General features: G+C 43.1%; 2 protein-coding genes and 1 long non-coding RNA gene across 3 annotated transcripts; 1 reads left to right on the top strand and 2 right to left on the bottom strand.

Moving 5' to 3' along the window:
* Positions 1-10625: 10625 nt before the first annotated feature.
* Positions 10626-18955, bottom strand: LOC139376618 (pentatricopeptide repeat domain 1). Its single transcript, XM_071119396.1, has 8 exons — positions 18011-18955; positions 15011-15151; positions 14124-14342; positions 13831-13932; positions 13001-13756; positions 11895-12011; positions 11316-11498; positions 10626-11168 (listed from the first exon to the last, which is right to left on the bottom strand). The coding sequence occupies exons 1-8, from the start codon at positions 18500-18502 to the stop codon at positions 10986-10988; spliced, it is 2193 nt and encodes a 730-aa protein (XP_070975497.1). The 5' UTR covers positions 18503-18955; the 3' UTR covers positions 10626-10985.
* Positions 18956-26519: 7564 nt separating this feature from the next.
* Positions 26520-62296, top strand: LOC139376616 (glutamate dehydrogenase, mitochondrial). Its single transcript, XM_071119395.1, has 13 exons — positions 26520-27217; positions 32628-32708; positions 32891-32946; positions 44953-45016; positions 48353-48447; positions 50633-50812; positions 56327-56464; positions 56625-56762; positions 56888-56968; positions 57146-57269; positions 59110-59201; positions 59343-59405; positions 59675-62296. The coding sequence occupies exons 1-13, from the start codon at positions 26830-26832 to the stop codon at positions 59792-59794; spliced, it is 1620 nt and encodes a 539-aa protein (XP_070975496.1). The 5' UTR covers positions 26520-26829; the 3' UTR covers positions 59795-62296.
* On the bottom strand, positions 57546-59118 carry LOC139376617 (uncharacterized). The gene is made up of 2 exons (XR_011627948.1): positions 58658-59118; positions 57546-58515 (listed from the first exon to the last, which is right to left on the bottom strand). It is a non-coding gene; the product is annotated as an uncharacterized lncRNA (long non-coding RNA).
* Positions 62297-72089: the final 9793 nt, after the last annotated feature.

Here is a 72089-nt window from a genome sequence, read left to right as displayed (position 1 = left end):
AAATTGGGCTTGTCCCCAAGGGCCCTCACGGTGTTCTATTTTATTTCACTTAGGCTCCGAGTTCCAACATGCAGGACTAAGATGTTCACTGTACCCTGCAATCACACCTGCAACCATGTACACATGACTATTAAATATGAAACATTCTGAATCTGAAACATAATATTCAGTGCTGTCTAATTTGAATATAATGAAGCCTGTGTCTTTGATGTTTTCTGTACTCATATATGGAAAGCTGTGAAAGCCTGCAGATGAAGAGAGAGGTCCCAATGAATTCCCCAAGAAACTTAAGGTATATTCTATATGCCAGGGGTGTTCAACTCTTATCCGATGAGGTCCTCCTGGTTTTTTGTTCTACCGGATAATTAATTGCACACACCTAGTGTCCCAGGTCTAAATCAGTCCCTGAATAGAGGAAGACAATGAAAAAATGCAGTGGCACTGGCTTTGAGGTTCAGAGTTGAGTTAGAAGGTAATATGCCATGGCCTACCTATGTTAGCAAATGTTGTATATAATACAGTTAAACATCACAAACAATGTATAAACTTATTACAATTGTCACACCCTGATCTGTTTCACCTATCTTTGTGATTGTCTGCACCTCCCTCCAGGTGTCGCCTATCTTCCCAATTATCCCCTGTGTATTTCTACCTGTGTTCTCTGTTTGTCGGTTGCCAGTTCGTCTTGTGTGTCAAGTCAACCAGCTTTTTCCCCCCTCAGCTCCTGCTTTTCCCAGTCTCTCTTTTTCTCGCCCTCCCTGTTTTGACCCTTGCCCGTCCTGACTCTGAGCCCGCCTACCTGACCACTCTGCCTGAGCCTGCCTGCCTACCTGTACCATTGCCCCCTCTCTGGATTATTGACCTCTGCCTACCCTGACCCTGAGCCTGCCTGCTGTCCGGTACCGTTGCCCCACCTCTGGTTTACTCACCCCTGCCTGCCTTGACCGGTCTATTGCCTGCCCCTGTTGGATTATTAAACCATTGTTAGTTTGATATTGTCTGCATCTGGGTCTTACCTTCATACCTGATAACAATTGGAGCAGGCCAACCCTGCTGGACGTCTGCTGGGTGTGTAGGTTCTGTTTCAGCCCGGCAATAACCCACCTGATTCACCTGGCCACCGCCGGTATGCAATTTTTTTGTTCACCTGAAATTACGCTTTAGTAATAATAGCCTACTTTTTCACTACTCGATTATCTATTGTTGTTTAGACTAAGATGTCTAATCTTTACATACGAGTTTGCTTATTTGTACATTTTGAAGTGTTAATTCTTAGATGTGAATTGTCCTCGGATGGGGCCACAGTGTCTCCTAACCCCTCCTGTCTCAGCCTCCAGTATTTATGCTGCAGTAGTTTGTGTCGGGGGGCTAGGGTCAGTTTGTTATATCTGGAGTACTTCTCCTGTCCTATTCGGTGTCCTGTGTGAATCTAAGTGTGCGTTCTCCAATTCTCTCCTTCTCTCTTTCTCTCTCTCTCGGAGGACCTGAGCCCTAGGACCATGCCCCAGGACTACCTGACATGATGACTCCTTGCTGTCCCCAGTCCACCTGACCGTGCTGCTGCTCCAGTTTCAACTGTTCTACCTTATTATTATTCGACCATGCTGGTCATTTAGGAACATTTGAACATCTTGGCCATGTTCTGTTATAATCTCCACCCGGCACAGCCAGAAGAGGACTGGCCACCCCACATAGCCTGGTTCCTCTCTAGGTTTCTTCCTAGGTTTTGGCCTTTCTAGGGAGTTTTTCCTAGCCACCGTGCTTCTACACCTGCATTGCTTGCTGTTTGGGGTTTTAGGCTGGGTTTCTGTACAGCACTTTGAGATATCAGCTGATGTACGAAGGGCTATATAAATAAATTTGATTTGATTTGATTTAAACTTGTTGTGATTGTTCAATTATTATTCATAATGAACTAGTGCAAATGTTGATTAAATCACAATCCTGCAAAAAGAGGGGAAGGAGCTCTGTGTCTGTGTTTCTGTGTTGTGTTCTCAAATTAACGTTTCATTTTTGTCTAACTGTAAGATCTCCAATCTGTTTTATTTGATTGTCACTCTCTCTCAGTATATCAGCTATGTGAATCCATTTAGCAAATTATCATGACATGCATCGCCAAAGCAGCCTTCGGCCTACAGTATGATGGCCTTATGGGCAGCTGTCATCTGAAGCAGATAATAACTAAACTCACACATTGTTTACATATTGAGCTATACAGTATGTTCTCAGTTTAAAATGATACCAGTAGACAATGAATGAGGCAAACCATATACCAGATTTTGTACATGCCTTTTAAGTGCGGACATAACATTGCTTAGCGCAAATTTAACCCTTGTAATTTAGGTACAGTATGAAAATAAGGAGATAACAATTAGGCTACAGGAGATGAGCATTACAGGTAACATTTTTTGAGGTTTGATTTTATTTAATTCACTTTAGCAATGTTTGCAGTTGATCCCATGGATAGACAGTACAGCAAACATTTTAGTTCAATAATATGCTGGTTTTATTAAAATGTTATTCAAATACTTTATAATCGTGAGAGAAATATAACTAGCTAGTTAGCTATACCTTGGTAGCTTAAAAGGTAGCTGACTTTTCTTTAAAAAAATAATAATTGTGGCTAGCTACTTGTCCCTCATGCTAGCTTTAACTGACAAATATCACTTCAGAAACGTTAAAAATAATAATTTATATGGCCAGCATTGTAGACCGTTTTAGACCTCTTGCTGCTTTAGCTCTTCTCGAAATAACCGAGAAAGGCTCTTATAAAAAAAAAATGTCACTAGTGCTTGTATTGTTGACATTTTTTGTCCTCACACACTGTTGGTCCTATGGCACAAATCTGGGGAGTACATATGGAGCTCCACCGAAGCAAGGCATTTGATTGGTTTGACGTGTTGCGAGGCATCACTGATTTACACCGGTTCCGACACCTCTTTAGCTGATTTCTGCCATGGAACTGTTCGCGACGAGGCTAGGAACAGATGATACCAAAAAATATGTAAAGCCATTTGGAAGTTCTAATAATTCTTTACAAATATTTATATTTTAAATCTGAATTTGAAAAAGTGTGGAATTTTTTAATTGAAAGGCACTGATATCACTGAAGTTTGCAATATTCCAGTCAAAGACACTAACTTATTTAGGGGTAAAAATGACAAATTAAAAGGAGAGAATGAAGGACCTTAATCTCTCCACAGTTATCTCAGATATCAAAAATGAGTTGAACTCATGGTTAGGCAGAGATTTGCTCACTTAGACTGAAGGTTTGTCTCGGGCATCTTATTTGTTCTCTTGTCGACACAGTTCCAAGTATATTTGTTCCCAATTAGATAAAACACAAACTTTATATAGAAAAACAAACCTCAGAAAGTAAAACAACATGTTCTTACTAACATAGTGTGTGAGGGCGGTCTTAATGTTTTGGACTTCACTACTTTCAACCAAGTTTGAAAGATTTGTTGGATAAAGCGTTACTTTAAGCTATTCACTTTCTGTACCACAGGAAATGTTTTAGGGAAACACTCGTTAGGTTAAACCACAGAAGAAGAGTAGCCAGCACTTCTCTAGGCCTACTCTGTCTGGGGTGGAAAGCTAAATCTAACTTTTGAAAGTACCATGATCAGATTCCTAATGACATTTTGTAGATTTGTATTATTTTCAAACATTCTTAGCCTGTAATTTTGATAGTTTGTGTGGTCTTAAAAAAAGGTTCCGCTAATACTGTATGCAAAATTACGTAGAATTGCATGACATTTTTATAAAAATGTCATTTTTTCTCAGACCTGCAAGTATAATGATTCATGCAATGCTCTTACTATAAAGGAGATCTTTCCGCCTCTACCCTTGTCCACAGGGGTCTGCGAACCCACAACCTTCTGGTCCGCCGCCCTGGGCGCTAGCAAAATTCCTGCGTTGCCATGTAATGCAAATAATTGTTTCTAAAATTACATATTTAATGCTCTGCTCTGTGCAAGAAGTGAGGATAAACAATAGACATGTTCTTTGCTATCCACATTGTTTGTATTATTTTTTGGGTTATAGGGGTGGGTCACTTGTATTTTGTTTAAGCATTCAGGGAGGGTTTAGGTAAAATATATTTTGCTGCAGGGATGGCCATCCATTTTCATTTCAGAGAGGTCTGATTTTCTCCATGTAACCCGTATTATAAATAACTCCCTTATTGGGTCCTCTTGGGCCTTCTGTTGAGAGGCCTAAATATTTATTCTAATGGCCCTTGTGACTCCAATCTCCATCCGTTTTGATTACTTGAGGTGATCTGGTATGAAATGCTCTATCTAGAAACAATTGATCCTTGATTGGGATACAGCTGTGGAAACCTTGAACACCCAACTTAATTAGTCTATTATCCTAAAATAACTTTACAAATACAAAAGATACACTTACTGTTAGGCATTTTACCACATTGTTTTGTAGTGTAACAGCTTCAAGCCAATGTTTTTTGTGTTCCCTCCCAAGTTTCCATTAGTTCAGGAAGTGTCGTAGTTCAGGTAAATGTGCGCAAAACACCTCCATGGGAATCTGTGTTAAAACGTTTCACAGGAAGAAAATGATTTTGGGGTGATATGAAAGTAGTTTCTGAGGTTTCCAAAACTGTATTTCACGCAATGATTATTAGTCTTAACAGTTAGGCGGAGCACTGTTGTACTCATTGGCCTTGCGGTGGTCAATGGATCGAATGAGAACCCGATGGCTGTGTCCTCTCCTCATTCACATAAACACATGCGTGCGTGCACACACACACGCGCTCACACACATTAACCAGCGATCAATATAGATCAATGGGTCTGCTCTCAGACAGGAGACCCTTCTGGCCCAGCGAATCAGAAAGAGATAGAGAGAGAGAGAGAAAGGTACATTATTAGGTTTCCATACTGTTGAAGCTGAGTGCTGCTAAGAGATGATGTCACAGAGACCCAGAGTGCTTTGCTAAATGTTTAATGTGCCATTTGCAGGAGACCATCAGAAGTGTGTGTGTGTGTGTGTGTGTTGAGTGCTTCCTGAGTAGCATTGCTCTCTCAGCAGTCTCAGTGGAGGGACCATAAACACCACAGAACCAGGCACGGAGTAGAGAGGACTCAGTACAGTTAATATTAGAGCTTCCACTGAGAAAGAAAGTTTCTCTTACAGAGAGAAGAAAAAGACAGAAGGAAAGGGGCAGTAAAAGAAGCTCAGACCCAGTTCACCTCAGAAGCCCATACAAGTTGTGCAGTTATCATGTAGTGATGCGGCCAACACTGGGAGGTGTGCGTGTGTGTACATTGCACTGCAATATGGTAGTTTCCTCCCCCTCCTTCAACTACTTGCCGACCTTGTCCTCTTCCTCCTCCTCCTCCTCCTCCTACGATGTTTATGTAATAGTAACTCCTTTAACTCACCCTCCTCACATACTCTGAGAAAAAAAACAAAAAGAAGAGAGGGTGGTAAAAAAAAAAGGGCGTAGGAAAGAGATTTGTATAATTTCAGTTGGGTTTATCAGGGAGAGAAAGAGAGAGAGAGAGAGAGCGAGAGAGAGCGAGAGAGAGAGAGAGAGAGAGAGTATGTAATAGCGTTTTACTGTTAGACCTAATGCCACCTCAATTTCTACATCACATCAATAATGCATCAGATGTGCCTCTCACAGTGCGTGTTTGTTTGTGTGTGTGTGTGTGTTTGCGTGTGTATGTGTGTGTTTGTGTTGCTGTGTCATATTGAGTTGTCTTGCTTTAGTGTATTCTGTGAAACCGTGACTTCTCTTTCACAGCAAAAGAGAAGGGCTACAGGCTGGGGCTGCTTGACTGGTTCTGGGGCTGAGCCTGGGCTAGGTTGAAGTGAGCCTCAGGACTGTTGCTGGTGCTAGGGCTGCATATCTAGAGCTGCATATCTAGAGCTGCACATCCTTACCATTTTAATAACCAGACACACAATGTTTAGTGCTCTTTCTGTCACTTTCCCCCTAACTTACCGCTCTTCCTTTGTCCTAGGACATGGTGATCAATGAACCAAGAGCAGCGTTTCCCAAACTCGGTCCTTGGGAGTGCAAGTTTTGTTCTTTGCCCTAACACTACACAGCTGATTCAAATTATCAAAGCTTGATGATTAGTATGGTTATTAGAATCAGCTGTGTAGTGTTAGTGCAAAAAAGTAAATGTTCACCGCTTGGGGTCCCGAGGACCGAGTTTGGGGAACCCTGTCCTAGGGGCTCACGGAGTGCAGTATCCCCCTCCCAACACACACACACACACACACACACACACACACACACACACACACACACACACACACACACACACACACACACAGAGGAGAATAGGAATATACAGTGTGGTCTTAAATTATTGACACCCTTAATAAAGATCAGCAAAAATTACTGTAAAAAATAAATAATTCAAATACTGAGCAATATTGTATGCTCAAAAAATCTGGAAATTATATTATTTTATAATAACACATTTGCTCGGAGAAAGAGATTTTGTATAGCAAGTAATATTTTTTCTCAAAAAGGTAGGGGTAAAAATGATTGACACCTCTGTTTTCAATACCTTTCAATACCTCACCTTGCAATGATAATGGCACTGAGACTTTTTCAAATAAGTTTTATGAGTTGGAGAACACATTGGGAAGGATCTTAGACCATTCCTCAATACAGAATCCTTCAAGATCCTTGATACCGCAGGACCAGTGGAAGAAAAAGATCCACCACCATATTTTACAGTAGATATGGGGTTCTTTTCTACTCATGCATTCTCATTTTGATGCCAAACCCAGCACTGGTATGCATGACCAGAGAGCCTGTATAATTGGTTCAATCCAAAAACATTCCTAAACCTCTTAGTTTGATGTGCCTGAAGACAGGGACTCTGCTGCCACCTGCTGCCAGACAAACTGAACTTAACACTCTTTTTCAAGGACAGAATGAATCCCAACGACTCCATAACTGACTTCCTGTAAACCCCATCCCTGCTGTTGAGGTAAAGTGCAGTTCAGAATTTCAACTTTTCAGCTCTACAGACTTCAATTGATACATAACACAACCCTAGGATTGTCTATATATAGATATTGGAATTTAAAGTAATACAAGGAGAGAATAGGCAACTTTCACCAAGCAGCAACTTGCCCTCAGACAGACTCAATTCGTCGGGGCATGGACTCTACGAGGTCTCGGAAGCGTTTCACAGGGATGCTTGTTGACTACAATGCTTCCCACGGCCCATTTTTGTGGGAAGTTGCTATAGACCATCAAGTGCTAACATTCAGTATCTGGATAACGTGTAAAATGCTTGATAATGTATGTGATATCAGAGAGGTATATTTTCTGGGTGATTTAAATATTGGCTGGCTTTCATCAAGCTGCCCACTTAAGAAAAAGATTCAAACTGTAACCAGTGCCTACAACCTGGCTCAGGTTATCGGTCAACCGACCAGGGTAGTTACAAATTTCACAGGAATGAAATCATCAACATGTATTGATCACATCTGTACTAATGCTGTAGAAATTTGCTTTAAAGCAGTATCCAAATCCATGGGATGTAGTGATCACAATATAATAACCATATCTAGGAAAACCAAAGTTCCAAATGCTGGGCCTAATATAAGTGTATAAGAGGTCATACAAGAAGTTTTGTAGTGATTCTTATGTTGATGATGTAAAGAATATTTGCTTGTATGTGGTGTGTAATGAGGAGCAACCAGATGCTGCACTTGACACATTTATGAAATGGCTTATTCCAGTTATTAATAAGCAAGCGCCCATTAAGAAAATGACTGAAAAAACTGTTAAAACCCCTTGGATTGATGATGAGCGGGATGAGGCAAAAGGTATGGAAAATAAGTATGGCAGCCCAATCAATTGGCAAACGTACTGCAAATTCAGAAACTAAATAAACTAAATAAAAATAAACTATACTATGAAACAAAAATAAATGATATAAAGAATGATGGAGCGCCTTAAATGTAATTTTGGGAAAAAAGGCAAACTTGGATTCATTCATTGAATCAGATTCGTCACAAAACCCACTGATTTTCCCAACTACTTTAATTACTTTTTCTTTGGCAAGATAAGCAAACTTAGACATGACATGCAAGCAACAAACGCCGACACTACATATCCAAATTATGAAAGACAAGAATTGTACATTTGAATTTAAGCCTACTAGAAAGTATGTCCCCTCATGCCTGGATGGAAGCAAAAGTAATTCTACTACTCAAGGATAGTAAAGCCCCCTTGACTGGGTCAAATAGCCGACCATTCAGCCTGTTACCAACCCTTAATAAACTTCTGGATTTTTTGGGGGACCAATGCAATTTTACAGTAAACAAATTGACAACAAACTTTCAGCATGCTTATAGGGAAGGACATTCAACAAGCACAGCACTTACACAAATGACTGATGATTGGCTGAGAGAAATTGATGATAAAAAGATTGTGGGGGCTGTTTTGTTAGACTTCATTGCAGCTTTTGCTATATTATGGATAAAGAGTTACTTGTCTAACAGAACACAGAGGGTGTTCTTTAATGTAAGCCTCTCCAACATAATCCAGGTAGAATCAGGAATTCCCCAGGGAAGTTGTTTAGGCCCCTTACTTTTTTCAATCTTTACTAATGACTTGCCACTGGCTTTGAGTAAAGCCAGTATGTATATCTATGAGGATGACTCAACACTTGGCCCCCTCTTGGGTTGTGCCGTGGCGGAGATCTTTGTGGGCTATACTCGGCCTTGTCTCAGGATGGTAAGTTGGTGGTTGAAGATATCCCTCTAGTGGTGTGGGGGCTGTGCTTTGGCAAAGTGGGTGGGGTAATATCCTGCCTGTTTGGCCCTGTCCAGGGGTATCGTCGGATGGGGCCACAGTGTCTCCTGACCCCTCCTGTCTCAGCCTCCAGTATTTATGCTGCAGTAGTTTATGTGTCAGGAGGCTAGGGTCAGTCTGTTATATCTGGAGTATTTCTCCTGTCTTATCCGGTGTCCTGTGTGAATTTAAGTATGCGCTCTCTAAATCTATCTCCATTTCTCTCTTTCTTTCTCTCTCTCTGAGGACCTGAGCCCTAGGACCATGCCTCAGGACTACCTGACCTGATGACTCCTTGCTGTCCCCAGTCCACCTGGCTGTGCTGCTGCTCCAGTTTCAACTGTTCTGCCTGTGGCTATGGAACCCTGACCTGTTCACCGGACGTGCTACCTGTCCCAGCCCTGCTGTTTTTAAATCCTTAGAGACATCAGGAGCGGTAGAGATATTCTGAATGATCGGCTATGAAAAGCCAACTGACATTTACTCTTGAGGTGCTGACCTGTTGCACCCTCGACAACTACTGTGATTATTATAATTTGACCCTGCTGGTCATATATGAACATTTGAACATCTTGGCCATGTTCTGTTATAATCTCCACCCGGCACAGCCAGAAGAGGACTGACCACCCCTCATTGCCTGGTTCCTCTCTAGGCTTTTTCCTAGGTTCTGGCCTTTCTATGGAGTTTTTCCTAGCCACTGTGGTTCTACACCTGCATTGCTTGCTGTTTGGGGTTTTAGGCTGGGTTTCTGTGCAGCACTGTGTGACATCAGCGGATGTAAGAAGGGCTTTATAAATACATTTGATTGAACACTATACACGTCAGCTACTACAGCAACTGAAATGACGGCAACACTTAACAATGAGCGGCAGTTCGTTTCAGAATGGGTGGCAAGGAATAAGTTAAATATTTCCAAAACTAAAAGCATTCACTAAAACCTAAACATCAACTATATCTGGTAATGAATAATGTCGAAATTTAGCAAGTTGAGTAACTAAACTGCTTGGATTAACCCTGGATTGTAAACTGTCATGGTAGTGACACGCGTAGGTAGCATAGCAGATATTTCTGGTTTATGCAGTCCAAACACTTATAAGTCATAAAACCCACCGTCTTTGGTCAAGCATACACAGTAGACTTGAGTGGTATAACGTATAATGGGGTATTTGGAAAACCCCACGGGATGTTTTTTCAACTGATGAAACTTCCTTTAATTTTTATAAATTTGAATATTTGTTGCTAAGTAAATACCTGCAGTCAACTTGTGCAAAACATTAGGAAATAAAGATTGCGTTCTTCATTTCACCTGTCGCAATTTTTTATTACGAAGCTTACCTGTAGTCCCCAGTCATGGTGTTTATTTACAAGCACACAAGGACGAGAGACCGGAGCCTCACTGTTGTGCAGCACACGCCAGGTGATCTAGTTACAGTATGGAATTCACAACTAAATGTTTGCCTGCTAGATATCTTATAACTATTAAGTTAGCTGTCTAAAATGTGTGAAATGCTCTGCAGTTGTGCATTTGGCTTGCTTCGCTTGGTAACAGCAGAAAATTCCCTCCTGGATCAAGAGCCTTGCTGTTTAATATTTGTTTTGTGCATGCAGCAAACAGTGAGTAGCATTGAGTTACTTGTATACTTATTTAGTTCAGAGACTGTACACAATGTTCGCAATGTGCTTTTTAGCATTTAGTTAGCCTTCTCTATGGAGAATGTATATGTACTTGTTAGCATTGCTAACCTTTGGATTAGAGGGGTTTGAAAACAGCGCCCCTTGTAGGTATGAAGGTATGCCAATCTTGATACTACCCAAGCCTAATACACAGACCAAGTTTAATTACTGTAAGTTTATTGCATAAAAGAAACATAACAGTTTACATATATTTCATTGGAGGCTGTTGGGAGGAGGTATAGGATGACAGACTCATTGTAGAGGCTGGAATGGAAAAATGAAACGGTGTCAAAGACATCAAACATATGGAAACCACATGATTGACTGTTCAATTTACTCCATTCCAGCCATTACAAATGAGCCCATCCTCCTATAGGTCCTCCCACCAGCCTCCTCTGATATTTACAGGACACGTGACAACACTTAAGAGTAACAGCATCATGGTTCTGGGGTTGTAGACGCTCACATTTACAATGCTTGCAGTGTGTGTGTGCGAGCGCGGGTACAAAGGTGTGTGTGTTCAGCTGTGTTGCTTGCGGTGTCGTCTTGCTGCTGCTGCCTGCTGGTGTCCATCTTGTCTCGTCTCTGTAGGGTGGTCTCTCTCAGGTCCTCCTGTCTCCTGGGCGGGCATGGTGGTCAGCCACTGGTGGTAGTAGCCACGGAAACCATCAATCTGAGACAGGTAGGTGTTCCTAGACTTATACTGACAGAGAGAGGGAGTGCGAAAGAGGGGTAGGGAAAGAGAGAGAAAGATGTGAGACTCAAACACATGATCTGTTGTTTCTGCACTTGTAATGACAAACCGATGCACATGATTAGATACCACGCGCACATGCCCTCTCCTCCCTACCTGGTTATAGTTGGGCGGGTACTGGGAGGCGTGTTCTAGCTGAGTGATGATGATGTCATTAGGTGGGACGTTGTGTTCCCTCATGGCTCTAAGCACCAGCCTCAGATACACATAGTCCAGCCTCCTGCTGGCACAGCCAATAAGAGCAGAGAACACCTGCACACTGGGCTGCACCCCCGCCGCCTGCAGGAAACACAGAGGGGATTCTAATAAACTGGCCCGGATGATTGCATTTGTTTTGGAACCGGGTTGTGAGAGACGGACGTCCCGTCGGCTTAGGTTATGCACGTGGTGTAAGGAGTAGGATTGTGTTTTCACATGCAAAAATTATTGCTCTGATAAAAACACTTTTTTATTTATTTATCTGCCTTCTCAATGAAAACTACTTAGAACATTCAGACATTTTAAGGAAAGTAGTTGTTGATTTATTGTAAACTACGCGTCATTCTGCATTGTTGACAATATGATCGAGCAGTAGGGCGGGCCTCTCCCACCTAGCTTCACCCCGGTCACGTGACAGGCCATAGCTCAGTTCAACCCGGGGCAACGTAATCATGTGTGTGTGTGTGTGTGTGTTACCTGCATGTCCCCCAGCAGCTGTAGGGCATCTGTCTGTCTGTTGCAGCCCAGAGCCAGACTGCCGTATGTCCGTACATCCGCACGCACACGTCTTTCCTGCATCACACACATCACTGCCTGACACACACACACACACACACACACACACACACACACACAGTTAGAAAACATACACACCTTGCCACAACATTGGTATAACTTCAGAGCCCTATACTACGTAAGTGGTTTGAGGAGTTAAGTGAGGTAACTTTGGTCAACTCTGAGGTCAACTAGGGGATAACAGATACCACGAAGGGGGCTCACCTTTTAGCCAGGTACATTTCTATGGCAACGAATCCTTCAGAACTAACCTGCTCCGTGGCAGGCTAACTCCACTTACCATGAATGTAATGGCTGAGCCACTAGTTGAGGGTGAATGAAATATAAGATTCCCTCCCTCTCACAAAGACTGCATCATCACCCCTTTCATTTGAGGAAGACTGATGAAATATTTTATTAATCAAGTTTTTTTGTATTTAAAAATAGTCATGTTAAAATTCCTATCACATTGCACATTTAGTAATGACAGAATGCATTTGAAAGTTCACGCACAGTAAAACTTGTTTATAACTTGTGTTATTTTATCGATAGGAGTGGGGGAAAAAAGGTGCTTCTGCAATGATAAGCATCCGAAAGCACACCAAAGATGGCATTAACGAGATGTGATAAAATAAAGACAGCACTTCCACAAACCTATTTCACACCATAACCTGCTGAATTTGCAAGATCTCTTTTCCTTCATCTTGCTTTCCGCACAAATAAAAATGGTGCACTGACTCGCCCATAGATTGCCGTTTCAGCATCGTCTCGATGGAGTTTGGCGTTCGACTAGCTGCGTGCAACATGCACACGCAGTTACAAGCCTGCTAAAGTTAGCGGCAGGCGGAAAGCAATATCCAGCGTCGTAGTACGGTTGAAGCCTGAGCTGGAAAGTGAAGTTAACTGAAGCCGGCTAGCTTTAGTAAAACCCTGAGTAGATCTGGTTTCAAATGTAGTATACCTCTCAGGTGTGTGTGTGTACATAGTGATGGTGTGTGTGTGTGTACATAGTGACGGTGTGTGTGTACCTTAGCCTCTTGTAGATCTCCAGCACGTGCTGCCCTGCGGATCACACTGTTGTAGAACGCTGCGTCCAGCTTCACACCGTGTTGCTTAGCGACCGCCAGCAGGCTGTGCAGTGATTGGATGCCGGGCTCCATGGTGTCAGCTAATAGTGTGAGAGTTCTGATGTCTGGGCAGAGCCCCGCAGTGGCCATCTTATCCAGGAAGCCCTGGGCCCCGCCCATCAGCGCCAGCCTATCGAACATTCCGCTCACCACACCAAGCGAGACCACACCCCCCTCTTCAGCCCTGCCCACTGATAGGTCCAGCAGGTTGGGGGGGTGGGAACTGGTTCCTGACAGACAGGGGAGAGAGCCAATGGGAGCCTCTTGCTCTCCTCCCTTCCTCACCATCACCAGTTGGGTTGTTATCGGGGCGACCACACTACTGTCCAGGTCGCTATGGTGACTGAGGATGTTGCTAGGGTCATTGCTATGGTTACTGGGGTCATTGCTATGGTGAGTGGCGTCATTGTTATGGTGACTAAGGTCGTTGTCGGGGTGTTGTGTGAACAGTTGACTCTCCAGAGCGTCGACGTCCAGCGGAGCCGACCCCTGACCCCTGACCTTTACCGCTTGACCTTCCTGGCCGCAATCAGAGGTCAGCAGCAGGGCAGAGGCCACGGCGGGGTTACCTATCCCACAATCTCTAGCAGCGCGGAGCAGCAGGTTGTAGTTCTGGACGTCGGGACGAATGCCCATCCTCAACATCTGACGATACACCTAACACACACACACATTATACACACACACACAACAGTTTTAGAAGTTTGAATACATGTGTGTGCGTGTGTTACCTGCAGGGCCTGTCTGAAGCCAGTGTCTCTGTCTCTCACACAGCCCATCAGCAGGAAGTGGAAGGTCTCCTGAGTTACTGCATGACCAGCCTGTAGCATGTCCTACAAACAAACAAACGCACACACTTTGTTTGGATGTACAAAGGCCCTGAATATCTCATAAAGAGAAACATTTTAAATCTAATATGGTCTTATGTTTTTATTGTCTATAGAGGTCAAGGGATAAGTATGTGTAGATAGGCTCTGAAGTGTTTTGGTGAGGGAAAGTGTTAGAGGTCAGGGGCTAAAGTTACCCGTAGTGTGTGTAAACAGGCTCGAAGGTGGTTGGTGAGGGCGTGTGTCTTCAGCAGGGCGTGGTATGTGATGTCACTGAGGGGATGGTTCTTCCGCCGCAGCTCCTGCTCCAAGTGGATGGCTTGCTGCAGCCCGGCTTGTTTCCGTGGTGACTCGGCACAGGCGTTGAACAGAGCGGTGTAGGTGGCGTCGCTAGGAACCAGACCTCTCTTCTTCATCTGTCACCCACACAAACACATCACATTAAACACATACACCATAATTATCATCATCTGGGGGTGAGGGAGAAACATATGTGTGTGTCTGTGTGCGTTTGAGTCACTGTGCATGTACAGCGTTTCCCTATAGTGCACCGCTGCGAAATCGTGGCCTCCACCGCAAAAATAAATACAATTTATTTAAAAAATTGGGATGGTGTAACATTTTCAGTGTTAAGTTAAATGACTAAAACTAGATATAAAGTGTATAGAAAAGATAATGGATCTATATATTTTTTAAACAAGATCATCTCTGAGAACTGGACCATCAGGGATCATCTAACATGTTAATGCATGGCATGGGGGCCCAATTGATTTTGTTATGTTTGAGTCACTCAGATAGCACAAGAACAAAGTACAAAACATGGCAAAATGTGTATAATTGCAGAAATTTTGCTTTAAAACAGCAACATTTTGTCTCTGAGGTCAAGAGGGCCTCTAAAACTGCACCATAGGCCATGCCCACCATCTCCTTTCCCCGCTAACTTTGCCATCGCTGCTGAAAAGAATCCTATTGAAAACACTGGTGTGTGTGCCCGTGTGTGCGTGTGCACGTGTACATACGGGTGTGTGTGTGTGTGCACGGGTGTGTGTATGTGTGCACGGGTGTGTCTGGGCTCTATACGTACGTCGTTGTAGAGTTTGAAGGCGTGTTTGAGATGTCCTGCTCGCCCACAGCCTCCTATCAGGACAGTGTAGTTATATTCCTCAGGTGGGAGTCTCTCTCCCTCCAACATCTCCCTCTGGAACATGGACAGGGCCTCAAACAGCTGAGGGTTAGAGTTTAGGGGTCAGGGGTTACAGGTCAGAACAGTATATTTACACTTTTCAGGTTGGAGCCTCTTTACCTCCAACATCTCACACAGGAACGTGAACCGCAGACATTAAAACTAGTAGATAGTGATGTCATCCACGTATTCCTATGGAAAACCAGATGGCACAAGAAGTATTTGAAGTGCACCATATTGCTGAATTGCAACCATAAAACACTGGGGATAATGGTGAAAGTGGCCATAACTAGCAATGGATCATGGTTAATGTAGTGGTTTTCATCCTGCCTGAGAGTCAACCTGAGCCTCCTTGTGGCCTGCCGTCCTCTGTGACGACAAATGTATATACAGTACCAGTCAAAAGTTTGGACACACCTACTCATTCAAGGGTTTTTCTATATTTTTACCTTTTCCACATTGTACAATAATAGTGAGAACATCAAAACTATGAAATAACACATATGGAATCATGTAGTAACCAAACAAGTGTTAACCGAATCAAAATATATTTTATATTTGATTCTTCAAAGTAGCCACCCTTTGCCTTGATGACAGCTTTGCACACTCTTGGCATTCTCTCAACCAGCTTCACCTGGAATGCTTTTCCAACAGTCTTGAAGGAGTTCCCACATATGCTGAGCACTTGTTGGCTGCTTTTCCTTCACTCTGCGCTTCAACTCATCCCAAACCATCTCAATTTGGTTGAGGTTGGGTGATTGTGGAGGCCAGGTCATCTGATGCAGCAAGCCATCACTCACCTTCTTGGTCAAATAGCCATTACACAGCCTGGAGTTGTGTTGGGTCCTTGTCCTGTTGAAAAACAAATTGTTCCACTAAGCGCAAACCTGATGGGATGGCGTATCGCTGCAGAATCCTGTGGTAGCCATGCTGGTTAAGTGTGCCTTGAATTCAAAATAAATCACAGACAGTGTCATAAGTAAAGCACCCCCACACCACCTCCTCCATGCTTCACCGTGGGAACCACACATGCGGAGATCATCCGTTCACCTACTCTGCGTCTTACAAAGACAGTTGTATTTCTAAAATGTGGACTCATCAGACCAAAGGGCATATTTCTACAGGTCTAATGTCCATTGCTTGTGTTTCTTGGCCCAAGCAAGTCTCTTCTTCTTATTGGTGTCATTTAAAAGTGGTTTCTTTGCAGCAATTCAACCATGAAGGCCTGATTCACACAGTCTCCTCTGAACAGTTGATGTTGAAATGTGTCTGTTACTTGAACTCTGAAGCATTTATTTGGGCTGCAATTTCTGAGGCTGGTAACTCTAATGAACTTATCCTCTGCAGCAGAGGTAACTCTAGGTCTTCCTTTCCTGTGGCGGTCCTCAGGAGAGCCTGTTTCATCACAGCGCCTGATGGTTTTTGCAAATGCACTTGAAGAAACTTTCAAAGTTCTTGAAATTTCCGTATTGACTGACCTTCATGTCTTAAAGTAATGATGGACTGTCGTTCTCTTTGCTTATTTGAGCTGTTCTTGCCATAATATGGACTTGGTCGTTTACCAAATAGGGGCCATCTTCTGTATACCACCCCTACCTTGTCACAACAAATTTAACAAGGCACACCTGTTATTTGAAATGCATTCCAGATGACTACCTCATGAAGCTGGTTGAGAGAATGCCAAGAGTGTCCAAAGCTGTCATCTAGGCAAAGGGTGGCTACTTTGAAGAATCTCAAATATAAAATATATTTTGATTTTGGTTACTACATGATTCCATATGTGTAATTTCATAGTTTTGATGTCTTCGCCATTTTTCTACAATGTAGAAACCCTGGAATGATTAGGTGTGTCCAAACTTTTCACCGGTACTGTAGTAGGCAGAATGGATCACTATTTAAATATCTTGATTTGTAGCAAACTTTAAAATAATTCACCGTGGGGATCGAACTTGATCATGCTACACTAATTTTAGAGCCCAGAACCTTCATAACATAACCGCAAATGTATTTTGTGGCTTTTCTGGCGTCCGTAATTTACATAGGCTTTCTAGGGCATATCAGTGCTTTTGGCACTGCTAGGTTGCTATGCAGTAGCTGACCAACAGAGCTTGTGACTTAACGCTCCAGAACAAACATTGGGGGCCTGACAGGAACAGTTCCTCCGGCAGCTGGGGGTTGGGGTCAGAGGTCAGGGCAGTGTAGTTATACTCCTTAGGTTGGAGCCTCTCCCGCTCTGGAACATGGACAGGGCCTCAGACAGCTGGGGGTTAGAGGCCACAACAGTGTAGTTATACTCTTCAGAGTGGAGACTCTCCTTCCAACACATCACTCTGGAACATAAACAGAGCCTCCGACAGCTGGGGTTGGGGTCAGGGGTTAGAGGTCAGGGCCGTGTAGTTCTACTCCTTAGGTTGAAGCCTCTCCCGCTCTGGAACATGGACAGGGCCTCAGACAACTGGGGGTTAGAGGCCACAACAGTGTAGTTATACTCTTCAGAGTGGAGACTCTCCTTCCAACACATCACTCTGGAACATAAACAGAGCCTCTGACAGCTGAGGGTTAGGGATCAGAGGTTAGGGGTCAGAGGACTGTAGTTATTAACCTACTCTTCAGGTTGGAGTCTCTCTCCATCCAGCATCTCAGCCTCAAGCATGGGTTATGCTCCCCTGCTCAGACGTTAATGATGCATGCCAGACCTTACAACACCTGAATAGGTATTTCAAGTATCAGCTAACCACATCATGTTATAGCAATCTGGTGGCTGTCGATGACGTTTCACACAACCATTCCTCCCTCCCTACCTCCTTCTCAGGTGTCTGATACAGTGACATAGGATGAGGGGACAGAGAAAGAAAGATGAGAACCAGAGGGGGTGATTGATAAAGAAAGAGATCGCTGTACCTTGTTCTCCTTGATGAGTCTTTTACACTGGAGGAAGTACCAGTACTGTGTGTTCCTCCGACCAGTCCTAGATCTGAAGACCTCCGGCTCCCTCTCCTCCTCCTGCCCGGCCGCCTGCCTCTCCTCCCGGTACAACATATCCTGCAGCTCTGGGGTGGTCTTCCGGAAGGCCCGTCTGGAGGAAAAATCAGCGGAAAGAGATCCGAAGTCCTCAACGCCCAGGTCGCTCCCAGCCCGGCCCATGCGGGCGGGAGCGGTCGGTGATTCCTGGACATCCCTGGTTCTTCTAGAACTCACCGACACAGACCCTGTGAAGGCTCTTCGGTTGATGTCCGTTACCGGGTGAACCGACCAGGAACGTGGAGCTCTCACGGTGCTACCGGAGCCCAAGCTCGACAGACCTCGTGCTGTCTGAGTAGAGCCGTATCTGACGACGTAGTCTACGATGCTTCTCCCGTTCCTCAAACACGACCGAGACACACACTGCAACATCTTTACAGTCCTGGGTGTACAGTAGCTAGCTAGAGTTAGTAATCTCGGGGTTACTGTTGGTAGCTAACGTTAGCCAACTGTTAACAAGTTTGTAACTCGTTAGCTATCAACCGTTCATATTACACGAATAAATGCAGTATGACAATTCTTCTTCAGAATCCTACTGTATCCGACAGTTCTACCGTGTAGAAGTCTAATGTTTTGGTTCCAACCATGTTTATTTATGTCAGAGTACACACAGCCGTCGTCAACTCATGAAGATCTGCAAAGAAAACGCAAGCATGTTTTTCCATATATCTACCAGACAAAACAGGTCAATAATCGAGTGAAATCTTGTACTGGTAAAACGTCTAACAATGTATGTATTTGAAACGTGTTGTTGAGACGACCATACATATTGTACATGTTCCGTGATTATGAAATGTCTTCATATTGACGTTGTTTCTGATAAATCAGACCGATATATCGGGGATAGATTAGCAAGGCTGTCACATTTTTTGGAGGTCAGACTTCTTCGTGTCTTGTTAGGTCTCCAGCGGGACAGAACAGAGAACAACTGTCATCTACAGGAAAAAAATTGAACTGCAAATGTGTCCACCCATAGAATGAACAGAGATTCAAAATTAATCTGTAAATAAAATGACATGGACATTTAATTTCTCATTAATCCATAACAAAAATCTTCCTATTCCTACTGCTACTTATGGGAGAGAGATGGAGTGAGAGAGAGGGAGCGAGAGTGTGTGAGAGAGATTGAGAGAGAGAGACTACATATACATAATATGACATTTGAAATGTCTTTATTCTTTTGGAACTTCTGTGAGTGTAATGTCTACTGTTCATTTGTATTGTTTATTTCACTTTTGTATATGATCTACTTCACTTGCATTGTCAATGTTAACATATGTTTCCCATGCCAATAACGCCCCTTGAATTTAATTGAATTGAGAGAGAGCCCATATGTGAATTGATTGCCCCCCATCTATCTTCAGAGTTTGTACTGTTAGGTGACCTAAACTGGGATGTGCTTAATACCCCGGCCGTCCTACAATCTAAGCTAGATGTCCTCAATCTCACACAAATTATCAAGGAACCTACCAGCTACAAGCCTAAATCCGTAACCACGGGTACCCTCTTCGATATCATCCTGACCAACTTGCCCTCTAAATGCACCTCTGCTGTCTTCAACCAGAATCTCAGCGATCACTGCCTGATTGTCTGCGTCCGTAATTGGTCCGCGGTCAAACGACCACCCCTCATCACTGTCAAACGCTCCCTAAAACACTTCAGCAGGCCTTTCTAATCAACCTGACCTGGGTATTCTGGAAGGATATTGACCTCATCCCGTCAGTAGAGGATGCCTGGTTGCTCTTTAAAAGTGCTTTCCTCGCCATCTTAAATAAGCATGCCCCACTCAAAAAATTTAAAACTAAGAACAGATATAGCCCTTGGTACCACCCCAGACTTGATTGCCCTTGACCAGCGCAAAAACATCCTGTGGCGTTCTGCATTAGCATCGAATAGCCCGTGCGATATGCAACTTTTCAGGGAAGTCAGGAACCAATATACACAGTCAGTTAGGAAAGCTAAGGCTAGCTTTTTCAAACAGAAATTTGCTTCCTGTAGCACTAATTCTGAAACTGTAAAGTCCATAATGTCATCATGAGGTAGGAAAAGTATCTGGTGTGGCCACCAGCTGTATAAAGTACTGAAGTGCTTCTCCTCCTCATGGACTGCATCAGATTTGCCCGTTCTTGCTGTGAGATGTTACCCCACTCATCCACCAAGCCACCTGCACGTTTCCAGAAATTTCTGGGGGGAATGGCCATAGCCCTCACCCTCCAATCCAACAGGTCCCAGACGTGCTCAATGGGATTGAGATCCGGGCTCTTCGCTGGCCATGGCAGAACACTGACATTCCTGTCTTGCAGGAAATCATGCACAGGATGAGCAGTATGGCTGGTGGCATTGTGCTGGAGGGTCATGTCAGGATGAGCCTGCAGGAAGGGTACCACATGAGGGAGGAGAATGTCTTCCCTGTAACGCACAGCATTGAGATTGCCTGCTATGACAACATGCTCAGTCCGATGATGCTGTGACACATCGCCCCAGACCATGACGGACCCTCCACTTCCAAATCTATCCCGCTCCAGAGTACAGGCCTCGGTGTAATGCTCATTCCTTCCATGATAAACACGAATCCGGCCATCACCCCTGGTGAAACAAAACCGCAACTTGTCAGTGAAGAGCACTTTTTGCCAGTCCTGTCTGGTCCAGCTACGGTGGGTTTGTGCCCAGTTGTTGCAGGTAATGTCTGGTGAGGACCTGCCTTACAACAGGCCTACAAGCCCTCAGTCCAGCCTCTCTCCGCCTATTGTGGACAGTCTGAGCACTGATGGAGGGATTGTGCGTTCCTGTTGTAACTCGGGAAGTTGTTGTTGCCATCCTGTACCTGTCCCGCAGGTGTGATGTTTGGATGTAGCGATCCTGTGGTGTTGTTGCACGTGTTCTGCCATTGCGAGGATGATCAGCTGTCTGTCCTGTCTCCCTGTAGCGCTGTCTTAGGCGTCTAACGGTACGGACATTAAAATGTATTGCCCTGGCCACATCTACAGTGCTCATGCCTCCTTGCAGCATGCCTAAGGCATGTTCACGCAAATGAGCAGGGACGCTGTGCATCTTTCTTTCTGTATTTGTCAGAGTCAGTAGACAGGCCTCTTTAGTGTCCTAAGTTTTTAGTGTCCTAACTGTGACCTTAATTGCCTACCGTCTGTAATCTGTTAGTGTCTTAACAACCGTTCCACAGATGCATGTTCATTAATTGTTTATGGTTCATTGAACAAGCATGGGAAACAGTGTTTAAACCATTTACAATGAAGATCTGTGAAGTTATTTGGATTTTTACGAATTATCTTTGAAAGACAGGGTCCTGAAAAAGGGTTGTTTCTTTTTTTGCTGAGTTGATATGGGGCATCCGACAGTCTCAGCTCCGTAGATTGTGCTGTAAAGAGACAGAATCAATAGATCATGTATTCTATTTAGCTTGTTTCTGGTCACAGGTTCAGGGATGGTTAAAAAAAATCACAAGATGCAGTTAAAATTAACCTTACAAATAGCAGTGTTGGGCGATTTGGAATGCCATAGTTAGTCAACCTATATGAGTTATTTATTATCTTTAGCTCACAATCTGTGGATAATATATGACTAGAAAGGGTCAAAAGTTTTGTAAAACATCAACAGCACAATTGAAAAATATATGGCACATGGAAACCAAACGAGAGTGGTCTATGGTGATAGGTGGGATGGGCTGAGAGTGGCTGAGGGTTTGGTAAAGTATTGTTATGTGACTGTAAAAAAGCTGCAAAAAAACTAAGATATTTGTCCTCCGAATAGCTGGGCACAGGGCGAGACCCAGATGGTTAGAGTTTTATTACTATAATCCAAATCAGAGGCATTAGGGATGACCAGGGATGTTCTCTTGATAAGTGTGTGAATTAGACACATTTCCTGTCCTGCTAAGCATTCAAAATGTAACTTGTACTTTTGGGTGCCAGGGAAAATGTAAGGAGTAAAAAGTACATTATTTTCTTCAAGAACGTAGGAAAGTAAATGTTGTCAACAATATAAGTAGTAAAGTACAGATACCCCAAAAAACTACTCAAGTAAAAATACTTTAAAGTACTACTTAAGTACTTTCCACCACTGCAAAGAGCAGCACACTTCCAAAATGAGCACCTCCCCTCACAGCAGGTGAGCATGTTACTATAGTAGGCCTCAATAAAGACATTTCTATTTAATATTAATCTCAATATCTGGCGTATTTCATCTAACAAGTCACTGCTAGTGTAACAATGATAGATGGTTAGGTGTATGACAATTATTTATACATTTAAGGTGAATTGCCTCTCAGCCCCCTCTAGTTGTCTTATATACAGCTACACACAGACAAGTTATTTTTGCATAATGAATTAAAAATTACCATTTTGATTCATTCATGTGACAGACCAACACTTTACGAGGCGTCCCCTCTCTAAGTTGAGACCTTGAAACTGAGATCTTTTGTTGGTTCTCAAAACAAGGTCTGGTCGTACTGCCAAATTGCAGCTACTAATAAGAGGTGGATTTGATCAATCAACCACTTGCAAGAACACAGAAATTAGTTATAAGAAAAGCACCAACATTAAAATTGCCCCATGTCCTTGACTACACATCTAGACCAGCTGCGGGGAGTGAACGTGGAAGAGAGGAACCAACCCTGAGGCAGGGGAAGTGGTGAAACTATCTTGTATTTGCACAGCAATATGCCTTCTTAACTCCTTTAAGCAGAGAGCTCTTACTATCAGTAGCTCCTATTATAAAGCGACATATAATTATATAGGTACATCTAATAGATCCTTCAAACATATCATTTTTCCCACACAGAACCATGCTTATGTGCTGATGAGTAACCTTGACTGAATCTTGAACACTTGCCTTAGTTTAGGCTAACATGGTCTTGTGGTATGTGGAGGACCTGGGTCAAACCCAGTCCGTTGTGTGTGTGTGTGTGTTGATGGAATTTATATGAATGACTAGAATATTCCACCATGAAGCCGTATAATCGTATGAAATTGATTCAAATTATGTATAACCATAGTCTGTACAACATGTCTATAATAGTATCTTAAAGACAGACTGGCTGAGCAAGATTTGTTGCCGACCTTGGCTGGGCCACTGAGAGTACTTCCCAGGGTCTCGGTCTCCCTATCTTGAGGGAGGATGGGGATGGGGAGTAAGTCTCACGGATTCCCCTAATCTTGGTCGGCTGGGTAGCAGGACATTGTGTGCTAATGTTAGTGTGAATGGGTGTGAGTATGTTAGTGTGAATGTGTGTGCATATGTTAGTGTGAATGGGTGTGAGTATGTTAGTGTGAATGTGTGTGCGTGAGAAGCCAATGAATTGTTTTGTACAACAGGGGAGCGCTCTCGTAAATAAACGTTCTGAATATCGTAGCTGGGCCTCCGCCTGATTCATTTCAACCAGTTTCTTACAAATTCTGGGTTTCAGCAGTAGTTAATTGAATTGGGTTTATGAACATTGAGAACATAATTCTCGTGACAGTGTGTGTTCAGTACAAGGGACAGTGGAATGCCCATAATGTAATATATTTTAAACGTGAAGTCCCACATCTGTTTTGGTGGAAAATATAAAAGTGAAAGGATGAGATGGTTGTGAGATACTGTACTATGTCAGTCTTTATCAGCCAGCAAAGTTCATGAAGGTATATGGCTTGACAGAAAAGATATAGTAGATAAAGAATTATTACATTATCAATACATAGATACATTGATGGGACACTATAATATCAGACTAAAGATGAAATACAGTTAATATTGATTACATACAGAGATGGGCAGTATTTCTGGTAGGCCTACATGTATTTGAAATATGTATTTTGTATTACACTGGGCTGAACTACACTACAATGTATTATATAACAAGATACCTTCGAGAGCTGTAATTTCGTTTTTTTTAATTTAACCTTTATTTAACTAGGCAAGTCAGTTAAGAACAAATTCTTATTTACAATGACAGCCTACCTCAGCCAAACCCTAACCCGGAGGATGCTGGGCCAATTGTGTGCCACCCTATGGGGCTCCCAATCACAGCTGGTTGTGATACAGCCTGGAATCAAACCAGGGTCTGTAGTGATGCCTCTAGTACTGAAATGCAGTGCATTAGACCGCTGCCCCACTCGGGAGCCCAAAATACTTTGTTATACTTTTTTCCCCAAAGCGGTTTACATTTGTGGCCATCCTTTTACGCTGCAGAAATCTGATGGCACTATGGTGTGATAAGAGCGTCTGCTAAATGAACTATAATAAATATATATCTAAAAGTAAATAATTGCAAAGCATGCTGAGTATTATTCTAACGAACCCAAATCAAGGCCAATAATAATACCCAGTGTGCTTTGCAGTTCATTTTGGTCTGTTCATTTTTACATAAACATGAAATTTTGGTCATATAGCAGCTTAACTCTTATCCAGAGTGACTTACTCAAGTAATGTAGATAAACAACAACATATCGTATCATCATATCATAGCAAGTCAACATTTTCTTTTAACTGTTTTTTAGAATGTTGTTGCTGTTCGCCCCTCTAGTTTCAAATATTTTTTTGTACATTAATTTTTCTAAAATACATTACAAAATATTTGTATTTTGTAGATGATTTTGATACCTATCTTTATGGTTATTTGTAATTATGTTTAGTTTTTTCGGTAAAAATTGCCCATCCCTGATTAAATATCACTCTGAGACAGACTTGGGCTTTACACAGAAGCTAACCACACGCTGTGTTCGTGTGTGTGTTTGTTTGTAGCTGTGTTTGCGCAACGTGTGTGTTTGTACCAGGACCCAGGAGGATCAAATCAAATTTTATCTCGTGTTCACTCCACAGATACAGGCTTGGTTCAGGTTCTCTATTCAGACAGACTTAACACAATTTGGTTGAATGGGCTATTTGTAGATATCCTACACACAACTAGAGACAACCGAATGGGGAGTTTGGTTAACTATCTGTGAATACCCTACACACAACTACACATACCATGGAAATATGAACACTATGACATACTTTTAGGAATTCATAAAAGGCATACACATGCACACGCACGCACACACACACAGACATTCTATGTGGAGCCATACTGACCCAAAGGACCCTTCCAGCCCTTTAATGGTTCTTAGCAGTTCAATCAATAATTTTCCTTAATTAGCGATAATTAAAATGTAGGGGAGGCGTCTCATTGAAATATTTTGGGGTGTGGTTTGTTCACAGCTCTTTTCGTGCAAACGTGAGTGAGGGAGTGTGTCATTCCAGTTGATCTGATCTGTTTGTGTTATGCTATTACATGTTAGATATGACTTTGGTCAGTGAAGGTGTCTTGTGAAACACTTATGAATGGCCTTGTGTCAATTGAGAATGGATGATTTAGTCAGTAATTCTCTCCCCAGCCATTCCAGAGCTAGCAAACACGAGATCAACTTGTTAATTAAGACAATAATAAAACCTATGGAATTTTAATCATATAATATGTCTATTAAATAAAAAGCACAGTATGGTTCTACAAAGAACCTTTTCAGATTGAGAATAGTTCTATAAAGAATCTTTCTCCATAAAGGTTCTATAAAGAAACATAAAAAAATGGTTCTATATTGCCCCAAAAAAGGTTGTAACCATAGCGGAACCCTTTTTGGGTGCTATATAGAACCATTTTTAACAGTTCTTTAGATCATCTTAGGAAAGGGTTCTTTATAGCAGGGTTTCCCAAACTCGGTCCTGGGTGCCGTGTTTGGGCTACTATCAGTTGTACATCGGATCTGTTATAACGGATGTTCTCACTATGTGATTTGACAGAGAAAGAGAGAGAATCTGTAACAGACCAGTAAAGATATTATCTTATCTTTCATAATATAGGGGAAACTTTGATGGAATAACATTTTCAACCAGTCCTACATTCTTTTGTCTTTCTTAATAAAATATCTGCTTCTTAAAACATATTCAGAGATTTGTTTTCCTGTCAGACTTTCAGAGGTGGCATTTACATGTAAAAAAATAAATATTTATTTAACTAGGTAAGTCAGTTAAGAACAAATTCTTATTTACAATGACAGCCAACACTGGGCAAACCCGGATGATGCTGGGCCAATTGTCTGCCGCCCTATTGGACTCCCAATCACGGCCGGTTGTGATACAGCCTGGAATCGAAGCAGGGTGTCTGTAGTGACACCTCAAGCACAGAGATGCAGTGACTTAGACCGCTGCGCCACTCGGGAGCAGAGCAGCGATCTAGAATACCACAAAATGAAATTCTCAGGATCCCATCAGAATGACTACACAATTTTCTCATTGGGAGATTCAGTAGCTGCATCTATCTTAGGCTATATATCATATATGTCACACTTACACAATAAACATTTGACATCAGGCAGCATACTGTATCAAAGGGACACATATACGGGAGCGCGCTTTGTTTGCGTGTGCACGCTCACCGCTAAATGAACCTCCTTCACAGAGCTGCGCTCTCTTATTCCGCGTGCATCCCGGTCTCGGAGTCGTCCTCGCCTCGTTGGTTAGCGCTGCCTTTTAAAGCAAACGGGCGCGCACTTCCAACCGTCATTCAGTCTGAATACTAGACACAGGGAAGGAGTACTGCTGTGTCGTCCAACCATCCCCCTCTTTCTTTCCCTGTTATTAATAGATACCAAACTAGCTACCCCCTTTATCTGTTGTTATTTTTTATTTGTATTTTAACGTTAAACGGTTAGTCAACTAGCTCAATCATGTACCGGTACTTCGGGGAGTTGTTATCCCGCGGGGCGGGCAGTGCGCTGGCCTCGGGGTGCGTGGACTCTGCTCTCCCAGCATCGGCCTCTCTAATGCGGGTCCGACAGTATAGCGAGCAGCCCGACGACCCCAACTTCTTTCGCATGGTGGAGGGTTTCTTCGACCGCGGAGCCGCCATCGTTGAGGACAAGCTTGTGGAGGACCTAAAGAGCAGAGAGACCCCAGAACAGAAGACGAAACGAGTGAAGGGGATTCTCCGCATCATCAAGCCCTGCAACCACGTCCTCAGCGTCTCTTTCCCCATCAAGAGGGACAACGGAGAGTGGGAGGTAGTGGAGGGCTACCGCGCACAGCACAGCCAGCATAGGACGCCCTGCAAGGGGGGTAAGATACTGCCAAGCACCGCTTCCTGGTTCTCAACTCTTCTTCAAGTGGTTGTGCGGGTTGACAGCGAGCTTGTTGCTAGGCTAGCTAGCTAGCTAGGTAGCTAGCTACTTAGCTATCCCATTACCCAGCTGTGAGAACAACTGCACTGATTCTCTCTTTCGCTAATGGTAGCCATAAGTGAAGCAGATAATGCAAGATACGTCTCTTACATGGGTTTAATTTCACAGCAACACTCGTCTGGATGTGGAATATGGTTATTTCGACAGCGTGTAACGTTAGCTTTCTGCCTGTCATGGCTATGCCATGCGGGGAGTGTAGCTCTGCAACACTGGATCAATGACCTTCCCACACACCTAGTGAGGCAGCCTGGAGTTAGCTGTCATACAGTAACAGGAGCCAGCTGACATGGCTAGCTAGTATAGTCCCCTGATCAGCTCTAGGACACTGGGCTATCAGGGCTAATCAGCGAATCATACTACTGGTTTCCAAGATAGCTCTATACTGTAACAGAGCTCTCTGATCAATGCATTCTCTCAGTAACTAGAACCTAGATACAAACATTTATACTGACTATTGTTGACTAGCCAGCTCTGGCATAGTCCTTGTATAGGCGCTAATATACAGAGTTAGCAATAATAACCAATGATGATTTAATATCTTTGGCTATAACACAGGTGTTACACTGTATTGAGTGTGTGTGTGTGTGTGTGCAATTAGTGTTAGCTGAGATGTGGTGGCTAGAGAAGCTGATCATGTGATTTGGCATGTGGCATTTCACTGGGCAAGCCCTGCACTGGTACCCCTGTACCACTTTCAACACATGCTGCCAGCTGCCCCAAACATAAACCATCTAGGAACAGGAACAGAAATAGGACATAGTACTCTCACACACACACACACACACACACACACACACACACACACACACACACACACACACACAACAGTGAAGGGCAAGTGATGTGGGTATTCCCTCCCAGCATATGTGTGTGTGAGTGAAGCAGCATGGTGCTCTCTGCACAGGCAGAGGTCAGGTGTGAGGAGGGGCTGGGGCGAGGCTGCAGGGTGTGAATGTGTGTGTGTGTGGTATTAGGAGGGGGGCTATGTGGTTCAGGGTTCAAGGCAGATAATTGTAGGCTGGTGCAGCCCTGCATTGTGGGTGCTTTGTGTGGTGAGGACCAGGATGGGTTACAGTGAGGGAGAGGGGGATAAACAGTTGTTTGAAGAGGAGTGGAGTGAAGGAGGGGAAGGGGTGGTGATGTACCCAGGTGCTCCTATTCGTCAGCATTGTGCTAGGAGGAGGGAAGAGTGTTCACTAAGCGTTACTTACTTGATTCAGCTCACCACCTACCCAGGATGCTAGGTAAGCTGAATCAAGTGCACCTACTGACCGACAACATATTTGAACACTGGTGTATAGATGATTAATGATGGAAATCACTTTCACAACACATCACCACTGTGCGTCACGCATGCTTAACTCACGCGGTCACATGCCACCAGAGCAGATGCTTCCCTCAAACTCTTTTCTCTTTCTGCAGCTTAGTCACACTTTCCATTCTCCCCCTTGCTCTGACTTCGGCTGCCACTGCACTTCTCATGGCTTCTGTGTTCCCTTTTTCTGTGTGATCCAGCAACATTGTTTTCCTGTCAGTGTACACTTTTTAACAGAGCTGGTTCAATTAACCACTCTTGTATAACCTTGACTAGGACCTGAAGACTTTAACTTCCCTACCTACTGAGGGTTAGCACAGTTATTTGGCACACAGATAACTGATGGTGAGGCTAGATGATTAAAAAAAAAAAATATTATTATTTGTTTAACCTTTTATTTAACTAGGCAAGTCAGTTAAGAACAAATTCTTATTTTACAATGACGGCCTACCGGGGAACAGTGGATTAACTGCCTTGTTCAGGGGCAGGACGGCAGGTTTTTACCTTGTCAGCTCGGGGATTCGATCCAGCAACCTTTTGGTTACTGGCCTAACGTTCTAACCACTAGGCCAAATGGGCGTAAGATGGGGTAAAGGCCTGTTACAGTCCGTGTGTGTAGAAGTGTGTGTGGGGGGGTAGAGGGTTAAGGGCTGATGCTTTCTGTGTAGGCCTATCTAACAATGGGGTAGAGACTAGAGAGGGTAAAGGGCTGATGGCTGTTATTCATTGTCAGGTTTAATGATTGATAATCAAGCTGAGAGACCCTTGGTCCTGCTGACTTAAATATGATGGTCAAGGTGAATGACAAAGTGCAAAGGCTGTTGCTGTAATGCTGCTGCTGCAGATACAACAGACTAACAAACAAACCCACAAGGCTCTCTACAGTGTACCTGGTCCTACTACAATAGTTGCAGAACCTCACATTTTCTAGCTGGAACACTGCAGAACTGTGTGCCTGCATGTGCAAGCGTGATTCTGTGTTGGGGAGTTTCAGGAAGTATGTCACTCTCAAAGGACGTTTTGTCTGCTAAATCTCTAACATCTCCTTCTCATTTCCAAGCAGAAGTGGAAGAGGGAGCCTGTGGTGCAGAGTCTGAGTCAGTCTAGGCCTAATTACGTTTTTATTGTTAGAGTAGGTCTCATTTCCACTGTGTGACTAACAGCCCACTATGGGCTCCCTTCGTAGTGAATTTGTGCTCTTGGGCAATTGGGTTTGTCTGTGTGGGTGTATGTTTGTTCCTGTGTATCATGTGTTTGCATTCATTTTTGTGTGTGTATACACAACATACACGGCAGTTTGTTTCTTTAGTGTGTGTCTGTGTGTGTGGGTGAGAGCTAGCCAACCCAGAGACTCATTTCATTGGATTGTTTATCAACATATTTTTTTCCTTTGCTGCAGTAGTGGGGGATGGGAGAGGAGTTGAGGAGGAAGATAATCAAAGGAGGAGTGGTTATGGGAGAAAGGGGGATACAAATATATCTATTTTATGTTCAGTGAATTGAATCAGCCTAGCTCAGTCAGTGCTGTGTCTGTAGTTCAAAGGAGAGTCTCAGCAAAATGTTCAAGGCCTTTGAGCATCTTATTGTGACACACTCCTACAGTAGTCTTAGGTTATCTAGTCTCTGAAGGTCATGTTTAGGTGGCATGAAACAGGAGAAATGTAATTGCTATGGTGTGCTCTACTCTGCTGAACACCACCCTTCTAACACAGCAGGGGCTACTGGCTAGCTAGGGGTGGTTTCTGGACTGGACAATACACGGTATGGCGCTTAGAGATGATGTCACACATGCACACATCCTCCCTGTCCTCAGACAGGAAACTGCTAGCTGCAGTTTCCTGTCAGTGCTCGATGCCCTTGGCTCTCTGTAGGTCTCTGTCACAGCGTCACAGCCCAATATAGCACAACCAAAGTTAGCACACACATTCAAACACCCATGCGTACACACTCTGTTTCCCCTTGCCGCTGGTATAGAGGATCCACCTGCTCCAGAGTAGCCTTTACCCCCCCCCCACCCACACGGGCCACAGTGTAACTCCTATGTTTTGTCGTTTGGTTCTGAAACCACCATCAACCACTAATTAACTTGTCATTTTAGCAGATTAACTTAAGCTAGTAATGTATAAATATGTATATTTTATAAATTAGCTATGAATGTATAGCACAACAAAGCCAATGAATATATAGCACATATACACTGAGTGTACAAAACATTATGAACACCTGCTCTTTCCATAGCATAGACTGACCAGGTGAATCCAGGTGAAAGATATGATCCCTTATTGATGTCGGTTGTTAAATCCACTTCAATCAGTGTAGATGAAGGTGAGGAGACAGGTTAAGTAAGGATTTTTAAACCTTGAGACAATTGACATGTGGATTATGTGTTCCGTTCAGTGGTTGAATGGGCAAGACAAAATATTTTAAGTGCCTTTGAACGGGGTATGGTAGTAGGTAACCGGCGCACTGGTTTGTGTCAAGAACTGCAACGCTGCTGGATTTTTCATACTCAACAGTTTCCTGTGTGTATCAAGAATGGACATCCCGCCAACGTGACAACCGTGGGAAGCATTGGAGTCAACATGGGCCAGCATCCCTGTGGAACGCTCTCGACACATTGTAGTCCATGCCGAACTGAGATTGCTCTGAGGGCAAACACTATTGCTGATGATGAACCTGAACATGTTAAACATGTATGAGCAGTGTCTCCGGTAGCTTACTTTTATTCCGCTAAAACACAATTTGTGACAGTTTATAGATATTAACCTAGCAAATTACAAAGGTTGTCACTCCGCTAATAAAGCCTAATATTACGTAAGTGTTACTGTAATTTAATTATGCCAATGTGTTTGTTATGAGAATTTGTAAGATTCTTGTTTGCATAAAATAGACGGAGACCAGCCATTTCAATAATAGGTAACAGAATTTATTCTCGGAGCGCGCTGCCACGTTACCACGAGCGACAGTTTATATACAATAACATGACGTCATTTCATTGCTTAACAGAATCCCCTCCTCTCGACCGGGACAAAGTGAGGTTAAAAGTTCATTCTAATTTACTAACACACTCCCAGGTCACACAACATAATTTAATTAACTTTTGACCCCTCAATATTATCGATCACCACTTAGCTGACAGTTCTAATTAACAGAACCTAGGAATGCACTCACTTCCTTATCTAAAACACCCCAGAGCTCAGTTTCGTCGGTTCAACCATAGGTTAACTACCTTATCTGTTTACTTAATCCACAAACCCTTTATTTCTTCCTAGTTGGAATGGTGTTCATTAACTTTAATTACTCCTTGTCTGTGTCACACAATCCCTTCTTATGAACTCATATTGTTAATCAGATATAATAAAACAGAGCATAAGTTTACTTAGTTACAGTCCCATTTAAAATGATTTGTTCAGTCATTTAATCATAATTTTCCTATCAGTAAGCCATTTTAGCATTTGAATGCTGAAGATGTCGCGCATATGTGCAAGATCAGGAACAGGCCTCCTACCGCGCATTGGCCAGCGCGTGAAGCTGGGCACAGTGCGCAGTTTGACTAGGCCACTGATATTGCCTGGGGATGTTCTGCATGCAAAATGACATGTAGATCAATGACTGTTCACATTTTACATGCAGATTGACACTAAAGGAGAAGTCGCATTAGTTATTTTCGGAAGGTAGAGACAATGTAATATGAGCCCCAAAAAATTGGGAACCTGCAATTTGTAATGTTCGAATCGATTTTCAGACCAATGCGTGCTACATTTGGATGGGTTTGTGGTCCGCGGACTGATGCTTATCGGTGAATCATAACATCCCTACTGGCTTCCCTACTGGCTTCCTGTCAACTTTACTGTGTGTTGTGTTATGTTAGAAGACGATCAAACTTGACTATCTAGAGGAAGTAAAAGTCGTAACTAGTTTTGTTATGTTATATTTGGGCGTTAACTTCCTATGTTTGTTTGTCTGTGTGCAGGTATCCGCTACAGTGAAGAGGTGTCTGTTGATGAGGTGAAGGCTCTGGCCTCTCTGATGACATACAAGTGTGCCGTGGTCGGTAAGTCCCTCTCCTTCCACTATGTTCACATCTCATTCATGCCTTGATGCTCCTGAATTCATGCAAATATACACACTTTTTCTTAGCATTTTCGGTGAGCTGTTTTCAAAGCAATGAAGTGTGTGTGCGTGTTTGTGTGTGTTCTTAAGCCCCAATTTTTAAGCTTTATTCTCTCTCTCCAGATGTACCCTTCGGAGGGGCTAAAGCTGGTGTCAAGATCAACGTCAAAAATTACTCTGTAAGTCCATCAGACACGCACAAACATAGCCGCATTCGGAAAGTATTCAGACCCCTTGACTTTTTCCATTTTGTTACAGCCTTATTCTAAAATGTATTTAAAACAAATTATAATTCTTCATCAATCTACACACATAATGAAAAAGCGAAAAAAGATTGCAAAAAAAAAAATGCACAAAAAAAGAAAAACCCTGGATAGACTCCACAGACACATCACCACAGACCACCATTGCCTTCAGGAGGTTTTGCTGTGCGTAGGGGTTGCGGTCATACATTCTCCACCGCCATACTGAGAAAAATTCCTCATTCGGATTCAGAAATGGGGAAATATGCTGGCAAAAAAAGAACAGTGAACCTGGGGGTGGTCATTGAACAAGGCGCGAACCAGAGCAATCCGATGGAAACTCACGTTATCCCGAATGACAACATATGGGGCTTTCTCTGGTTGCCCTGGCTCCCCTTCCTGTTGAATAATGTTATTGTGCAGCTGTTCCAGAAATTGAAGGAGTTGTGCCGTGTTGTATTGTAGCGGTATTTATTAGAGAGGGGTAAAGAAAGATTTTGTTCGGGCGCCAGGCAGGTATTAACCATGCCGAAAGGAAAAGAGTAGAATAGAGAGAACCACTACCAGACCCACACACATCAGCAGAAGAGACTGCCTAGAGTGTAGCCTGTTTACCAGATAGCCAGTGGAGAGAAAAAAAAATACACACCATATAAAACCCACATCACAGCACAGGGGTAACCCCACCAAGAATACCTCATACAATAATACTAATAATGGCAGAGCAATTCAACAGCAACTACATACAAGAATGAACCCAGTCATCAACATAGAATTTGCAATAATCTGTATTATTTTCTAGTGGATGAGTGCAGAGGGTATGAATGTGGGGGGTGTTCATCGACACAACAAAGGCCTTAAAAATGTCCAGTCTTCTCGGCCACATGTCATTAGTACATCTCAATCCAGTTCACATAACAATACACAACTTGCAGGCAACCTCCCTTTTAACTAAAATGTCCAAATACTTCAGGCAGGGCAATAATAGTCCAGCTCTAATGAACTTCAATAGGAAGTGCATTGGAAAAATAGAGAGTCTGTTGCAGGGTAAAGCACTGGAATGATAGAGGGAAGAGAAAAAGAGAAAAAGAGAGATCTTAGCTGTGGTCTTCAGGCGTGCAGGTGTACTGTCTGACTGTCCGATGGTTTGTTGATTTGTATGTTAAAGCTTCGCAACAATGTTGCTACTAATCCATGCGATCGATCCATAACGGGCGTGGTCCCAAACGAAAACAACCACGACCTAGAGCGATTACACCGATGATTGAGTTAAATACTCTATAAACTACACGCGCTGAAACAAACAAAACTTCTGCAGCACAGCACACACAATCAAACTGTCGCGCCACCAAAGAGCCCCTCCCCAAAGAGCTGAACGAGCTCTCTTTATTTTCTCCTTCCTTACTGCTCATGCGCTCTTAAAGTGGCAGTGCACGGTGAAGGCTCCGTGCAGATTTCGCCACAGTATGGACCCACTTTGACATGGCGGTGGAGGACGCCACGATTGCTGATTGCTGCACATAGGGTGACGTTGCCTCCACTCTGGCCAGGAACTTGTATGATGGCATGGTGACCAATGATGTTACGCCCCCTTTTGTGCATTTTTGTTAGGTTGAACTCAGGCTCATCGATGAAGATGTACTACTGTGGGTCAGCCATGGCATCTAGCTCAAACATTCTCTTCAGAAGTAAAAAAAACCCCACACATTTTACTGTACTACAAATACAGTACTGTAGTGTACTACTGTACTGGAATGAAAGGATGTGTACTGCAGTTACTGTAACATGTTACTATACAGTACTGTATTGATATGCTGGAGATATGGGCCATACTCTACATACTGTAAAAAATCTGTACAGTATAGCAATTACCTGCACATATTGGAATCATTGCTCCTTAACTCTGTTTGAATTCCTTTCCAAGGCACACGATACAGCTGCTTTGTCCTTGTGTTTCTTCTGAACGATCTGTTCCATGGTGGAAATGCTGATGCTGTCAATTCCTTGGAAGACTACCTGGTCTTCAACTATTTGGGTTTGAATTTCCCTCAAACGAATGTCATTATTGGCAATCACCATATTCACCAGGGCAGTCTCCTACTCAGCTGTGAGAAGTCTCCGCCTACCTCCAATAGATGATCACCTCTCAGTTCTGCAAAAATAAAATGGGATGGTCATCCATTACTGACATCCATTACTGACCTATGGTCATCCATTACTGTGGTAAAAACTACACTGAGAACAAAGTGGAGATTCAGTCTATATGCACTACAACATTACATGTATCACCCTTCTGAAAGTACGGACAATGGATGAAACCATGTAACGGCCTAGGTTGGGTTGCACTAGCTGTCCAGCTTCTCTCATAGTCCTCTCATGTATGAGCACATGATGAACTAGGGTGGCATGGATATCATCAGATATGACTTGTCTTTGTTGTTGTTGTCGTCCTCTTCCTCTCTGTTGTCTTGCAACATTGTTAGGATCCATTGTTCCAAAGCACATGAACATGCCTCTAGGCCCTATTTATTTATTCTGCAATTCTGATTGAGTCTTAATGTTTGCACCTGGAGAAAGATATGAAAAACGTGAGTATAGGTTGTGATGACTTGAGTAAATTATATTGAGAGCATGTGTTTTCTGAATGAATATATAGTACAATGAAGGATTTATTTGGCCATTTTTGTGTAAGGTTTTGCAGAAAGAGTTTTGAATATTGAAACTAGAGGTCGACCGATTCATCGGAATGGCCGATTTCAAGTTGTCAAGTGTCTGTGTGCAGCGGGTAGGATGGAGTCAGGCGCAGGACACAGAACTGAGTAAAAACATACTTTACTCGAAAATAAGACCAAAAACAAATTCCATACAAGGAATACAAAATTCAGCTCTACACAAACGAGCGAACACTTAACTTCTTGATTCTACTTGAGACGCATATGTCTCAAGTAGGCACCTGGAAATGCAAATGCGCTACGCTAAATGCTAAATGTACTCGTTTAAACTCAAACCTTGATCAAAATTCACAAGCAGGGTATTGAATTAAAGCTACACTCGTTGTGAACCTAGCCAACAAGTCAGATTTTTAAAATGCTTTTCGGCGAAAGCATGAGAAGGTATTATCTGATAGCATGCACCACCTGAAAATGCCTGAATGCGACGTAAACAAAGACTCTGCTTATCCGACGCAGCACAAAACGCAGAAATAAAATATAAAACATTCATTACCTTTGACGAGCTTCTTTCTTGGCACTCCTATATGCCCCATAAACATCACTATTGGGTCTTTTTTTCGTTTAAATCGGTCCATATATACCTAAAATAGCTTTCTATGGAAGCTGTGTCATTCAGAAAAAAACATTGTTTTTTAACGCTGCATCATTTTTTTAAATTAAAAAAGTCGACGATAAACTTTCACAAAACACTTCGAAATCCTTTTGTAATCCAACTTTAGGTATTAGTAAACGTTTATAATCTATCAAAATGATTACAGGGCGATGTATATTCAATAGCTTCTCGTCTGCAAATCAATGGCTGCCATTATCCACATTTACAGCGTCCTGGTGGAGACTGGAAGAAACGGATGCCAGATACTTGGATTTTCCAACAAAAAATTCAATTGAAAATGACAACAATGGCGACATCGTGTGGAATTTGTATGAATTGCATGCAGGTCGATATTACATTTTGTCCTCTTTTAACAACCCATGAAAGTGACTTATGGAAATTATTTTTAGCTTTCAGAGAGCAGTTTTTCTTGCGTTTTTCAATGAAACACACAATCTGTTATAGTCACAGCCGTGATTTAACCAGTTTTAGAAACTTCAGAGTGTTTTCTATCCACACATACTAATCATATGCATATACTATATTCCTGGCATGAGTAGCAGGACGCTGAAAAGTTGCGTGATTTTTAACAGAATGTTCGAAAAAGGAGGGGGTAGAAGTAAGAGGAAGAGGAAGAGGAAGTAAGAACAAACACGCACAAAACCTTGTGGGAACCAGAGGGTTAAATAGGGAATAAATTATAACGTAATGGAAACCAGGTGTGTACAATCAAGACAAAACAAATGGACAAAGAAAAGTAGATCGGTGGCAGCTAGAAAGCCGGTGACGCCGCCCAAACAAGGAGAGGCACCAACTTCGGCGGAAGTCGTGACACAAGTTTTCATAACAATCGGTAATCAGCATTTTTGGACACCGATTATGGCCGATTTATATTGCACTCCACGAGGAGACTGCGTGGCAGGCTGACTACATGTTACGCGAGTTCAGCAAGGAGCCAAGGTAAGTTGCTAACTAGCATGAAACTTATCTTATAAAAAACAATCAATCTTAACATAATCACTAGTTAACTACACATGGTTGATGTTATTACTAGTTCATCTAGCTTGTCCTGCGTTGCATATAATCGATGCGGTGCCTGTTAGTTTATCATCGAATCACAGCCTTCTTCGCCAAACGGGTGATGATTTAACAAGCGCATTTGCGAAAAAAGCACTGTCGTTGCACCAATGTGTACCTAACCATAAACATCAATGCCTTTCTTAAAATCAATAGACAAGTATATATTTTTAAACCTGCATATTTAGTTAATATTGCCTGCTAACATTAATTTATTTTAACTAGGGAAATTGTGTCACTTCTCTTCCGTTCTGTGCAACAGAGTCAGGCTATATGCAGCAGTTTGGGCGGCCTGGCTCGTTGCGAACTGTGTGAAGACCATTTCCTCCTAACAAAGACCATAATTAATTCCCCAGAATTGTACATAATTATGACATAACATTGAAGGTTGTGCAATGTAACAGCAATATTTAGACTTAGAGATGCGACTCGTTAGATAAAATATGGAACGGTTCCGTATTTCACTGAAAGAATAAATGTTTTGTTTTCGAAATGATAGTTTCCAGGTTTTGACCATATTAATGACCTACGGCTCATATTTCTGTGTGTTATTATATTATAATTAAGTCTATGATTTGATAGAGCAGTCTGACTGAGCGGTGGTAGGCAGCAGCAGGCTCGTAAGCATTCATTCAAACAGCACTTTCCTGCATTTGCCAGGAGCTCTTTGCTGTGCTTCAAGCATTGCGCTGTTTATGAGTTCAAGCCTATCAGCTCCCGAGATTAGGCTGGCAATATTATAGTGCCTATAAGAACATCCAATAGTCAAAGGTATATGAAATACAAATGCTATAGAGAGAAATAGTCCTATAATTTCTATAATAACTACAACCTAAAACTTCTTACCTGGGAATATTGAAGACTCATGTTAAAAGGAACCACCAGCTTTCATTTTTCCTCATGTTCTGAGCAAGGAACTTAAAGGTTAGCTTTTTTACATGGCACATATTGCATTTTTACTTTCTTCTCCAGCACTTTGTTTTGCATTATTTAAACCAAATTGAACATGTTTCATTATTTATTTGAGACTAAATAGATTTTATTGATGTATTATACTAAGTTAAAATAAGTGTTCATTCATATATCGGCCAATTAATCGGTATCAGCTTTTTTTGGTCCTCCAATAATCGGTATCAGCATTGAAAAATCATAATCGGTCAACCTCTAATTGAAACGTGTGGAAACAGGTGAATAGTGTTTACGGTTATGGGAAACGTGTGTGTGTGTGTTTTTGGGAATGATGTAAGAGTATGGGTTTTTGTGCTACAGGAACCAGTTTTTGTGTTTAAGCAATCAAGAAAAACTCTTAAAAAAAACTCTTAAATGGAAGAGTTTGGAGGGGGAGGGGGGCTTGGTCAGGGAGGTCACCAAGAACCCAATGGTCAAAGCTCCAAAGTTCATCTGTGGTGATGGGAGAACCTTCCAGAAGGACTGCCATCTCTGCAGCCCTCCATCAATCAGGCCTTTATGGTAGAGTGGCCAGACGGAAGCCACTCCTCAGTAAAAGGTACACAACAGCCCGCTTGGAGTTTGCCAAAAGGCACATAAAGACTCAGACCATGAGAAACAACATTTTCTGGTCTGATGAAACCAAGATTGAACTCTTTGGCCTGAAGGCCAAGCGTTATGTCTGGAGGAAACCTGGCACCATCCCTCTACCATAAGTTATGGTGGTGGCAGCATCATGCTTGGGGATGTTTTTCAGCAGCAGGGACTGGGAGACTTGTCAGGATCAAGGGAAGGATGAATGGAGCAAAGTACAGAAAGATCCTTAATGAAAACCTGCTCCAGAGAGCTCAGGACCTCAGACTGGGGTGAAGGTTCACTTTCCAACAAGACAATGACCTTAAGCACACAGCCAAGACAATGCAGGAGTGGCTTCAGGACAAGTCTCTGAATGTCCTTGAGAGGCCAGAGCTTGAGAGGATATGCATAAAAGAATGGGAGAAACTGCGCAAATCGAGGTGTGTAAAGCTTGTAGCGTCATATCCGAGAAGACTCACACAAGTGTGTGTGTGTGTGTAGTTGTGTCATGTACGGGAAAGAGCAGCCAGGTCACCCGTGATACAAGTATTCAGTATTCGACATCCATCTATGGCTGAGGGAGATGACGTGGAAACCTGCTACTAGGGGCAACAGTGAGTGCTGTTACCTTCAAGTAGGCTTCGGTTTAGCTAAGGTGTTGTGGACGGGGATGGTGGATGGGCATAAGCATGTCTCTGATTTTAAAGGTTGGAAGTTCGAATCCTGCGATAGCATCTGCCTCTGATTCCAAAGGTTGCAAGTTTGAATTGATATTAAAAACATTTAAGCCTATTCCAAACAACCCTTACCTTAATGCCTGAACTTAGCCCTATCCTTAGAAATTCAGAGTTAAACTTAACCTTAAACGCTTAGAAATGTTTGGAACAACTTTGAAATTTGACCTTTGAGAAACAAGGATTAACGTCTAATTCTGACATGAGACTGAAAACTGGTAGTGAAAGATTGGCCTGCTTACTGGCTCTTCTCCACCACAAACACACACGCACTGGGTTTCCGTTAGCTGTTAATAGACTGTTTTTTAAAAACATTTTTTAAAAGTAGATAAATAAAATTGCAGCCGGACAAACCGGGAGAAGAAGAACAAATCCCATTGTTAGCCTATTAATTGATGGAAACACCAGCCGATGAAAATACTTTAGACTGGGCATGCTTACCGGTCTATGGTGGAATTAAATTGCCGCGTGTGTACAGTATATTCGTTATGTAGTCAAATCTTTTTCATCACACGTGTACGGCATACAGAGCCTTTGAGTGGAAAATCTGTCAGACAGCGTGAGAGCTGCTGCTACAGCATCTCAAACAGCAAATACATACAGTGCCTTGCAAAAGTATTCATCCCTTGGCGTTTTTTCTATTTTGCTGTAATTTAAATTGATTTTTATTTGGATTTCATGTAATGGACATACACAAAATAGTCAAAATTGGTGTAGTGAAATGAAAAAAATTATAAAAAAATAAAAACGGAAAACTGGTTTGTGCATATGTATTCACCCCCTTTGCTATGAAGCCTCTAAATAAGATCTGGTGCGACCAATTACCTTCAGAAGTCACACAATTAGTTAAATAAAGCCCACCTGTGTGCGATCTAAGTGTCACATGATCTCCGTATATATACACCTGTTCTGAAAGGCCCCAGAGTCCGCAACACCACTAAGGAAGGGGCACCACCAAGCAAGCGGCACCATGAAGACCAGGGAGCTCTCCAAACAGGTCAGGGACAAAGTTGTGGAGAAGTACAGATCGGGTTGGGTTATAAAAAAATATCTGAATCTTTGAACGTCCCACAGAGCACCATTTAAATCCATTATTAAAAGATTGAAAGAATATGGCACCACAACAAACCTGCTAAGAGATGGCCGCCCAACAAAACTCACGGACCAGGCAAGGAGGGCATTAATCAGAGAGGCAACAAAGAGACCAAAGATAACCCTGAAGGAGCTGTAAAGCTTCACAGTAGAAATTGGAGTATCTGTCCATAGGACCACTTTAAGCCGTACACTCCACAGAGCTGGGCTTTACGGAAGAGTGGCCAGAAAAAAAAGTAATTACTTAAGGAAAATAATAGGCAAACAAGTTTGGTGTTCACCAAAAGGCATGTGGGAGACTCCCCAAACATATGGAAGAAGGTACTCTGGTCAGATGAGACTAAAATGTAGCCTTTTGGCCAGCAAGGAAAATTCTATGTCTGGCGCAAACCCAACAGCTCTCATCACCCCGAGAACACCATCCCCACAGTGAAGCATGATGGTGGCAGTATCATGCTGTGAAGATATTTTTCATCGACTGGGAAACTGGTCAGAATTTAAGGAATGATGGATGGCGTTAAATACAGGGAAATTCTTGAGGGAAACCTGTTTGTCTTCCAGAAATTTGAGACAATGACCTTATGCATACTGCTATAGCAACATTCGAGTGGTTTAAGGGAAAACATTTAAATGTCTCGGAATGGCCTAGTCAAAGCTCAGACCTCAATCCCATTGAGAATCTGTGGTATTGATGATACAACCCCCCCCCCAAAAAAACTATTTTAATTCCACGTTTAAGGAAACAAAATAGGAAAAATGCCAAGGGGGTGAATACTTTCGCAAGCCGCTGTAGGCAACGGAAGGCAGGCTACTTGATTCCGTATGTGTTATTTCATAGTTTTGATGTCTTCACTATTATTCTACATTCTATTATTCTCAATTTCAAACGGATATTTTCATCTGCCGCATGAAACCGCTCGTATGTGCAGTGAGCTTTTGACAACAGTGTTTTCCCACCAATTGCATTAAGGAACGAACATTCGTACGTAGCCTACTTCCTTGTGCACATTGCTGCGCTTATAATGTGAAGAAATAATAGTTGATCAACATTTTAAGCTAAACATTTTGATCTGCTGCTTTAAACTCATTGCTTTAAATGTTTTTATTTTTTGATGTAGCCTAGGCCTACTGGTTGTATGAATTTGGGATCTATCGTTCCACAACTGTCCCAGAGTCTGTTCAGAATAGGCTATTTCTTTCTCGGCAATCTGACCAATAGAATTGTTCAAATGTTCTACTTTGCGGACAGTAGCTTGACATAGGCTAGTGATGTTGCTGTTCGTTATTGGTGTTGTTGGCACAGGAAAAGTAAATGTGGCAGTTATTCTAAGGTCTTCAAAGTGCGCACCAGAATTCGGTAAGAAGGACCACACATCGTTGCATCCTCAAGTTGCATGTTCTGTTAATATGATTTACCATCATCTACATGTGATTTCTGTCACCCTGAGCACTGTGGGTGGGTGCCCTAATCAGGTTACGCACCCAATGCATATGGGTCCAGTACATTTCTGAAATGTCCATTAAATTAAAATGCTGCCGGTCAAATGTCCAGGGCCACGGAAACCCTGACACGCGCACACACACACACACACACCATAGCAGGCGATTATGGTGGGAACGCTCTGATGCACAGGAAGCACATCTTACTCCCTGTCACATCAGTGATATATTCCAGTGACCCCTTTACACACACACACTTTCTGTCTTTTCCCCTCCAGCATAGAAGAAAATCAGAGGTTTAGTCTTATCCTTTTAGCATCTCCTCATTTCTCCTGTTCTCTACACATAGACACTCACCACAGAGCAAGATATACTGTTTATTTATATCCTTTGGCGTTAGGGCTGTTTGCTATGGCTTTCTGTTATAACATTATGTCATAGATAGACTACATGACCAAAAGTATGTGGACATCGAACATCTCATTCCAAAAGCATGGGCATTAATATGGAGTTGGTCCCCCCCCTTTGCTACTATAACAGACTCCACTCTTCTGGGAATGATTTCTACTAGATGTTGGAACATTGCTGCGGTGACTTGCTTCCATTAAGCCTCAAGACCATTTGTGAGGTCTGGTGCTGATGTTCGGCGAGTAGGCCTGGCTCACAGTCGACGTTCCAATTCATCCCAAAGGTGTTCGATGGGGTTGAGTTCAGGGCTCTGTGCAGGCCAAGAAGTTCTTCATCACCGATTTCGACAAACCATTTCTGTATGGACCTCGCTTTGTGCACAGGGCATTGTCATGCTGAAACAGGAAAAGGACTTCCCCAAACTGTTGCCACAAAGTTGGAAGAATTGTTTAGAATGTCATTGTATGCTGTAACATTAAGATTTCCCTTCACTGGAACTAAGCGGCCTAGCCCAAACTATGAAAAACAGCCCCAGACCATCATTCTTCCTCCACCAAAACTTTACAGTTTGCACTATGCATTGGGGCAGGTTGCATTCTCCTGGCATCCACCAAACCCAGATTTGTCCGTTGGACTGCCAGATCACTCTAGAGAACGCGTTTCCACTGCTCAAGAATCCAATGACGGCACTCCAGCCGACAACTTGGCATTGATCTTGGGCTTGTTTGCGGCTGCTTGGCCATGCATACAGATTTCATGATTCTCCCGACGAACAGTTCTTGTGCTGACATTGCTTCCAGAGGCAGTTTGGAACTCGGTAGTGAGTGTTGCAACCAAAGACAGACAATTTTTACGTTGCTACGCGCTTCAGTACCCGGCGGTCCTGTTCTGTTATCTTGTGTGGCTTACCACTTCGCTGCGAGCCATTGTTGCTCCTAGACGTTTCCACTTCACAATAACAGCACTTACAGTTGACCGGAGCAACTCTAGCAGGGCTGAAATTTGACGAACTGACTTGTTGGGAAGGTGGCATCCTATGTCGGTGCCATGTTGAAAGTCACCGAGCTCGTCAGTAAGGCCATTCTACTGCCAACGTACACTACCGTTCAAAAGTTTGGGGTCACTTAGAAATGTCCTTGTTTTTGAAAGAAAAGCAAAAAAAATGTCCATTAAAATAACATTAAATTGATCAGAAATACAGTGTAAACATTGTTAATGTTGTAAATGACTATTGTAGCTGGAAACGGCAGATTTTTTTATAAAATATTTCTACATAGGCGTAAAGAGGCCCATTATCAGCAACCATCACTCCTGCGTTCCAATGGCACGTTGTGTTAGCTAATCCAAGTTTATCATTTTAAAAGGCTAATTGATCATTAGAAAACCCTTATGTTAGCACAGCTGAAAACTGTTGTGCAGATTTAAAGAAGCAATACAACTGGCCTTCTTTAGACTAGTTTGTGGGTTCGATTTTAAAGTCCCAAAATGTCCAGAAACAAATAACATTCTTCTGAAACTCATCAGTCTATTCTTGTTCTGAGAAATTAAGGCTTTTCCATGTGAGAAATTGCCAAGAAGCTGAAGATCTCGTACAATGCTATATACTACTCCCTTCACAGAACAGCGCAAACTGGCCCTAACCAGAATAGAAAGGGGAGTGGGAGGCCCCGGTACACAACTGAGCAAGAGGACAAGTACATTAGAGTGTCTAGTTTGAGAAACAGATGCCTCACAAGTCCTCAACTGGCAGTTTCATTAAATAGTACCCGCAAAACACCAGTCTCAACATCAACAGTGAAGAGGCGACTCCATCTCAATTATTTCATCAAACAGCTCCCTTAAAGCATCAGAAAAGCTCACTATAGTTGATTTTGTTAAAACACATAAGGTGTGTCTGTATAACAACAACAAAAATACACGTTAAGAACTTATGACCAATATTTGTTGTCGGGGACAGCCACAGTGTCTACACTAGTATGTCCTTCAGCTGGCAGAGACAAAGGAAACCCTTCTCTCAACCCACCCCTCCCCCCTCTCTCCTTGTGCACACTGTGATCAATTAATTATCTTTATCGCTCTCCCCTTTCTATTTCTCGCTCTCTCTCTCGCCCTCTTTATTTCCCCTCTCTCTCCATTGCGCTCTCCGTCCCTCTCCCTCATCTCAATTCAATTACATTCAAAGGGCCTTTCTTTATTGTCATGGGAAACGTGTTTGCATTGCCATATCAAGTGAAATAAACAAACGTGAGAACACCAAACAATATTAACAAAAAACTATAAGAAATGAAAAGTTAACATTGCTCTCTCTCTCTCTCTCTCTCTCTCTCTCACACTCTCTCTCCAGGACAATGAGCTGGAGAAGATCACTAGGAGGTTTACCATTGAGCTGGCCAAGAAAGGCTTCATCGGTAAGTGTGACTGTGTGCCTCACACAGTCTTACGTAGCCAGTTGTCCCCTATGATCCTGTATGCTAATGACTGTGACGTGTTAAAACACATAGAGATGTCTCTCCCTTACATGTAATAATAGTGATGGGGTAGTAGACCCATCTTCCAGTCAGTCAGCCCCCCCCCCCCCCCCCCATCTCTGTTTTCCAGCTGTTGGGGACCCGGGAACACATGAGAATGTCCCTCGCTACATACCACACCCTGTTTATACCACAGAGAGTCTGGTATTTAGACATGTCTCTCTCTCTGCCATCAGGGTATAGTGGGCATTCAGAAACCTCCAGTCAGCCACTGTACAGTATTAAACATATAGTAAGCATATACTGTAGAAACTAACTAGTTGGTGTATATTTAGAATATGTAAGTAGGGTTGCAAATTTTGGGGAATATTCAAAGGTGGAAACTTTCAAAGGGAATTAATGGGAATATATGGGAATTAACCAAAATATATAATTATAATTATTATTATTAATACTGTTTAAATGTATATATTTATAATATCATATGGAGACAGAAACAAAAGCATTTTACCTTATTATAAGTAGACATAATTGGAAATGATTAAACCATTTAGTTTAATTGAACTTTAATTAAATGATTTGACTCTTCACATGGAATGATCACCAATGATCCATCGCATCGCCCAAAAACGTTTTCAACATACATCTGTAAAATGATAGTCTAGAAACTAAAGCTTTGGTTGTCTTCCTCTCAGGCTTCCATGTCTTCTCTCTGGACCTCCTCAATGTCCACCTCTTGAACATCAGACTCTGAGGCCTCATCTTCACTGTCACTTTCTAACCTTGTTGAGGATGGCTCGTTTTCAGGCTCAAAAAGCCAAAAATTTGCATGGATGGCCACCAATTTTTCAACCCAAACAAGGACCAGTTGCGCTCTAAGGCTGCTGATGTTGGTGGGATTTGGAGGATGATGGAGGCAACAGGGGAAAGAGTCTCAGATCCTCAAAGTCCCTTCCACCAGGTGGCTGATGAGATATGTTGGCAGGACTGCCATATTGCATCTCCATGCCAAAGCCCTTGCTCGGAAGTGTACTTCATCAGACTGCCAAGAACCTGGCCCTCATCCAAGGCCAAGGTGGCGAGACACGGTAGTGATGACACCATAGGCTTTGATTTCTGCACCAAACAGGATGCTCTTGCCAGCGTACTTGGGGTCCAACATGAACGCTGCGGCGTGTATGGGCTTCAGACAGGGGTCTTCACGCTTTTTGATGTATTTCAGAATTGTAGTTTCCTCTGCTTGGAGCAACAGTGAAGTGGGCAGGGCATTACGGATTTCTTCTCTTACATCTGCAAGCAGAGTCTGAACATCAGACAGGATGGCATTGTCTCCCTCAATTGGTGCAATGGCTACTGCTATAGGTTTCAGGCTGCTTACCACTCTCCCAAAATACATCATCCAGGAGGGTCCTCTTGATGGGGCTGTCCATTTCGGCAGACTGTGATATGGCAATTTCTTGGAGAGACTCCTTCCCCTCCAGGAGACTGTCAAACATGATGACAACACCACCCCAACGGGTGTGACTGGACAGCTTCAATGTGGTGCTCTTATTCTTCTCACTTTGCTTGGTGAAGTAAATTGCTGCTATATCTTGATGACCCTTCACATACCTAACCATTTCCTTGGCTCTCTTGTAGAGTGTATCCATTGTTTTCAGTACCATGATGTCATTGAGGAGCAGATTCAATGCATGAGCAGCACAGCCAATGGGTGTGATGTGAGGGTAGAACTCCTCCACTTTAGACCAAGCATCCTTCATGTTCACAGCATTGCCTGTTACCAGTGAAAATACCTTCTGTGGTCCAAGGTCATTGATGACTGTCTTCAGCTCATCAGCAATGTAGAGACCGGTGTGTCTGTTTTCACTTGTGTCTGTGCTCTTGTAGAATACTGGTTTAGGGGTGGAGATGATGATGTTAATTATTGCTTGCCCACGAACAATCGACCACCCATCAGAGATGATTGTAATACAGTCTGCTTTCTCTATGATTTGCTTCACCTTCACTTGAACTCTGCATCCAGCAAATTAGTAGATTAAGCATGTCTGGTTGGAGGGGTGTATGCTGGGCGAAGAACATTCAGAAATCTCTTCCAATACACATTGCCTGTGAGCATCAGAAGTGAACCAGTTGCATACACAGCTCGAGCAAGGCATTCGTCAGCATTTCTCTGACTACGTTGCTCCATTGAGTAAAAAAAAACTTCTGATTCCAGAAGGACCATGAACGATAAGGTGTCTGATTCATCATTTTTACCTTGAATAGAAGTAGAGGGACTGTTGTCAGAGGTTGCTTGTTGTGAGCGGTGAGGGAACTTTATGCACTTGGCCAGATGATTCTGCATCTTTGTTGCATTCTTCACATATGATTTGGCACAGTATTTGCAAATGTACAAAGCTTTTCCTTCTACATTAGCTGCAGGGAAATGTCTCCACACATCAGATAGTGCTCGTGGCATTTTCCTGTAAAGATTAGAAATGTTTTTGTAAAAAACAAAATAATACAATTCCATGTACAGATAAATAGCTAAGCAGTTAGATTAAACAACTCCTTTGTAAAGATGATAAATGTTTTAAAATGGAACATGTATGGAAACAGGTGAATTAACACTCCTCAGTTAGCAGGCTCCAAGCTAAAACCTACATGGCAGTAAAACCTAACTAGCAGAAATGATTAACAAGTTCTAAATTAATTAAACACACGTTGATGTAGGCTACTATTTACTAGTTAACAAAATATAATGTATGTCATATAAAATATATTCACCCCATCCAGTATTGTAATCAAAACTTTCCAGAAAGCATGTAGTCCTAGGCTCAGACAGTATAGTAGTGTGGGCTCAATAGCATCTCCATCGTGTGCAAGATCTTGAGAATCAGCTTTACATGAGATGGAAGAGTGCACTGTGCATGCAGAGGGTTGCAATTCCATTGAATTCTGGATAGTTTAACCAAAATATGTCAGAAGACCAAGAGTTGCCTATGTGTATCCCACAAAAAATGTTCACTGTTAAAAGCTAACTTTTTGGATGAATTTAAGCAAAATTCCCCAAATTCCGGAAACTTACCAGAAGATTTCCAACCCTTTGCAACCCTATGTACAAGTATAGAGATGTATTAATACGTTTATCTCAAACATGTGTAGTGTGTGATTGTGTATGTTTGTGAGCAAAAAAAGCTGTGTGTGCGCGTACGTACGGGAGAGAAATATGTAGGGTGTGTACATGCTCCCCTTCCTCACATATACCTTTACTCCCCTTCCCCCTCCTCCCCTTAGGGCCAGGTATTGATGTGCCTGCTCCTGACATGAGCACCGGAGAGAGAGAGATGTCCTGGATCGCTGACACATACGCCAACACCATTGCACACACTGTGAGTTACCACACACACACACTGATCCCAACACGACCAAAGTCATTATTGTGTAGTGTTTGGCCATTCATTCCCATACTGAGCTCAGAGTAACCTATGGCCAGTCAGTGCCTCACAGGGCATATGTGGTCACTCTTTCTCTGTCTAAATCCCTCCCCCTCTCTCTGTTTTTGTCTCTCCAGTTCTCCTTCCACTACAGTAATAAAGACCCTTAGTTGGAGTTTGCAGGGTGTGTAGAGGGAGACTGATTACAACTCTCAGGCCCTCTGCGCTCCATCTACAAATTACATAACATAAAAAAAAACGACTCATTATGTGATTAGCGAATCCTCACAGAGCCTTGCTCAGGCCGATCCCCCCGAACACTCCATATACAGTGCCTTAGGAAAGTATTCAGACCCTTTGACTTTTTCCATGTTTTGTTACATTACAGCCTTATTCTATAATTGATTAAATTGTTTTTATCCCCTCATCAATCTACACACTATACCCCATAACGACAAAACAAAAACAGGTTTTTATACATTTTTGCTAATGTATATAAAATAAATATATATATATCACATTTACATAAATATATAAATAAACCCTTTACGCAGTACTTTGGCAGTGATTACAGCCCCAAGTTTTCTTGGGTATGACGCCACAAGCGTGGCACACCTGTATTTGGGGAGTTTCTCCCATTCTTCTCTGCAGATCCTCTCAAGCTCTGTCAGGTTGGAAGGAGAGCGTTGCTGTACAGCTATTTTCAGGTCTCTTCAGAGATGTTAGATCGGGTTCAAGTCCGGGATCTGGCTGGGCCACTCAAGGACATTCAGGGACTTGTCCTTAAGCCACTCTTGCTTTGTCTTGGCTGTGTGCTTAGGGTTGTTGTCCCGTTGGAAGGTGAACATTTGCCCCTGTCAGGTTCTGAGCGCTCTGGATCAGGTTTTCATCAAGGAACTCTCTGTACTTTGCTCCGTTCAACTTTCCCTCAAACCTGACTAGTCTCCCGGCCCCTGAAAAACATCCCCTCAGCATGATGCTACCACCACCATGCTTCACCATAGGGATGGTGCCAGGTTTCCTCCAGATGTGAGTTCAATCTTGGTTTCATCAGACCAGAGAATATTGTTTCTCATGGTCTGAAAGTCTTTAGGTGCCTTTTGGCAAACTCCAAGCGGGCTGTCGTGACTTTTAATGAGGAGTGGCTTTCGTCTGGCCACTCAGGTTCTTGGTTAGCTCCCTGACTAAGGCCCTTCTCCCCCGATTGCTCAGTTTGGCCGGGCGGCCAGAGCTAGGAAGAGTCTTGGTGGTTCCAAACTTCTTCCATTTAGGAATGATGGATGGCCACTGTGTTCTTGGGGATCTCCAATATTGCAGAATTATTTTGGTACCCTTCCCCAGATCTGTGCCTTGACGCAATGCTGTCTCGGAGCTCTACGGACAATTCCTTTGACCTCATGGTTGAGTTTTTGCTCTGACATGCACTGTTAACCTTTATATAGCCAGGTGTGTGCCTTTCCAATTCATTTTTGATTTAATTAGGCATGTCAGTTAAGACGTGCGCCGCCCTATGGGACTCCAACCCACGGCCGGTTGTGATACAGCCTGGATTGAACCAGGGTCTGTAGTGATGCCTCTATCACAGAGATGCAGTGCCTTAGACCACTGCGCTACTCGGGAGCCCAAATCATGTCCAATCAATTGAATTTACCACAGGTGGAATTATGTTGTAGTATTTATCGCATGGATAACCAATGAAAACAGGATTCACCTGAGCTCAATTTTGAGTCTCATAGCAAAGGGTCTAAATACTTATTTGAATGAGGTATTTCTTTTTTAATTTGTAATTTTAATACATTTTCAATAATGTCAAAATACCTGTTTTACAATAAGCCTGTAATGTAACATAATGTGGGAAAAAATCAATGGGTCTGAATACTTTTCGAAGGCACTGTACTTATAGTTCTGATGTTTTACCCCCAGAGCAGTGTGGGTACCGAAGTTCTGTAGTCTGGTCCACAGAGCAGTATGGGTATTGTGGTTCAGTAGTCGGGACCAAGGGTAGTATGGGTACTCTCATAATTATGCTAAGGTTCTATCTGACAGTTTGACAAATGGCCAACAGATGTAATCCAATTAAACATATGCTCTAATGTGTGTGTCTCTGTGTGTGCCTCTGGGAATGTCTATGTGTGTGCAGGACATCAACGCCCACGCATGTGTGACAGGGAAACCCATCAGCCAGGGCGGTATTCACGGTCGGATCTCAGCCACCGGTCGCGGAGTGTTCCATGGCATTGAGAACTTCATCAACGAGGCTTCCTACATGAGCATGCTGGGCCTGAACCCCGGCTTCCAGGACAAGACATTCATAATCCAGGTACACACACCGACACATACACACATACGTGCACGCATATGCACACTACACGCATATACTTTTATTTTGATGACAAACCCACCACTGGTGTGCATGGCCAAAGAGCTCTATTTTCATGTCATCTGACCATAGGACGGGTTCCGATCCAAGTGCCAATGCCGTTTAGCAAACTCCAGGCGTTTACATTTGATGGATTACATGAAAATGGAGGTCTTTGGCCACGCACGCCAGTAGTGGGTTTGGTGTCTACATAAGGATGCATATGCAGAAAACAACCCTATACCGACACTTAGAATTAGTGGTGGTGACTCGAGGAACCCTGGAGATCCTCAATCCTCATATTTTCACCTTGGGTTTGTTGAGGGGATCTTGGAGGAACCTTGAATGGTTTGATGTAACAATGGGTTCTAGAAGGGACCCTGGAGTGAAGGCATGGCCTAGTAGGGGCTTGGCTTTTTTTTGGCCACCAACTAGAGAAAATGTAATTCCAGGAATCTGTTCTGCTGTCTTGTCATCTAGATGTTAAGGTTGAACACTGACAGTTTAGTAGTTTCAATGAGCTAATAGAGGTGTATGAGCTCCTCAAATCCCAAATTTGGAATAGTTGCCACTTTATTACTATGTAATCAACAATATTATTAATGTAGTAGAATATGTAATATGTATAAATATTCAAGTAATGTTTTAGGTAGCAGTGTACAAATTTAACATGATGAACAGGAATTACATTTACGCTAACAGGTGTCCAGAAATAGCTACCTGAAAGCCACGCCTCTGAATTTGGGGATGACCAGTGAGATATACCTGCTGGAGCACGTGCTACGGGTGGGTGTTGTTATGGTGAGGTGTGGGGGGAGATAAGGTGGAGCTTTACCTAGCAAAGACTTATAGATGACCTGGAGCCAGTGGGTCTGGCGACGAATATGTAGCGAGAGCCAGCCGACGAGAGCATACAGGTCGCAGTGGTGGGTGGTATATTGGGCTTTGGTGACAAAACGGATGGCACTGTGATAGACTGCATCCAGTTTGCTGAGTAGAGTGTTGGAGGCTATTTTGTAAATGACATCGCCCGAAGTCGAGGATCAGAAGGATAGTCAGTTTTATGAGGGTATGTTTGGCAGCGTGAGTGAAGGAGGCTTTGTTGCGAAATAGGAAGCTGATTATAGATTTAATTTTGGATTAGAGATGCTTGATATGAGTCTGGAAGGAGAGTTTACAGTCTAGCCAGACACCTGTGTATTTGTAGTTGTCCACATATTCTAAGTCAGAACTGTCCAGAGTAGTGATGATAGTCGGGCGGGCAGGTGCAGGCAGCGATTGGTTGAAGAGCATGCATTTAGTTTTACTAGCGTTTAAGAGCAGTTGGAGGCCACAGAAGGAGTGTTGTGTGGCATTGAAGCTCGTTTGGAGGGTTGTTAACACAGTGTCCAAAGAAGAGCCAGATGTATACAAAATGGTGTCGTCTGTGTAAAGGTGGATCAAGGACTCACCCGCAGTAAGAGCGGCATCATTGTTATATACATAGAAAAGAGTCGGCCCGAGAATTGAACCCTGTGGTAACCCCATAGAGACTGCCAGAGGTCCGAACAACAGGCCCTCCGATTTGACACACTGAACTCTATCTGAGAAGTAGTTGGTGAACCAGGCGAGGCAGTCATTAGAGAAACCAAGGCTGTTGAGTCTGCCGATAAGAATACGGTGATTGACAGAGTCGAAAGCCTTGGCCAAGTCTATGAAGATGGCTGCACAGTACTGTCTTTTATCGATGGCGGTTATGATATCGTTTAGCACTTTGCGCGTGGCTGAGGTGCACCAGTGACCAGCTCGGAAACCGGATTGCACAGCGGAGAAGGTACTGTGGGATTGAAAATGGTCAGTGATCTGTTTGTTAACTTGGCTTTTGAAGACTTTAGAAAGGCAGAGCCGGATGGATATAGGTCTGTAACAGTTTGGGTCTAGAGTGTCACCCCCTTTGAAGAGGGGGATGACCCCGGCAGCTTTCCAATCTTTGGGAATCTCAGACGATACGAAAGAGAGGTTGAACAGACTAGTAATAGGGGTTGCAACAATGGCGGCAGATAATTTTAGAAAGAGAGGGTCCAGATTGTGTAGCCCAGCTGATTTGTACGGTCCAGGTTTTGCAGCTCTTTCAGAACATCTGCTATCTGGATTTGGGTGAAGAAGAAGCTGGGAGGCTTGGGCAAGTAGCTGCAGGGGATGCGGAGCTGTTGTCCTGGGTTGGGGTAGCCAGGAGGAAAGCATGGCCAGCTGTAGAGAAAGGCTTATTGAAATTCTTGATTATCGTGGATTTATCAGTGGTGTTTCCTAGCCTCAGTGCAGTGGGCAGCTGGGAGGAGGTGCTCTTATTCTCCATGGACTTTACAGTGTCCCAGAACTGTTTGGAGTTAGAGCTATAGGATGCAAATTTCTGTTTGAAAAAGGTAGCCTTTGCTTTCCTAACTGACTGTGTGTATTGGTTCCTGGCTTCCCTGAAAAGTAAATGGCGGGGACTATTCGATGCTAATGCAGTACGCCACAGGATGTAAACACAGGATGTAAACTGTTGCACTCAGCATTTTTTGGCAGGGCAGGCACTTTGCGGATTCTTGATGTTTAGTTGTAGAACTGTTTATCTGTTTTACTTTTTACTGTTTTACTTAAATTATTTATTTTAACATACATTCGTTAAAAGACTCTTGAATATACACTACCGTTCAAAAGTTTGGGGTCAGTTAGAAATGTCCTTGTTTTTGAAAGAAAAGCACATTTTCTCCCCATTAAAATAACATCAAATTGATCAGAAATACAGTGTAGACATTGTTAATGTTGTAAATGACTATTGTAGCTGGAAACGGCTGATTTTTTTATGGAATAACTACATAGGCGTACAGAGGCCCATTATCAGTAACCATCACTCCTGTGTTCCAATGGCACGTTGTGTTAGCTAATCCTAGTTTATCATTGAATTTTTTTTAAATTATCCTTTATTTAAAAGGCTAATTGATCGTCAGTATACCCTTTTGCAATTATGTTAGCACAGCTGAAAACGGTTGTGCTGATTAAAGATTTAACTGGCCTTCTTTAGACTAGTTGAGCATCTGGAGCATGGTTCGATTACAGACTCAAAATGACCAGAAACAAAGAACTTAATTCTGAAATTCATCAGTCTATTCTTGTTCTGAGAAATGAAGGCTATTCCATGCGAGTTATTGCCAAGAAACTGAAGATCTCGTACAACGTTGTGTACTAACTACTCCCTTCACAGAACAGCGCAAACTGGCCCTAACCAGAATAGAAGGAGGAGTGGGAGGCCCTGAGCAAGAGGACAGGTACATTAGTGTATAGTTTGAGAAACAGACGCCTCACATATCCTCAACTGGCAGCTTCATTAAATAGTACCCGCAAAACACCAGTCTCACCATCAGCAGTGAAGAGGCGACTCCGGGATGCTAGCCATCTAGGCAGAGTTGCAAAGAAAAAGCCATATCTCAGACTAGCCAATAAAAAGAAAATATTAAGATGGGATAAAGAACACAGACACTGGACAGAGGAAGATTGGAAAAAAGTGTTTTGGATAGACAAATCTAAGTTTGAGGTGTTCGGATCACAAAAAAGGACATTTGTGAGACGTAGAACAAATGAAAAGATGCTGGAGGAGTGCTTGACGCCATCTGTCAAGGATGGTGGAGGCAATGTGATGGTCTGGAGGTGCTTTGGTGGTGGTAAAGTGGGAGGTTTGTACAAGGTAAAAGGGATCTTGAAGAAGGAAGGCTATCACTCCATTTTGCAACGCCATGCCATACATACCCTGTGGATGGCCCTTAATTGGAGCCAATTTCCCCCTAAAACAAGACAATGACCCAAAGCACAGCTCCAAACTATGCAATTACTATTTAGGGAAGAAGCTGTCAGCTGGTATTCTGTCTAAAATTGAGTGGCCAGCACAGTCACCGGATCTCAACCCTATTGAGCAGTTCTGGGAGCTGCTTGACCGTATGGTACATAATAAGTGCCCATCAAGCCAATCCAATTTGTGCGAGGTGCTTCAGGAAGCATGTGGTGGAATCTCTTCAGATTACCTCAACAAATGAACTAGAATGCCAAAGGTCTGCAAGGCTGTAATTGCTGCAAATGGAGGACTCTTCGATGAAAGCAAAGTTTGAAGGACACAATTATTATTTCAATAAAAAATCATTATTTATAACCTTGTCAACGTCTTGACTATATTCACTATTTATTTTGCAACTCATTTCATGTATGTTTTCATGGAAAACAAGGACATTTTTAAGTGTCCCCGAGCTTTTGAACGGTAATAAAATAAAATGTATTTGTCACATACACATGGTTAGCAGATGTTAATGCAAGTGTAGCGAAATGCTTGTGCTTCTAGTTCCGACAGTGCAGTAATAACCAACGAGTAATCTAACCTAACAATTCCAAAACTACTACCTTATACACACAAGTCGAAAGGGATAAAGAATATGTACATGAAGCATACACCCCCGCCCTTCTTCTTCCCAGAGAGGTCTTTATATCTTTCGGAGCGATACATGAAGAAGCCCGGACCTGACTATACACACACACACGCAGACGCACACACACACACTTGCAGGCCCCATGGCCTTGTCCTCTTTCCTGGAAGCCTGTCTATAATTATCACCCTTTCCCTGTAATGAGCTGCGGAGAGTGTACGACAAGGTATGTGTTTGTGTGTAGGTCACTCAGTGTAAGGGTGAATGTACTACCGATTAAGTTAGGATGAAAGTTAATGGCAACAGCAGTAGAGATCTGTTGATATACTCACATCTCGCCTTGGTGCCTGATGTACAGACTGACTGACTAAACAGAGAGAGGTTGGAGGTGAGGAATGTCTGTTTGTGTGTAGTGGTTGCAGGGAGAGGGGTGAGGTGGAGAGAGCTCACCCTGTGCCCTGCCTATCTAGTGTGTGTGTGTGTGTGTGATTAGATTTTCTGGGAGATTTAGTGAGTACGCAGATCTGTAATGTCGTCATGTATCTAGCAGATGACAGAGAGAGTTGAGGAAAGGAGTGGTCAGATTTATACTGCAACAAAGGAGAGGATAACTGAGAGAAACGGAAGTGAGGATAATGGAGGGATAGACGGAGGAAAGGAGCTGATCTCTGAGTATTTATAGACGTCGGCCACTGCTGCTGTGGACACACACGCCTCTCAACTACAGTATCTATTGTGCAGGGCTTATAGCAGCGTTATATACTCGTCATAGTTAAAGCCACATTTCCCAGTTGTACCAGGTTTGGATAATATTTGATATTACCTGGTTTCAGTCCTCTCGCTCTGCTTATTTGCTGTTTCAGTTCATTAGCTAGTAATCTGTGGCTGTGGCTTCTGCAGTGACAGAGGGGGGCCACATGGGGGCACTAGTGTCATGTGTATGTAGTGGAGCTGAGATCAGGCCTGGTCGGGTGTTTCTGCGCAGGTGGTGGTAGTGATGACGACAATGATAATGATTTCTCTCCCTTTCTGTCATCATTAGGGCTTTGGTAATGTGGGTCTCCACTCCATGCGGTACCTCCACAGGTATGGTGCTAAGTGTGTGGGCATCGCTGAGTATGACGGCAGCATCTACAACCCAGAGGGCATTGACCCCAAGCAGCTGGAGGACTACAAACTGGTAAAAATACTATTTTACTCTCCTGCATTCTCTCTCTCTCTTCTTCTTTCTGTTTACCCCCCTTCCTCTCTTCCTCCCTCTCTTGCTCTGAATATGAGCTGGCCAAAGGCTTCCTCTCTCTCTCTCATACTTACCTGTGTCTTTGCATGTCTGTGCGCAGCAACATGGTACGATCGTAGGTTTCCCCGGGGCTCAGCCATACGAGGGCAGCCTCCTGGAAGCGCAGTGTCACATCCTGATCCCTGCCGCCAGCGAAAAGCAGCTCACACGCAACAACGCCCACAGAATCAAGGCCAAGGTACTACATTACAGACAACACCCCTATCTAAACTACACTATGCACAATACCCTATATTTTCCTCTCAAGTTTAAACTACACTACTCACAGTCCTCTGCTCTAGCCAGTGTTGTTGTTTGTTCTAGATCATTGCTGAGGGAGCCAACGGCCCAACCACACCCGACGCTGACAAGATCTTCCTAGAGAACAAAGTCATGGTCATCCCTGTAAGAACACACACACACACGAATAAAACACACATTTGCATGTTAAGGCGTCATGCACACATTCACAGTGTCTGCAGTTCTCTCATTAACCAATCAAGAAGCTGAAGACTCACTCAACAATCCCAGACAGAGACATTTATCTGTTTACCCTCCTGTGTGTGTTTCTCCCTCCCCCAGGACATGTACCTGAACGCCGGTGGTGTGACAGTGTCCTACTTTGAGTGGCTCAAGAACCTGAACCATGTCAGCTATGGACGTCTCACCTTCAAATACGAGAGAGACTCCAACTACCATCTCCTCAGTAAGTCCTGACCTCTTACCTCTGACCCACACAGCCACCTTCTCACCTTCCAATACAAGAGAGATTCCCACTGCTACCTATATATATATTTTATTTTTATTTATTTAACTAGGCAAGTCAGTTAAAAACAAATTCTTATTTTCAATGACGGTCTAGGAACAGTGGGTTAACTGCTTTGTTCATGGGCAGAATGACAGATTTTTACCTTACCTGCCCAACACTCTAACCACTAGGCTACCTGCCGCCCCAATATATAGTACATCCTGACTCCTGACACTTGTTAAATCAAACTTTATTAGAATTGCATTTAAAAAATCTTGATACATTTTAGAGCACACGTTTTGAAACAAAATGAAACACTTATTGCTGGGGAAATTCACAGGGACCACCACCTTTTGCTTTAAGCAAATTTATCATTGGGAAAGTGATAAACTATAACCAAAGCAAGATAATGATGATGGTGAGCTCTTATGAATGCATTTTTCATACAAGCTCAAAAAACAAACATTAAAAGGTAGAAAATACCACAGATAAGAAATACATGAAATACGGTGAGAGGAACAGCAGGCTTTAGCATAATTGTTCATCAAATTATACATCCCGTAAAATAATGTTTCTCATCTGATCTGCCCTGGAATGTTCAGTGCTTCCCTTTTCCTCCTTCAACCTCTTCCTTTATTTCACCCTTTATGTCTTCCTCTTTTATGTCTTCCTCTTTTATGTCCTCGCTCTCTCTTTTCCTCTGCTCTCCTCTTTCCTCAATGCCTAGCTCTGCCATTTTCTCCTCGACACGCTCACTCGCCTCGACACGCTTGCTCTCGACACTCTTTCTCACTCTGTCGCTCAAGGCTGGGAAATCATTTGGGAAGATCATTAACGTCTCACTATTACCCTGCACCATGATTATCCCAGTATCATACACATTTATAGTGCCTGCCTTCGTTTTCAGTTGTTTGCCATCTTGAATTTTTCTCCACTGTTTTCCCTCAGGATAGTGTTTCAGTATTTCCTCTTCCCATGTAGAACCGTTTGTTGTGTAGAAAATGAGGTTGCACGGAGCCTGTTTTTTTTCATCACGATATAAAGTCTCTGGATTTTCATGCAAAATTTCTCTTTTTTCTTTTTTCTTTTCATCTGTCATCCCCTCAGGGTAGGGGACGAGGGGGGGCAAATTGTTCAGTTGTTTTACCTCTGCCATTTCTAGATGTGGCAACTAGATTTCCTTTGACTCTTTGTTTACTACCACCTGTAATAAAGATGTTAATGTATTTATTATCTAGGTCACTCATTAACAACATATTCTCTTTCACAAAATAGCCAGGTTAAATATTAGGAGCAGGGCCCTGTATTTCCTTGACTAATATTGGAAGTCTTTCATCTGTACTCACTCTGGAGCTGTGTGTCCGCTTTCTGATCTCGTCTCTCTGTCTGTAGAGGATCTGTGTTCGTTCAGTTCTGAAGACTTTTCCTCTTCCTTTAACAACCTCGGTGTAGCAGGAGATACAGTACTGTGTCCTCTCTTGGAAATTGTTTCCGTTTTTTACTGAAAAGATGACCTCAAAACAAGTGTAACTGGCGATCTTTCCGTTGGTCACTCCCGTATATAACGGAGGTTAAGGTGACGTGCCAGGTAGAATGACAGATACGCCTTTCTGACGTTGAGGTCTCAACTGAATGAAAACGATATCTGAAATGTGTGAGTGAACCCAGAGGAAACTTCAGGGATGAATGTTGATCGATTGGATATACTTGAAAATACGATGGTTGCCAATGATCAGGTTACATTGCTACATTGCTGTCTAACTATTTCTCTCTATCCCTCGCTCTCTCTCTCTGTCAGTGTCCGTTCAGGAGAGTTTGGAGAGGAAGTTTGGAAAACAGGGAGGACCAATCCCCATTGTCCCCACCGCTGACTTCCAGGCCAGAGTCGCTGTGAGCACACACACACACACACACACACACACACACACACACACACACACACACACACTCACTCACAACCTATGTGGTATGGAAGTGATGTGGTGTGTTGGCAGTTTGGTAACACATCTTTCCTTCCTCTCTCCACTCCAGGGTGCTTCTGAGAAGGACATTGTTCACTCTGGCCTGGCCTACACCATGGAGAGATCTGCCAGGGTAAGAGTGTGAGCGTGCTTACATGTATACGTGTGTGTGTGTGTGTGTCTGCGTGTGTTTGTGAGGTTAGTGCCGATGAGTCAGATCCTAGAATTTAATCATATGTTCTCTATGAGACAGACTGTGATAATGACAATGCCCCCGCCCTGGCCCGGGGCACCTCTCAATCACACCACCATGTGTCTGTGTATGTTTGTCAGTGTGTGTGACTGGTTTTGCCAGTGTAACTGGTATCTAACTAGTGTTTGTGTGTTTTTGTCCCCCTGCAGCAAATCATGCGTACGGCCAGTAAGTACAACCTAGGTCTGGACCTGCGGACGGCTGCGTACGTCAACGCCATCGAGAAGGTGTTCAAGGTCTACAACGAGGCCGGCATCACCGTCACATAATCACCCTATCAAAGTCAGATCCCACCCATACTGCCCTGCTATTGGTTCCACCGCTTCCCCATTGCCCAATCTGCCTTTAGAACAATTGAACATTTACATTAGAGATCCCCGCCTCCCCTTCGTACACACGCACACAGACACACATGCATACACACACACACTGAAACATACTGTTTTCTGTGTCCCATGACCTCGCCGTATCTCATTATCATGACGGTAACTCAGTATTTCTGTATCGTTTTGTTTCCGTATTGTCGTTCAGTTATTTGTGTATTGTGAAAGGAGCAGGTTGTAGCAGGAAGCAAGCTATGCTGAGAGAGATTCAAGACAACCCCCCCCCCGCAAACTTTACTATCTGAGTTCAATGTCTGTCTTTTTGTCTTGTTTGACCCTGGTGTTGCCATGGTTTCAGACCACAGCACTGGAGATGCCTCAGCTCTGACGGAGCTCTGACCTGAAGAGATGCACATACACCCCTATACTGTACTTTAGAAAAGGATATCGATTTAATGTTAACTTTAGACTTATACTTTTTTTTTTTTTAAGGGAAATAGTTTAAAACTTTATAACAGGGAAAGATGACATCATATGTGTTCCTCAGTTTTCCTCCCAGAGGTTAGAGGTCAGGGTCCGTATCCACAAAGCATCTCAGAAAAGGTCCTAGGAATCCTGTTATAACCTGTTTTAAGACACACAAAAAATCAGAATAAGTTTAAGACACTGCTCAGATGGGCCTCCCGAGTGGCGCAGAGGTCTAAGGCACAGCTTGAGGCGTCACTACAAAGCTGGGTTCGATCCCAGGCTGTGTCACAACCGGCCATGACCGGGAGTCCCATAGGGCGGCGCACAATTGGACCAGCGTCATCCGGGTTAGGGGAGGGCTTGGCCGGGGGGGGCTTTGATTGGCACATCGCGCTCTAGCGACTCCTTGTTGCGGGCCGGGTGCTTGCCGGCTGTCATCAGTTGAACAGTGTTTCTGCCGACACAGTGGTGCAGCTGGCTTCTGGGTTAAGCGGGTGGGTGTTAAGAGTGTGGTTTGGCGGGTTTATGTTTCGGCCTCGACCTTCATGTTTCGGACTCGACCTTCACCTCTCCTGAGGCGATGAGACAAGATCGAAATTGGGGAGAAAAAGGGGGTACAATACAAAACAAACAAAAAGGCACTGCTCAGACAAACTCTGAGCCAGGAGTAAAATCAACTCCTAAAACTTTTATCACGATGGTTTGAGGTTCTGCAAAGGAAAGATAGTGATGACGCTCATTGCCATTGTTGTAAATGATGGGGGAATAACCAATCACAATGAGGCATTGGCAGCTGTGAACTCTAAAGAGCACACACGTACATCAAATGTTGTAATGGTAAAACGTTTGATATCATTTTCATCCTGACACGATCACTTTGCTTATTTTTAATTATTGCCCAGTATGTTGGCATGCATAAAATAAATCAAATTGTAATCAAATTTTTATGGTTGTCAAAAGCTTTATTTGGACAATATTACCGTTATAGCAACACACACATTGTCACTCCCGTTTAACAACTCTAAATCGCTTTGGCACAGTAGGCATCAAGTCACTTGCCCATAATGTTTGAAAGGTCTGTCATTTTCATTGAACACAATCAAAGGTTGCATAAGCACTAGATGCCTACAGTTGCACAATTTATAGGGTTGCCCAATTTAGACATATTTTTTAACTATGTGAGGTTGCGTTCCAAATGGATAACTTGAAATAACTTGATGTAGGTCATTAAATAATCAAAAGGAAAATGTGTATATTTATTAGCGTAGTGGTTATAAATATTTAGGCATATCATGTGAAATCATTGTCAAAAGGGCAAGAGATACTGTTGATTGTAGGTCTAGATTATTTATGGATTGATGAAATATCAAAACGTTCTTTTAAAAACTCAAAAGCTATTGCAAATGACGCGGGAACCACTGACTGGCTGCATTTGTCTGTTATCAAGACACCTGCTGGTAACTCTTAACTGGTTAGGACAGCTTATGAGGTGTCCTAATTATCTGTCAACTAGGTGTGACTCTTATGACGAAAGAGGCTTCATGCATAGCTTTTATTTTCACTCATAATAGTAGGAGTGAAATATCTCTATTCTCAGCACTTATGACCAATTTTCAACTCTGAGACGCTTTGTTGATACGGGCCCCGGGCTCAGGGTTAGAGGTCAGGGGTTATGGTTAGCGTTCTGTGCTGAGGAACACTGGGTTCTACTGTGTTTGGTTGTTAGTAAAGTTCTACACCCTTCTGCACTACATCAGTCCCCCAACCTTCCCTGCCTACTGCTCCTGTCTTGTCCAATCTGACCCTCCTCCAAACCCCCCACCCCACTCTGAGCGAGAGAGTAGAGATACTCAATGGAACAAACGTTCTCCTTTTACTTCTCCAATAACCCGTTCATGCTCGCAAATGGAAATTGCTTTTGGAAATGTGTATTTCCTTTTTTGTTGTTGAAAACCAATAAAATGATGACAAAAACACAAGTGTGGCTTGACTGTGATGTATACGCGCAGTATGTGAGGTACAGACAGACAGAGACTAGTGCTGAAAGATGATAGGTGTTTTATTCATGTCCTATTAACTTTATACAGATCTCAGTTACAGTACAGTGTATGGGGTTGGTTGAGGGGAAGGAAGGTTTGTGGTTGAGGTATCCAGAGAACTCTTCAGGGGTGAGTGGAGAGATGGTAGAGTCCATGTAGGGATGGCGTGGGGAGTGGGGACATGGTATAGTCCAGGTCGGGGGATTATTTCAAAAGGCTCTTTCCAAAAGACTTGGCCTTGTCTGCAGCACTGTCCTTGGCTGCATTGGCTGCTACCCCTTTCACCGCATCAGTCACCATTTCACCAATACCTGGAGAAACAACCACATCATCAGACACCATTCCAACAATGCATACAAAGACATCGGACTCCCAACAGAATCATTATACAGCTTACACCTGGGTCGCATTCAGGAGGCTGCAACATACTGAATGTTGTAGATAGGAATTCAATGAATAGAGTTGACATTGTGGGTGTGTGTTTAGATCAGCGGTGTCAAACTCATTTTTCCCCGGGGGCCGCATTCTGTCTTCAACGAGGTCCGGAGGGTCACACTGAACATTAGTTATATTTCCTCGCCATCAAAATTAGCAAAAAACTGTCCCACTATCCATTGTTTTTGGAATTTTCGATGGTCCCTTACTGTCTAGCTTTCATTTCTGTGATTATTAGTGAGCTCTACACAGTCAATAAACTATGTGGGTCTATTATAATTTCCACACAGTTTGGATTTGGTTTTAGTTATTTGAAAGTATACTGAGTTACTTTCGTTTGACATCCCTGATCGAGACCCATACAGGTGAGGCTACATGACCGTGTTAGCATTGTAACTCAGAATAGACAGATCACCTTGATCTTTCTTTGGTTCCTTCGTTCCTCCTCCGATCATATCTCCCACCTTCCCCTTCACCACACCAGCTGGACAGAGGGAGAGAGAGAGAGAGAGAGGGGGCTGTCAAACATGCACCTTCTGTCTCGACATGAGACATTTGGTGGAATTAAATCGTATGTCTCGTTAGGGAGAATGTATCAGCTGGAACTCATGATGTGATGCCACAGAATCTTTGTTTATTTTTTCCCTTTCTGATAGAAATTAGCTCCTACACTTTTAAATCTAGACAAATCCAACTGAACATTTTGAAACATGAGCAGTGCCATAAAGTACAGATCCAAGATTTTTTTCTCTTCCTTATTTGATTTAAGAATGTTGTTGGCTCATCAACTGCAGATGCGCTTAAAATTCCAAAGTCCAGATTGAACATTTTGAAGGCTGATAACACAACAATGAACACTAAAATCAAAGCAAAACTGCATATTACTGCATATAAACATCATTTTTGCTGTGTGTTTGGTTTTAAACGATTCATTCTCCACATGAATGTCCCCCATCATTCAACCACGTAAACAAACACCTTTACCAATTTATCTTATAGATGCCTTTTTCTCACCTGCTTTGTCGATGACCGCATCCACCTGTTTCCCTGATCCTTTCAGAAGATCCATCTCTGCGTGTTCTGTACTCGGCGGTAGAGTGTGTGAGAACTTTTGGATGTAGGTGGGTGTGTGTGTGTGCATTGGTTTATATGAGGTTGGGAGAGCTGCTTAGAGGCCACCCCTCCATCACACACCCCTCAAGTCACACACACACACCCTCAGGGTGCGCAATGCTTTTGTTGTTGGTGTCCATATGAAAACTTGTTGTCAGTGGAAATGCCCAGCAGCGGAACTGTAAATACCGTAGGCGGGAGAGGCCTCCTAACTTTATTAGGATCCTCAAAATTTGTTTGAACTGAGGACCCAAAAATGATAAAGGATATGCAGATACTTGGACTTGGGAGTCACACATGCACGCACATACACACATAATCCCTATTCACTTCATAGATATCCATAATGTGAAGATGCAAATGACACATTATTAGATGCAATTAATACATGAATAATTCATTTATTTGATATTAAGATGCATGGGAAACAGGAAATGCTGGATGTGATGTCCTGGGAGGTTACCAGACCTTTTGACTGACCGTCAAAACAGCTCAGCTATAAAAACAAACACAACGATACATGGGCCAAGCCAAAAACCAGCATAGAACGCACTCCGTACCAGGACAGTTCTCTCATGGATTGTTTCTCTGTGTTTGTGTGGATTCCTTAGGGGTGTTGGCTGTACGTATGTATGTATGTATGTGTGTGAGAGTGTGAGAAAGTGACACCTACCACACCTAGGTGTGGCTCTTCTCCATTCCACCTCTGGCAAGACACTCATCTGTTTTAATGTCTTCTGGCGCAGGATCTAAGTGTGTGTGGAGCAGTTAAGGACTTGTCTGTGAATGGAACATTGGGCTGGTTACATGTCATCCTGAAAGATCATTAAAACACCAATGGCTCTATTCAAACCATATCGCTAAAGTTCAGCGTTACCAGTGGTGAAAAAGTACCCACTTGTCATACTTGAGTAAAAGTAAGGATACCTTAATAGAAAATGATTCAAGTTAAAGGGAAAGTCACCCAGCAAAATCCTACTTGGTTAAAAGTCTAAAATAATTTGCTTTTAAATATACTTAAGTATCAAAAGTAAATGTAATTAATGAAATATACTTAAGTATCAAAAGTAAAAGTATAAATCATTTTACATTCTTTATATTAAGCAAACCATACGACATGATTTTCTTGTTTTGAACATTTACAGATAGCCAGTGGCTCCAGCACTCAGATATAAATGACAAACGAAGCAGATCAGAGGCAGTAGGGATGACCAGGGATGTCCTCTTGATAAGTGCATGAATTTGAGGACCCTTTTCCTGTTCTGCTAAGCATTTGAAATGTAACAAGTGCTTTTGGGTGTCAGGGAAAATGTATGGAGTAAAAAGTACATTTTTTTTTTTTTTTTTGAATTATTTGATTTTGATTTGATTTAGTAGGATCCCCATTAGCCTACGCCAATGGCGACAGCTTATGTTGCTGGGGTCCACCAAATAACGGAAAAAACGTTACAGACAAAAAACTTTACAATTTACATACGTTTAAAAACGTGTAGTGTATGTGCGTCTATCAGTTCCACATACCTGTCAGTACATACACACAACAAGTAGGTCACATGGGGGAGAGGCATTGTGCCATGAGCTGTTGCTTTATTTGTTTTTTTAAACCAGGTTTGATGTTCACTTTCTCTATACGAGATGGAAAGGCGTTCCCTGCAATCATGTCTCTATATAATATGGTACGTTTCCTTGAATTGTATTATATATATAATAAATAGTAAATTACAGATACCCCAAAAAAACTACTTAAGTACTTTAAAGAATTTTTACTTAAAGTGCTTTAGACCACTGAACGTTACAGCGTGATAGAAATTTAAAGGCAATGTTGCCTCGTTGGGGGAGACTGCATCACTGTAAACGCTGCGTATGTCGGCTCAATCTGAAATTACCTTTACATTTATATTGCGCAATCTATAACACTTCAGTGATACAGACTGAATAGAGCCCTAGGACTGGGCTCAATGACACTAGAGGTTCTACGTTGGCTTTGTTTTCTTCCTGACCTCTTAACCAGTTGCGCTGCGTGGGTAAAATCATTGGGGAGGCCAGGCTGACAGTAAAAAGCCATATTACAACCTACAGCACCAGTCAAAAGTTTGGACACACCTACTCATTCAAGGGTTTTTCTTTATTTGAACTATTTTCTGCATTGTAGAATAATAGTGAAGACATCAAAACTATGAAATAACACAAAAGGAATCATGTAGTAACCAAAAAAAAAAAGTGTTAATCAAAATATATTTTATATTTGAGATTCTTCAAAGTAGCCACACTCTTGGCGTTCTCTCAACCAGCTTCATGAGGTAGTCACCTGGAATGCATTTCAATTCACAGGTGTGCCTTGTTAAATGTTAATTTGTGGAATTTCTTTCCGCCTTAATGCGTTTGAGCCAATCATTTGCATTGTCACAAGGTAGGGTTGGTATACAGAAGATAGCCCTATTTGGTAAAAGACCAAGTCCATATTATGGCAAGAACAGCTCAAATAAGCAAAGAGAAATGACAGTCCATCATTACTTTAAGACATGAAGGTCAGTCAATGCGAAACATTTCAAGAACTTTGAAAGTTTCTTCAAGTGCAGTCGCAAAAACCATCAAGTGCTCATGAGGACCGCCACAGGAAAGGCAGACCCAGAGTTACCTCTGCTGCAGAGGATAAATTCATTATAGTTAACAGCCACAGAAATTGCAGCCCAAATAAATGCTTCACAGAGTACAAGTAACAGACACATCTCAACATCAACTGATCAGAGGAGACTTCGTGAATATATTTTATTTATTTTATTTTACCTTTGTTTAACCAGGCAGGCAAGTTGAGAACAAGTTCTCATTTACAACTGCGACCTGGCCAAGATAAAGCAAAGCAGTTCGACACATACAACAACACAGAGTTACACATGGAGTAAAACAAACATACAGTCAATAATACAGTACAAAAACATGTGAGCAAATGAGGTGAGATAAGGGAGGTAAAGGAAAAAAAAGGCCATGGTGGCGAAGTAAATACAATATAGCAATTAAAAACACTGAAATTGCAGATTTGCAGTAGGTGAATGTGCAAAGTAGAAATACTGGGGTGCAAGGGAGCAAAATAAATAAATACAGTAGGGGATGAGGTAATTGTTTGGGCTATTTATAGATGGGCTATGTACAGGTGCAGTGATCTGTGAGCTGCTCTGACAGCTGGTGCTTAAAGCTGGTGAGGGAGATAAGTGTTTCCAGTTTCAGTGAATCAGGCCTTCATGGTCAAATTGCTGCAAAGAAACCACTTTTAAAGGACACCAATAAGAAGAAGAGACTTTCTTGGGCCAAGAAACACGAGCAATGGACATTAGACCGGTGGAAATCTGTCCTTTGATCTGATGAGTCCAAATGTGGGATTTTTGGTTCCAACCAACGCAGATTAAGTGAAGGGATGATCTCTGCATCTGTGGTTCCCACCGTGAAGCTTAGAAGAGGAGGTGTGATGGTGTGGGGATGCTTTACTGGTGACACTGTCAGTGATTTATTTAGAATTCAAGGCACACTTAACCAGCATGGCTACCACAGCATTCTGCAGCGATGCGCCATCCCATCTGGTTGGATCTTAGTGGGACTATCATTTGTTTTTTTAACAGGACAATGACCCAACACACCTCCAGGCTGTTTAAGGGCTATTTGACCAAGAAGGAGAGTGATGGAGTGCTGCATCAGATGACCTGACCTCAACCCGATTGGGTTGAAAAATACCTGTAGAAACTCAAATGTAAAACAAATGTACTTTTGTCTTCCGGAGAGGGGAGTTGGTGAATGTGCCAATAATAATTGACTGGTACTGTATATGTCGTGATAATTGCATTATTTGCTCTATAACCTGTTAGTTCATATTCCTTGAGCCCTAAGGCTGAGACAATAAGAAGACACATTGTCCAGAATAAATTCAACCACACCTTTGTTTCATCATAAAACCGGAGAGCAACCTAATTGCTCCTGTAAGTCGCTCTGGATGAGAGTGTCTGCTAAAAATATATTTTTTAAAGTATGACTACAATGCACCATGCCAGTTAGTTAACATTAGCCTACTGCATCTATTGTAGCTACATGTTGAACTTTCATCCGCACAGGCCAGGAGCACAATGTATGAATTTATGGTTGGATTAGAATCAGAGTTATAATCATTGGCCAGTACGGAGAATTAAGAAAAAACAACAACAAGTTCAAATCCCTATCTCCAGCCATGGATCATTTAGAAAAGGGCTGATTTTAGCTAGCTAACCACCGAAGGACAATGACACAACGAGATGCAAAAAAAATAAAAATTGGTCAATTACATTTTTTCTTCTCATGAAATGTGATTGGTGTGAAGCCAAATCCAAGCTGGCTTCCCTTGAAACTTTTTTTTGGTGCGCCAGGACCATTCACATCTGAGCTCACTCAGTTTAGCTTAATGTTGATTTGCTGTTTATTAGAGGGAGGGAGAGGGACCCTGTTTCGTTCACTCTGATGCTTTCTCCGGTGAGATACATTCAGCCCCTTGCGAATTGAAGGAAATTTATGAAACACAGAGAGACGAAAGATATATTATTTAGAATGTTTTTTTTTCTTTTTTCTTGGTCAATTCTTTGGGGAAGCCTGGCTTCCCTTGGCCTCCATGAATACGCACCACTGCTCTAGACCTCTCTGTGACTCTATCAGCTCCCAGCATGCCGAGGGAGGGAGTTGCTTCATACAGTACCTGTAGGGGAGGACTAAGAGCCTGACTAAACCCCTGGTGCATTACGCACGCACACACACACACACACACACACACACACACACACACACACACACACACACACACACACACACACACACACACACACACACACACACACACACACACACACACACAGAGTTTTTTATTGCTGTCCTTGTGGATACCAAAGAATTGATTCCAATCCAAAATCATATTTTGGAATGGGATAAAAGGCCCAGCCTTTTTTAAATCCAGGACATGGGAACATAACCAGGCTCTCCCTCCACGGGGCTAAACAACCTCCAATCGGCCACCGAAGGGATGGTCACCTTTGGAGCATTAGAACCATGGTTCTGAAGGACCCAGAACCCTCGAAACAGCCCATTTATAAATATCCGCACGGGTCTAGAAGTTTGCCAACGTTCCCGGATCTCTAGGACATGGTTCTCTGTTTGTCGAAACCCAGGTTTCTCAAATTTCCCCGGTACATGTCTAGTCCATCTGGAACTGAATGGGGTTACTATGGGGCAGGCCAATTGTCGACATAAGCCCTGTCACCCGCATGGCTACCGTGTTGCTCCCCCAGATGGGGTCAAATACCCCAACCCCCGTTTTGTTCTTTAACCATTAATAACTCGAAAAGTAAATGTCCAATCTGGATGGGGTTTTTTTGTATGAAAGGGCACACATAGACGCACATTTCCATGTAATCAAAACCATTTTTCAATAACATTATATAATATAATTTTGTGTTAGAATGTGATTAAAATAAGTACAGAGGGTGGGAGGAATAGCTTCCGGGTAGACTGGTCCTATTCGACCAAGGGTAACTGTAGCCCATCACGAGAGAAGGTACCCGTCCAAATTGGAACCTCTAATCCCTCGGGAAGTATTTTGAATCATTTTCTGAAAAATTGGAGTACACGTTTCTCTCCAGCTGTGCACCTGATGATTGAACGGGTTACCAGGTGCTCATTTTTTTAAATGGTTAAAAATGCCTTTAGGAGGGTGGAAGGGCTCCATGCATGGGATGGGATGGGAGCACCCCACACCCGGGCCCAGCCAATAGAGGGCACCCCTGATCATTTTGGAAGGTTTTTAAAAAATCTTCAGAAAAAGTCCAAACATCAACAGATTGAACGAGTTACCAGGTGTTGATGGGGGAAATGGCTCCAGGGGCCAGCCCTTGCCAGTAGGCCAAAAAAAAGGGGGACAGAGCAGCCAACCTCCACAGAGGCTGCCTGCTCTGCCCCCTTGAAGAACAGTGGAACTACGGACCGCCAGGCCTCTAGGCCTACACTCCCTGCCTGGGTCAACACCCCTCTCTCTGGGCCTGAGAGTATAGCATACTCCCTGGAACTACGGACCTCCAGGCCTCTAGGCCTACACTCCCTAGGTCAACACCACTCTCTCTCGACATAAGTCCCAGCCGGGGCCAACCCCCATTTTAACCTCACCCACCAGGAGAACTGGGGCACCCACACTTAAGCACCCCTCCTCGGACACTAAAGTATACATCCACCCTGTCAGGAACCACGTGCACCTGGTAACCAGCTCCGCTGTCACGAACCACAAGCACCTGGTAACCCGGGTGACCCACCCGCTTTCCGCTCAGAGACTCCAAACATATGTCCACACATATGGGTTACCAGGTGCTGGTGGAACTTTCCAGCCGGGTCTCCACCTTCACTAGCCTGCTTGCCCTCTCTCTCTCTGGGCCTCCAGCCTCTCGTATTCTGGCCCTTCCGCGTGCACCTGGTGATAAAGTCCACACATATGGGTTACCAGGTGCTGGTGGAACTTTCAACCCGGGTCTCCACCTTTACTCGCCTGCTTGCCCTCTCCCTCTCTCTGGGCCTCTGGCCTCTCGTACTCTGGCTCCTGGCCCTTCTCTGTGCACCTGGTAACCCATTAGTAAAGAAGGAGGAAGGTGGTGGAAGACGCCTTCCGTCCCCGACAAAAGCTTAGATCTGACTTGGAATAGATCGCAGCAAATGAGCTGCTCTGCTACTTACAAAACCCTGACCCAAAATCAGGTAATCTACGAGTAACATGACAGAGGCTGTTCACCTTGGAGACCTGCTGCAGATTTGGGTACGGCCTGGTGCGAGATTTACACCCTCTCCCCTGGATTTTCAAGGGCCAGCGAGAGCTCAACGGACGCCGCCGGAACCACAACACTTTCCAGGGCTTGGGCCCCTCTCTCGGGGCGAACCCACTCCAGGAAGCCCCGCCATTCACAAAGAAAAGATAACTCTCCCCGGGGCTCCCGACAGCTTTTCTGGGATCGGTTGCGTTAACGCACAGGACGCCTCACGGCGCCCGTCTCCGCCACTCCAGATTCGGGGACCAACTGAGCCATGTTCAACTGCTGTTCACATGGAACCCTTCTCCACTTCGGCCTTCCTCCAGATAGTCTCGGCGCTCCGCCAGGGCCGTGACCTCACTAAACCATCCAATCGGTTTCACTGTACTGGCCGTGTGTACTTAGACTTGCATGGCTTAATCTATGAGACAAGCATATGCTACTGGCAGGATCAACCAGGTAGCACCTCGCAACATAGAGATTCTACCTGGGCGCACTAAGTGGAGAACAGCCAGGTCACGGTCCTACCCCGTGACGGGAGGAGGCTCTGGTGCAATCCACAGTGCACCCAGTGGGAAGCCCTGAACTGCCCCTGGCCGAAGCCACGGAAGCCGGGGCGCCGCTCGAGAGGTCTTTGTCTAGCTGGAGTGTTTAGTAGGAACCGCACAACCGAGCCAACAACAGGGTTTGAGAAACAGGGGGCGGGGGGAAATTGCTTCAGGGTGCGAGGGTAACTGTAGCCCATCACGAGTGAGGGCACTAGTCCAAATTTGTGACCTCTTGCCCCTCGGGAAGTATTTTTTTAAATAATTTTCTGAAAAATCTGAAAAATGGTCTCAAAAATTCTAAGTACACGTTTCTCTCTTTCGCTCCAGAGACTAAGTCTAGCTGTGCGCCTGGTGATTGAACGGGTTACCAGGTGAAATTTGTTTAATGCCTTTAGTGGGCTGCTGGAGGTCCATTACCGGGTAGAGAGTACCCCACACCCGGGCCCAGGTAATAGAGGGCACCCCTGGTAATTTTGGAAGGTTTTCCCCCCAAAAAACTGTAATATTACTGTCCAAACTTCTATCTCATTACATTATGTTCAGCTGTGCACCTGGTGATTGAACGGGTTACCAGGTGCTAATTAAAAAAAATGTTTTAATGCCTTTATGGGGGTTCCAGGGCTCCATGCCTGGGTAGGGAGCCATCCCCAATCATTATTGTCCACAAGGGGGTGCCACTGGCCATTAACTTCTTATGGCTGCAGGGGCACTATTGAGTAGCTTGGATGAAAGGTGCCCAGAGGTGCCCAGAGTAAACGGCCTGCTCCTCAGTCTCAGTTGCTAATATTTGCATATTATTATTAATATTGGATAGAACGCACTCTGAAGTTTCTAAAACTGT

The sequence above is a fragment of the Oncorhynchus clarkii genome, chromosome 20, assembly GCF_045791955.1.
Source record: "Oncorhynchus clarkii lewisi isolate Uvic-CL-2024 chromosome 20, UVic_Ocla_1.0, whole genome shotgun sequence".
In the NCBI taxonomy this organism is placed as follows: Eukaryota; Metazoa; Chordata; class Actinopteri; order Salmoniformes; family Salmonidae; genus Oncorhynchus; species Oncorhynchus clarkii.
The sequence above is the reverse complement of the archived record's forward strand: the minus strand, read 5'-3'. Positions and strand labels throughout refer to the sequence as shown.

Bases quoted from the DNA above. Each gene is read 5' to 3' on its own strand.
- LOC139376618 (XM_071119396.1), bottom strand. From the start codon at position 18,502: ATGTTGCAGTGTGTGTCTCGGTCGTGTTTGAGGAACGGGAGAAGCATC. The intron at 14,343-15,010 runs GTACGTATAGAG...TGTGGGTGACAG, and splicing joins CCTTCAAACTCTACAACGAC to ATGAAGAAGAGAGGTCTGGT. The intron at 11,169-11,315 runs GTAGGGAGGAGA...TCTCTCTGTCAG, and splicing joins ACCCGCCCAACTATAACCAG to TATAAGTCTAGGAACACCTA.
- LOC139376616 (XM_071119395.1), top strand. From the start codon at position 26,830: ATGTACCGGTACTTCGGGGAGTTGTTATCCCGCGGGGCGGGCAGTGCG. The intron at 27,218-32,627 runs GTAAGATACTGC...GTCTGTGTGCAG, and splicing joins TAGGACGCCCTGCAAGGGGG to GTATCCGCTACAGTGAAGAG. The intron at 57,270-59,109 runs GTAAGTCCTGAC...TCTCTCTGTCAG, and splicing joins CTCCAACTACCATCTCCTCA to TGTCCGTTCAGGAGAGTTTG.